Source organism: Balaenoptera acutorostrata, chromosome 9, assembly GCF_949987535.1.
Source record: "Balaenoptera acutorostrata chromosome 9, mBalAcu1.1, whole genome shotgun sequence".
In the NCBI taxonomy this organism is placed as follows: Eukaryota; Metazoa; Chordata; class Mammalia; order Artiodactyla; family Balaenopteridae; genus Balaenoptera; species Balaenoptera acutorostrata.
In genome coordinates, this window is record NC_080072.1 from 6,821,954 (window position 1) to 6,881,666 (window position 59,713).

The 59,713-nt window shown below is 52.5% G+C and overlaps 4 protein-coding genes and 1 non-coding gene across 6 annotated transcripts; 2 read left to right on the forward strand and 3 right to left on the reverse strand.

Moving 5' to 3' along the window:
• Positions 1-8,691: 8,691 nt before the first annotated feature.
• On the reverse strand, positions 8,692-24,965 carry SART1 (spliceosome associated factor 1, recruiter of U4/U6.U5 tri-snRNP). Its single transcript, XM_057553600.1, has 20 exons — positions 24,575-24,965; positions 22,690-22,747; positions 22,258-22,313; positions 21,594-21,720; positions 21,371-21,476; positions 21,041-21,118; positions 20,817-20,916; positions 20,583-20,725; positions 20,283-20,489; positions 19,408-19,532; positions 19,195-19,328; positions 18,928-19,061; positions 12,160-12,333; positions 11,866-11,976; positions 11,453-11,540; positions 10,854-10,944; positions 10,629-10,764; positions 10,049-10,138; positions 9,826-9,947; positions 8,692-9,723 (listed from the first exon to the last, which is right to left on the reverse strand). The coding sequence occupies exons 1-20, from the start codon at positions 24,894-24,896 to the stop codon at positions 9,705-9,707; spliced, it is 2,421 nt and encodes an 806-aa protein (XP_057409583.1). The 5' UTR covers positions 24,897-24,965; the 3' UTR covers positions 8,692-9,704.
• A 1,100-nt stretch (positions 24,966-26,065) lies between these two features.
• TSGA10IP (testis specific 10 interacting protein) lies at positions 26,066-34,658 on the reverse strand. The gene is made up of 8 exons (XM_007170975.2): positions 34,512-34,658; positions 33,499-33,632; positions 32,696-33,393; positions 32,379-32,526; positions 30,082-30,252; positions 27,149-27,248; positions 26,816-26,940; positions 26,066-26,189 (listed from the first exon to the last, which is right to left on the reverse strand). Exons 1-8 carry the CDS (start codon positions 34,656-34,658, stop codon positions 26,066-26,068), a joined length of 1,647 nt encoding a protein of 548 aa, XP_007171037.2.
• A 2,986-nt stretch (positions 34,659-37,644) lies between these two features.
• LOC114236365 (U6 spliceosomal RNA) lies at positions 37,645-37,751 on the forward strand. The gene has a single exon (XR_003622346.1). It is a non-coding gene; the product is annotated as a U6 spliceosomal RNA (small nuclear RNA).
• A 16,895-nt stretch (positions 37,752-54,646) lies between these two features.
• Positions 54,647-56,996, reverse strand: DRAP1 (DR1 associated protein 1). The gene is made up of 7 exons (XM_057552782.1): positions 56,694-56,996; positions 56,378-56,450; positions 56,175-56,268; positions 55,762-55,881; positions 55,548-55,641; positions 55,233-55,321; positions 54,647-54,882 (listed from the first exon to the last, which is right to left on the reverse strand). Exons 1-7 carry the CDS (start codon positions 56,733-56,735, stop codon positions 54,777-54,779), a joined length of 618 nt encoding a protein of 205 aa, XP_057408765.1. The 5' UTR covers positions 56,736-56,996; the 3' UTR covers positions 54,647-54,776.
• Positions 56,997-57,087: 91 nt separating this feature from the next.
• On the forward strand, positions 57,088-59,315 carry C9H11orf68 (chromosome 9 C11orf68 homolog). Of its 2 annotated transcripts, none has more exons than XM_057552779.1 (2): positions 57,088-57,244; positions 57,915-59,315. In XM_057552779.1, the coding sequence occupies exons 1-2, from the start codon at positions 57,126-57,128 to the stop codon at positions 58,669-58,671; spliced, it is 876 nt and encodes a 291-aa protein (XP_057408762.1). In that variant the 5' UTR covers positions 57,088-57,125; the 3' UTR covers positions 58,672-59,315. The 2 variants fall into 2 exon arrangements, with proteins under 2 accessions (XP_057408762.1, XP_007171035.1); XM_007170973.3 differs by lacking the exon at positions 57,088-57,244 and adding an exon at positions 57,291-57,632.
• Positions 59,316-59,713: the final 398 nt, after the last annotated feature.

Sequence of the window (59,713 nt, forward strand, 5' to 3'; positions counted from 1 at the left end):
GTTATATTTTAGGGCTGATTTCTTTCATTTAATATTACATTAGTATGTTTCTCCTTATTGCTAAATAATTCTGTAGTTCATTTGTTTTGACTGTTTATAATATTTCCTGTGGGACTATATCAAGTTTATCCGTTCACTTTTCTGATGGTTTTTGGGTTTTTCCCATATTTTCGCTGTTGTAAACGTTCTTGTGTGTGTGTCTTTGTACGTGTGGGAGGGTTTTTCATGAGACAGTTCCTAAGCGTGGGATTTCTGTGTCACAGCTTTAGGCAGTGCTGCCAAATGCTTCCCAAAGTGGTTGCACTGTTTGACATTCACCAACTGTGGAGCCTTAGAGTGGATTTAGTGACCTCTTCCTATAATCTGTTGATTTTTCCTTAAGCCATTTTGAGTTTGTGTTAAGTGCAACATGTTTAAAACTGCTATATCTCTTTCTGTGAATGGAACCCTTTTTCATGGAGTGACTCTTTCCATCCCTACAGATGCCTCTTATCTTAGTTTATTTCATCTCATGTTAGTGTAGCTACCCCAGGTTTCTTCTGGTTAGTATTTTTGCCTGATATATAGTCTTCCTATTTTTTTTCCAGTTTTATTGAGAAATAATTGACATACATCACTAAGTTTAAGACGTACAGCATGATGGTTTGATTTACATATATTGTGAAATAATTACCGCAATAGGTTCAGCTAATATCCATCTTCTCATATAGAAACTAAAAAGAAAAGAAAGGGAAAATTTTTTTCCTGGTTATGAGAACTCTTAGGATTTCCTCCTTCGACAGCTTTCCCCTGTATCTGTCCTCCAGCAGTTAGCTCTAGTCATCATGTTGTACTTTACATCCCTAGTACTTTTTCTTTTTCAATTAAAAAAAAAATTCTTATTTTTTGGCTGTGTTGGATCTTTCTTGCCGCGCGCGGGCTTTCTCTAGTTGTGGCGTGTGGGCTTCTCATTGCGGTGGCTTCTCTTGTGGCAGAGCACAGGCTCTAGGCGTGCGGGCTTCAGTAGTTGTGGCATGCAGCTCAGTAGTTGTGGCTTGTGGGCTATAGAGCACAGGCTCGGTAGTTGTGGCACACAGGCTTAGTTGCTCTGCGGCATGTGGAATCTTCCCAGACCAGGGATCGAACCCGTGTCTCCTGCATTGCCAGGCGGATTCTTAACCACCTAGTACTTTTATAACTGGAAGTTTGTCCCTTTTGACCACCTTCCTCCAATTTCCCCTCCTCTCACCCCTGTCTTACATTCTTTTACTTTGTATCTTTGCGTGTCTTCATGTCCTAGGTGTATCTGGATTCTTAAAAATAGAATCATGATTTTTCTTTTAACTGATAATGTTTAACTCATTTTAATAATTGGTATATTGGTCATAAAAACAATCCAGTTAAAAAATGGGCGGAAGACCTAAATAGACATTTCACCAAGGAAGACATACGGATGGCCAAGAGGCACATGAAAAGATGCTCAACATCACTAATTATTAGAGAAATGCAAATCAAAACTACAATGAGGTATCATCTCACGCCGGTCAGAATGACCATTATCAAAAAATCTAGAAACAATAAATGCTGGAAAGGGTGTGGTGAAAAGGGAATCCTCCTGCACTGTTGGTGGGAATGTAAATTGATACAGTCACTATGGAGTACAGTATGGAGGTTCCTTAAGAAACTAAAAATAGAATTACCATATGACCCAGCAATCCCAGTACTGGGCATATACCCTGAGAAAACCATAATTCAAAAAGAGACATGTACCACAATGTTCATTGCAGCACTATTTACAATAGCCAGGACACAGAACCAACATAAATGTCCATCGACAGATGAATGGATAAAGAAGATGTGGCACATATATACAATGGAATATTACTCAGCCATAAAAAGAAATGAAATTGAGTTATCTGTAGTGAGGTGGATGGACCTAGAGTCTGTCATACAGAGTGATGTAAGTCAGAAAGAGAAAAACAAATACCGTATGCTAATGCATATATATGGAATCTTAAAAAAGAATGGTACTGAGGAACCTAGTTGCAGGGCAGGAATAAAGAGGTAGACATAGGAAAATGGACTTGAGGACATGGGGTGGGATGGGGAAGCTGGGGCAAAGTGAGAGTAGCATTGATATATATACACTACGGAATGTAAAATAGTTGGCTGGTGGGAAGAAGCAGCACAGCACAGGGAGATCAGCTTGGTGCTTTGCGATGACCTAGAGGGGTGGGATAGGGAGGATGGGAAGGAGGCTCAAGATGGAGGGGATATGGGGACATGTGTATGCATATGGCTGATTCTCTTTGTTGTGCAACAGAAACTAACACAGTATTGTGAAGCAGTTATACTCCAATAAAGATCTATTAAAAAATAATTGGGGGGCTTCCCTGGTGGCGCAGTGGTTGAGAGTCTGCCTGCTAGTGCAGGGGACACGGGTTCGAGCCCTGGTCTGGGAAGATCCCACATGCCACGGAGCAGCTGGGCCCGTGAGCCACAACTGCTGAGCCTGCGCGTCTGGAGCCTGTGCCCCGCAACGGGAGGGGCCGCAATGGTGAGAGGCCCGCGCACCGCGATGAAGAGCGGTCCCCGCACCGCGATGAAGAGTGGCCCCCGCTTGCCGCAACTGGAGAAAGCCCTCGCACGAACCGAAGACCCAACACAGCCAAAAATAAATAAATAAATAAATAAAGTAGTTATAAAATTAAAAAAAATAATAATAATAATAATTGGGGGGCTTCCCTGGTGGCGCAGTGGTTGAGAATCCACCTGCCAATGCAGGGGACATGGGTTCGATCCCTGGTCCGGGAAGATCCCACATGCTGCAGAGCAACTAAGCCCGTGAGCCACAACTACTGAGCCCACGTGCCACAACTACTGAAGCCTGCACGCCTAGAGCCCGTGCTCCGCAATGAGAAGCCCGCGCACTGCAACGAAGAGTAGCCCCCAATCGCTGCAACTAGAGAAAGCCTGTGCGCAGCAGCGAAGACCCAGCACAGACAAAAATAAATAAATAAATAAATTTATTTTAAAAAATAAAATAATTGATATATTGGGACCCATCTGTCTAATTTGAATGACAGTTTGGATGGATATAAAATTCTAGATTCTAAATGCTTTTCCTTATATTTAGAAAACACTACTTCATTGTTTTCTTGCAGCCAGTTTTGCTGTTGAAAAATCTGATGTCAGTCTGATTCTGCTTCCTTTGTATGTGATACACTTTTTCTCTCTATAAGCTTTATCTCTGATATTCTTAAAGTTCTATGTGATATATATATGAGTTATTCCTTTTTTCTCCTTTTGGCACGCTGGGCTTTTTTGGTCCAGTGTGCGTCCATGTTTGTATTATTCCAGGAAATTTGTGTCCATTATTTCTTCAAACATTTTCTCCCTCCATGTTTATATGCCTCTCTAGAATTCCTATATGATTCAGATGTTAGCACCTTTACTTCTTTTTTTAAATTTTATTTATTTATTTTTGGCTGTGTTGGGTCTTCATTGCTGCACGCGGGTTTTCTCTAGTTGAGGCAAGAGGGGGCTGCTCTTCGTTCTGGTGTGCGGTGGCTTCTCTTGTTGCGGAGCATGGGCTCTAGGCCTGCGGGCTTCAGTAGTTGTGGCTCACGGGCTCTAGAGCACAGGCTCAGTAGTTGTGGCACACGGGCTTAGTTGTTCCGTGGCATGTGGGATCTTCCCGGACCAGGGCTTGAACCCGTGTCCCCTGCATTGGCAGGTGGATTCTTAACCACTGCGCCACCAGGGAAGCCCCAGCACCTTTACTTCTGTCTTCCATATCTCTTAGCTTTTCTTTTACATTTTTAAAATTCTTCAGTCCTTCTTTGAAGATTTTCTCAATCTGGTCTCTAATTGACTGATTCCTAAACTGTATCCCTTCTACTGTGTATCCTGTCTATTGTGTTATTTCAGCTCAAGATGAGTTCTCTAGCAGGTTTAAACTACAAGTGACCGTACTGGAACTTTCCTTTATAGAGAACTCTGGGATCCAGTGTCTAATACACTTTAGCAATAGCCCCCTGGGGGAGTGAGTAGACCAGGCTTCAAGGCCACTGAAATTTGCCCAGCATGCATGTGTCTATCACGTGCTGAGAGGATACTCGTGGGATTCTGGAGTGTGCACTGCTCAGCAGCAGGAAGAAGTTCACAAATGCAAAAGCCCTGGGACCAATAAGTACTGGAGGAATATAATTTCCAAAGCTGAGACGAATTCCATGGGGCTGAGTGTCAGGGCCCCTGCACACTGGTCTCGTCTGGTGACCCAGTTTAAAGGCTTTAAATGTGGAATATGCTGCCTTCAATGTACAAGGAAGCCAAATTGGCGTAGGGCCTCTTTGTAGTTTGAGGAAAAGGGCAGCAATTTGTCCTTAGTAGTTGCCCAGATATCCCCTTAGGAAATTCCTTGGGTTGCGGGACCCTGGATTTTGTCGTCATTCAAGGCCCAACCATCTCTGCTTACCTGTGTCTGAGGAGCACGTAAAGCAGTGTGGGCAGTTTCCTCAGTAGGAACCACTCTCGGAATATCATCGATGTGAGGGAAAGTCGGGACGCCAACAGTGGCTCATGTGCTCACATGTGATGCATTGATGACATACTTGGGGAATCCAGAATCCCTATGGAATGTGTCAAGGCACATTGCGCACCTTGCCTGGCGACATAGAGGAATAAACCGCTAGCAATGCCCAAGGCTGTCTCCCAAGTGGCAGCCATTTCTTCAGTTATTGTTACGATAGAATCTGGTGATGCTAAAATAATCCACTTCATTAGGTAACCTTTGCTCGTTCACAGTGAGGTGCCAAGCACCTGAAACCCTTGTTTCTAGCCAGTGCAGCTTGTTAAGCATGGAGACAGCGCTGTGTATCACTCTGTTTTCATGAATTCTTGTATGAGAAGAGTACTCTTTTTCTTCCTGGGGTTCGAACTGCATGACCTTGGCCAAAGTGAGAGGGGTGTAATCAGTTCCTGGCTCTACACTCAGTCAACGTTCATAGAAGCTGCCAGCAGGGTCACAATAAGCATGTCCACCAGTAAGTCAGCGCTTGCCCTGGGTTGCAGCAGCCCAAACGGTCCACTCGGATGATACAATCCAGTAACACAGTAGCAATCTCAGTCCAAGCATAGGGTGCAAGGGCCCCAAGAGCAATTGTGACTGGTTGGCCACTGGTAACAAGTTCCACAACCCGAGGGGAGTTCACTTACCCAGACGTTAGTCTCTCAACCCTCAGCACGCAGACTGGAGTATGTGCTCAAGAGCACTTGGAGAGTGGTGGGGAGCTGCCCTAGTCTTCTTCCAGTTCTAAAGGACCCAAATCAGGGTGCAGAGGAACTCATACAGCAGTATCTGCCCTGACTGATCTGTCTCACACAGAGCTTTGCGGGAGGGGGCCTCTGCGGGGAGGTCCTCCCCTTTTTCGGCTTCCCTTTCTGTCCAAGGCTGACAAATCAGACACATTTTGGGACCCCTCCTGTCTCCCCCCACCCCCGCAGGGGAGCATATATTGACACAGAGGGCAATTTTGCTTTTCTTCATGTCCCCAGAGCAGGTGTACAGAGGAGGGAAAGGGCAGGGGTCTGAGGAAGGGCAGGTAACGTGGTCTCACTGGGCAGGGGCATGTTAAGTCTGGCAGGTATGGGCCTGGAGTGCCAGCCTAGGGGGTTTTGCTGGGAGTCACCTGAGATGGCAGGACCTGGTGCGTCAGGAGTCAGAGAGGGGGAAATGGGTGTCGCAGGAAGGGCTGGGACCCACCGCAGTGAAGACCCCGAGTGAGGCTGACTCCCGACTACCCAGGGCGTTAGGGCCTCGGAGAAATGGCCCTGGGGGAGTGACTTTGGCTCTCACCTCGGCCCTGTGAGCGAGGACAGCCATCTCCATCCTATACCAAGATGAAGACATTCAGAGCAGCAGAATATGGGAGTTTATCACCAACAGACAGAACTGCTAGAAGACAAACTTCAGAAAAAAATGAAAATGACTCCAGAGGAGAGATCTGAGAGGCAAGAAGGAACGAGGAACAAGTTCATTAATGATGATGTCTGACTAGGGGGTGGTTCTTAGAAAGTCAAGATAAGGTCCTGGAGAATAAAAACACCTAAGAATAGGGACTTCCTTGGTGGCCCAGTGGTTAGGACTCTGCGCTTGCACTGCAGGTGGCACCAGTTCCATCCCTGGTTGGGGACTAAGATCCCGAAAGCCATGCGGCCAAAAATAAAACCAAAAAAAACCAAAAAACTAACGCATGTAAGAATAAAGAGGGAGCAATCATAATTAAAGGGTTCTAAAGGCCTTGTATAGTTTGAAGGGAGATAGATCTATTGACCAAGTTTAGACTTTAATACACACGTTGAAATGTTAAGGGTAATCTCCGAAAGAATAGGAAGAGTGGATAACTTCCAAGCCAGTAAGAAGAAAAGGTGTTCAAAACTCAATCACTCAAAAAGAAAGCAAAGGAGAAAAACCAGAGAAACAGGACAAACAGAAAGTATTACTTGTATAGAACAGAAACTACTCTGTTTAAGCAGACAAGGAATTTTCTAGACCATTTTAGGTGACTCACTGTGATGGTTAATTTTGTGTGCCAACTTAACTGGGCTCAGGGATTCCCAGATGGCTGGTAAAACGTTACTTCTGGTGTGTCTGTGAGTGTGTTTCTGGAAATTAGCATTTGGAGCAGTAGACTGAGTACGGAAGGGCCCCCTCACCAATGCAGGTGGGCCTCACCCATTGCGCCCTGAGAGCCTGAGGAGGACGGGGGGGGGGGGGGCGCGAGTTTGCTCTGTTTGAGCTGGGACACCCATTTCCTCCTCACTCCTCAGGCCTTCAGACTCAGACTGAGACTCACACCACTGGCTTTCCTGGGTCTCTAGCTCGCAGATGGCGTATCTGGGGCTTCTCATAATCACATGAGCCAATTCCTATAATAAACCTCCTCATGTATGTGTGCATATCCTAACGGTTGTTTCTCTGGAGAACTTTGACTGATACACTCACAGAATCCCAGGGGGTCAGAGAACAAATCTCAGAAGGGTGCCTGAACTGGCAGGGCTTGCCTGGGCCTCCAGGATAAGAACTGGGGAGGCTTCTGAATCAGGCCTGGCGAGGGGGAGGGGAGAAGGCAGGGAGCCTGCTGGGACTGGGAGGGCCAGCTTCCCGGTCCTGCGGGGAAACACAGAACTGGACCACGAGCTGACAGGAGCCACAGCCTGGGTATGGCTGCTGGGGCTTGAAGGGGTTCGGTGGACCTGGGCAGGGTGTGGGCACAGCTCAGAGGGAGAAGGACCACCTGAGTGAGGAGGGGACCCATCCTGCCCGTTTCACTTGCAGGCCACACCCACTTCGGATAATCGGCTTTGGGGCCGAGGTTCCCATCACCAGGCCCAGAAGAAAGGGCCTTCTTGGGGGCTGGCCAGGGAATGAAGCGGCACAGAGTGGCGAAGGGGTCCTGGGCAGGCCTTTGTGCCTTGGTGAGGGTGCCACGTGGGCTGGTGGCAGAGAGGCAGATGTATGGGCTTCTGTAAATTAAAGCTGGGCTCTCTGAGCCCCTTTGAAGGCCTTGTGTCACGTGGAAGGGCACGGACTCCCTCCCATCCCCTTCACATCAGGTGGTGTCCTTGCTCGACGGCTGCTCACCCATCAGACCCTCACGGGCCCAGGCAGCCAGTCTGGCCCTGCTCCTTATCCTCAGGCCCAGCAGCCCTGATGCTCAGTAAACATTTGCTGAAGTAAATGAAAGGATGAACGCTCTTAACTCTGCTTTACACCAGCCCTGGAAGTCTGAGATGAAACACAGACTCAGTGGTAATTCGCCCGAGGTCAGACAGCTTGTAAATGGAAAAGCAGTCCAGATGAGTTAGTGCCCCAGCCGGCTCGCCCCCAGGCCCTGGCTAAGACCTCAGTGACCCTCACACCAGCCTGTGCGGAGGCATCACTGCCTGCAGTTCCTGAAGGGGCAAGTGATGCTGGCAGGGCCCCACCTTCTCCCTGGGTTCTGCCTGCGCTGGGGGCTCAGGCCTCAAAAGATTTGGTGGCCCCCAGCCCCTCCCACCTCCAGGGAGCTGAACTGATGCCTTGCTGCTACCAAGCCCCCGGCAGGGGCAAGCACAGCTTGGGGAGGGGACTGGCATGCATTAGGGCAGGGAAGGGCAAGCACGGGGCCTGGGGACCAGAGGCGACAGGATGTCTCAGAGAGGAAGCGGACGGCCAACCAGGGAGGCTTCCTGGAGAGGCCCCTGAGAGTCCCTGGAAGCCCCTCCTAGTCCCTGGTTCACTATTTACTGTCTCCTCAGTCACAGGGTCAGTGTTGGGAGGCATCCTGGGCCAAACCTGGTCAATTTGACCCTGGTCCACTGTTGCTTTAGGCCTTGGTCGTTTCTGGCTCTGATGACAGTGACAGCCTCCTAACAGGCTGCAGAGCGTACGGTGTGAGCTTCGACAAGAGTTCGGCCAGAGCTGGTGCTATGCCACCAGGGACACTGCCCGTCTGTAACACCGGACGTGCCTCAGAGGCTTCCGGGAGAAATGGACCGAGACTCCCCAAATCCCGGATCTGGGCTAGACATCCTACGGGGACCCTCCGTGAGGAAGCAGCCCAGATGAAAATTAAATCAGAATCAGACCTCAAAACGAGGAGATGAGCGCAAGAAAGCACGAGGGGCTGGTGCTTGGTGGGTCTGGCACGCAAGAACTGTCATCAAAGGCAACGTGTTAAGCAACTGTATTTTTGTCCCTTGCTTATATTTCTCTCACCCTAAGGTTATCCACTCTTTTGTTTCATTAAAAAAAAAAAATTCCGTGAAGCGTCTGGGATTCATCCGGGTGTACGTCAGGGTGGGCGCTGGTTTGGTCCGACTCCCATGGGAGCCAGCTGTCACCTTTCCCTTGATTCAGGCTCTTGCTCGTCCCTCACAGAGTTCTTCCCTGCTTCACTGGACACGGCTCCCAGGAGGCTCTCCGAGGAACTCTCGGCCTCTCGCTCCACACACACCAAGGCGGTACAGGATTGCGGAGCAGCCTCGGGTAGCACCTCTGCCCTGCGCTGCCCCCAGTCCCTGCCCCACCCGTCCTGGCCGGAAGGGCAGTGCCACTTGTGGCTCTGGAGACTGGGAGAGACCAGGGTGACTGAGCCTCTAAAACACCTTCCACTTCTTACCCAAAAGCTAGCCTTGCACAAGTTAAGGCACGGCCTTCAACAGACGGCCTGGACCCGTGCAACCACACCAGGCGGCCAGGGGAGGGGGCGAGAAAATGAACCAGCTGGCTTCTCTTTAGCTGGTTGGGGCCCAGGGTGGGCTGGAGAACCGCCTTAGAGGATCCAGGCTAGCTTTCTCCCTGCATCTCCGTTCAGTTATCTGTGTCACCTACGACCAGGTCTCACCTGGCAGAGGCCATCACTCTAAGCCACCTCTGAGGGGTCTCGCTCACCTTCGCATTGCAGGTGAATGAATGAGTTCATTTAATTGTCACAAGACATCCTATGAAGCAGAGGTGTCTTGATGGTACAAATGGCAGAATTAAAGCCCAGAGAGGTTCAGTGACTTGCCTGAGGTCACAAAGGTGGTGACGGAGCCTGAGGGCAGTGTCGCCGATGCTCCTCCACCTGCCCTCCTCCCAGGTCTAACCCTGGAATCTGCACCATGACCAGGGGGGGGAAAATAAGGAGGGAGCTTTATTTAATATTAAAGTCGGGAGGGGATCAGAAGGGAGGTCGGCTTCACTTGGTAATGGTGTTCCTGCGGAGAGAAGAGGGGCGTGAGGCTGCAGAGCGGCTGCGCGCCTCCCCGACCCCACGCGTGCACCGCGAGGCCCTGTGCCCGCCCCGCCTCCCCACTCACGCGTTCATGCTCTTGCCACTGCCGCTGAGCACGATGTACGGTGTCTTCTGGGCCTTCTGCTTCTCCTGGAGCAACGCCACGGTGCCCAGGGGCGTGTCGCTGGAGCTCATCTTCTTCAGGAGCTGCGGGGGCAGGGCTGGTCAACACGGGTGGGAGCGGGCCTCGCACCTCAGCCGCCCGCCACGCGTCCCAAGGCCGCCCCCACGACCCCGCGGGCACCCACCGCCTCCTCGTCCAGCTTCTTCATCCGCCGCTCCGTCTTCATCTTGCCCGAGCCCTTCCCGTGGAAGCGGTGGGACAGCTGCCGGAAAGCCTGCGACGGGGGGCAGCACCGTGTTGGAGCCGCCCAAGCCGCAAGGGGCAGGGGAGGGGCAGCGGCTCACCCAACCCAGCGCTAGGCCCAGGGTGGGGCGGGGTGGCTGGGAGGGGATGGGAGAAGGCCAGCGGCCCCGGCACCCTCTGGGGCCCCCAGCAGAGTGGCAGGGATGGACTTCGTCGGGGCACCGGGGCTGGGGCTGGAGCGAGGGGGCAGCACACCCAGGGAGCGTGTGGGGCAGAGCGCTGGCGGGTGGAAGACAAAGAAAAGGCGGGAGGGTAGGCCGCCCTGCGAGGGCCGCCGACGGTGAGAGTGAGGGGTCAGGCCAGGGCGGGCCTCTGAGGGGGCAGGCGGGCAAAGGCACCCTCCCGCCAGGCCTGCGAGGGGGACCACCGTGCCTGCCAGAGACACAGACAATACCAGCCCCCCGGCCCAGACCCCGGGGCGCGGCTCTGCCTCGCGGCCCCGCCTCAGAGGCCCCACTCACCTCCTTGGGAGTGAGTTTCCGGCCCGTCTCGTCCACGTACTCGATCTTGACGTCAGGCTTGTAGCCGTCCTTCTCCTTGAAGTCCTGGGTGAAGCCTCGGTACTCCTCCCGCCGGCTGTACTTGTCATCGATGGCCCTGCCCAAGACGGACGGGGATTCAGTGTGAGCCGCTGCCCCCCCGGCCCGGGCTCCAGGCAGCGCGGCCCCGGCTGGCGCCCCACTCACATCTTGTCCTCGATGCAGTACACGGCTGACGGCAGGGACTTGTTGGGCGCCTTCACCCGGGCCACCTTCTGCACCGTTGTCTCCAGCAGCCCTGAGGACGGGGGTTATGAGACTCCAGGCTGCCCAGCACCCGCCAACAGCACGGGGCCACTGGGAGACCCTCAGGGCTGTGCTGTGGGAGTGGACGGACATCAGGCCCATTGTGTAGACAGAGGAAACGGAGACAGGAGTCAGGTCCTTGTCAGGGGCCACTGGCCAAGTAAAAGGCAGGACTGGGATCCTAATGCCAAGGCCTCTGTGCCACAGCCTGGACTGCTTCAGCTCCCCACACTCCTCCCCAGAGGAGACACCAAGCCTCAAAGGATGCTTTGCAGGGGAATACGTGAGCACGGGCATTGAAAATGGGGTGATGCAGCACAGAAAGGCCAGCCGCTACTGTGACTGCCCCGGAACCAGGGTGCAGGGGAAGGAGTGGCTCACGGCATCACAACGAGGAAGAGGCAGCAGAGGGGACCAGGGAAGGCCGTGCCAGCACCTGCCTCGCCTGCCCTTCCCGCCACAGCACCCAGGCCCCAGCAAGGCTGCCCCGAGCCCCTCACCTTTGTTCTGACACAGGAGCAGGGCGGCTGCCAGCCCTCTATTCACGATGGGCTCCTCGTCCAGGATGGTGGTGGAGGAGGCGGAGAACTGGGGGTGGCACAGAATGATGGGGGTGGTAAGCGGGCCACACGGGCTCTTCTGACCCTCCAACCCAACAGTCACCCCCCAACTGGACTGTGGACCTTTCTATGCACCGGGCCCTGCACGACAAGACGTCTCATTTAATCCACAATAACCCCGTGAGGTTTATACACTCCATTTATGCGTGAGGAGACCAAGGCTCTGAGACGTGGAGGCCCCACGGCTAGGAAGGCACAGAGCTGGGCCTCCAGCCCAGCTCCTGACCCCAAGGCAGCGGGGTCTCCGCTCTTGTGTCCTCCCGGCCCCCAGCCCCGTTCCTCCCTGTCCTCACATCTTGCTGCTGCTTCTCCTCATCCAGGTTGACTGTGCTCCAGCCAATGTTCTCCTCCCCGTCGGATTCGGAGCCGCCATTGGCCGATCGCTCCTCGTCCCGTTCAAAGTCCTAGAGGACAGATCAGGCTCAGCCCAGGCGGCCCAGCCCTCAGCCGGCCCGTCCCACCTGCGCACCGGGGCTCATCACTGAGAACCGGCAGGGCTGACACCGCTGCCCACGCCGCCCCCCCCCGCCCCCCAAGAGCAGAGCAGGCCAGGGGAGCGCGTGGGCGGTGGGCTGCCGAGGACCCACCATGAGCTCTTCCTGCTCCTCCCGGTTGCCAGCCAGCCCGTAGGTGGGGATCTCCCCCAGAGTGCGGCAGAACTCGGACGTGGCATTGAACACGATGGCCCCCTTGCGCTCCGGATCCTCCTCCTCCTCCCAGCCCCGCTGGCGAGACTCCAGCCTCCTGACGATCTCCACCACCTGAGGGAGGGAGTGGCTGTGGGCAAACCCGGAAGTTTCTGGAGTGGTGCCACAGAGACCCAGGAACCCAAGACCCTCCCTGGTGGCAGTATGACAAGCCATTCCCGCTGCCCATGGCAGACCAGACCGGTCTCTACTCCTCCCTGACCCCCGGTCTGCTCTGCACTCCGCACCGATCTCACTGGCTCGCTTCTCTCCTCCAAAGTCGTCAATGGCTCCCCACTGCCCTTTGAAGTAATATCCAACATCCCACACGGCCCTTCATGACCAGGCCTGTGCCGACCCTTCTCCAGAGCCCCTCAGCTCACTCCTGCAGCCTCACATGCACGCCTTCCTCCAGGGCCTGGAGCACAGCGCCAGGGCCTCTCCCGCCACGCCTCCGCCACCCACTCTTCACCTGAGAAACTCCAGTTTTAAACTGAACTCGGCGTAAACATCCCTCCTCCTGGAACCCCGTCCCTGAGGCTGCAGGCTAGATGCTCTGTGGACCTTCCACCTGCTTCTGGCACAGAATCCACCACCCACCCACCCTGCCTGCCCTCCCATCACAGCAGACGCCGGGCCCTGCTCCCACCTCAGGCCACCCTGCCTGGCACGGCTCCGAGGGCCCTCAGAACTCTGCTCCTGACACCACCCCCCTCTGACTGCACTCACTGTCCCCTCTATCGTGTCATTCCCACAAGCACATAGGGATGACCTAGGATCTCCCCTCTTTTATTTTTGGCTGCGCAGTATGTGGGATCTTAGTTCCCCGACCAGGGATCGAACCCACGCCCCCCGCAGTGGAAGCGCGGAGTCTTAACCACTGGACCGCCAGGGAAGTCCCTCTCCCCTCTTTTAAAAACTCCTCCTTGGACTTCCCTGGTGGCGCAGTGGTTAAGAATCCGCCTGCTAATGGAGGGGACACGGGTTTGAACCCTGGTCTGGGAAGATCCCACATGCCGCGGGGCAACTTAAGGCCGTGTGCCACAACTACTGAGCCTGCGCTCTAGAGCCCACGAGCCACAACTACTGAGCCTGTGAGCCTAGAGCCTGTGCTCCGCAACAAGAGAAGCCCCCGCAACGAGAAGCCCGCGCACCACAACAAACAATAGCCCCCGCTCGCCACAAACAGAGAAAGCCCGCGCGCAGCAACAGAAACCCAACACAGCCAAAAATAAATTAAAAAAAAAAAACTCCTCCTTCAATACCGCAGCCCTCCTGCTCTGCCCCGACAGCAAACTCCTCCAAGAAGTTTCTAGCCTCCATGTCCACTTTTGCAACCCTTTTCCTTCCATTTTATTATGCTACATTTTTAAATGAATGCCATCCTACACATAAAAGGGTTATTTATAACACATGCATATTTTTAAAAATAACCACCACCAAACAAACACCCATGTCCCCATCACCTGGCTGAGAAACATTATTAACCCCAAGTGTCTCTTCCCCACGTATCTGTGGTCATGATTCACTGGCTTTCCTTTATAGTTTTACCACATAAAGACCTATCCACGAACAGTCTGTTATTTTGTTGTGCATTTTTCAAACATTATGTAATCTGAATTGTACTGTATGATTCTACTATGACTTGTTTATATATATATATAAATATAAAAATATGTATATATGTATTTTTTAAGGTTAATCTTGACACGAGCGGCTACAGTTCATTAGCTTTTAACTACAGAATCATATTCCGTGACATGATCATACCTCAATTTAGTTATCTAGTGCACCAAGGATGTTCTTTTTCTGTTACCACGAGTAACGCAGCCGAAGCAATCTGACGCAAGCATTTCTCTGGGGCACACGTGAGAGTGCGGACTGCTGAGCCGCACGGAACACACTCACTTTCATTCTGCAAGGTTCGTCAGTGTCTTCCCACTGATTAGACTCGTTTACACGTCCATGAAAAGTGTGGCTAAGAATTCTGGCTGCTCCACATCCTCACTGACACTTGATGTTGTCAGACTGACATTTTTGCCAAATGATGCGGGTGTGACACAGTCTGTCATTGTTTCAGCTCACCTTTCCTTGATCACTACTGAGGTTGGGCCTCACGGGGCATTTTAGTGGCCATTTATCCTTCTAATTCTCTGAATGCCATTCTGCATATGGACAAATATCTTCTCCTTTTGGCCTGTCTTCTTACATTCTTTATGATGTCGTTTTTCTTCTTTCCTGGCCACGTGTCGAGGCATGCGGGATCTTAGTTCCCCGACCAGGGATGGAACCCATGCCCCTTGCAGTGGAAGCACGGAGTCTTAACCACTGGACGCCAGGGAATTCTCCTTCATAATGTATTTTAAATAAAACTAAGTTTTAAAATTAAGGGGCCTCCTTGGTGGCACAGTGGTTAAGAATCCACCTGCCAATGCAGGGGACATGGGTTCGAGCCCTGATCCGGGAAGATCCCACATGCCACGGAGCAACTAAGCCCGTGCGCCACAACTACTGAGCCTGTGCTCTAGAGCCCACGAGCCACAACTACTGAGCCCGTGTGCCACAACTACTGAAGCCCGCACGCCTAGAGCCCGTGCTCCGCAACAAGAGAAGCCACCGCAATGAGAAGCCCGTGCACCACAACAAAGAGTAGCCACTGCTCACCACAACTAGGAAAAGCCCATGTGCAGCAACAAGGACCCAATGCAGCCAAAAATAAATAAGTAAATTTAAAAAAAAATTTAAAAATTTAATTTCTAAGTAAAATGTTTGTTTTCTTCTTCATGGTTTATGCTTTACATTTATATTGTAAGAAATCTTTCTCTTGAAATAATCCAGTCACATAAAAACAAATACTCTATGATTCTACTTATAGGAGGTCCCTAGAGGAGTCAAGGTCATAGAGACAGACAGTGGAATGGTTGTTGCCAGAAGCTGGGGGGAGGAGAGAATGGGGAGTTAGTGTTTAACGGGGACAGAGTTTCAGTTTTACAAGGTGAAAGGAGTTATGGGGATGGATGGCGGTGATGGCTGCACACAAGGTGAATATACTTAATACCACAGACCATACACCTGAAAATGGGTAAGATGGTAAATCTTATGTGTATTTTAACACAATAAAAAAAAGAAAAAAAAATCTCTACCACGAAGTCATAAATGTAATTTTTTTACTTTGGCCTCAAATATTAAGTTTTTACTTTTTTTTTTTTTTTTAATTTATTTTATTTATTTATGGCTGTATTGGGTCTTCGTTTCTGTGTGAGGGCTTTCTCTAGTTGTGGCAAGCGGGGGCCACTCTTCATCGCGGTGCGCGGGCCTCTCACTATCGCGGCCTCTCTTGTTGCAGAGCACAGGCTCCAGACGCGCAGGCTCAGTAGTTGTGGCTCACGGGCCTAGTTGCTCCGCGGCATGTGGGATCTTCCCAGACCAGGGCTCGAACCCGTGTCCCCTGCACTGGCAGGCAGACTCTCAACCACTGCGCCACCAGGGAAGCCCAAGTTTTTACTTTTAAGTTCTTAATCTAAGTGAATTTGCATAAGGTGTGAAGTACAAACCCAATTTCACATTTTTCCAAATAGGTAACTGATTGTCCCACCACCACTTATTGAGCTGAGCACCTTTCACACTGGGACACCACGTGTCCTAGCTCAGTAATCTGTTTCTGGGTCCCTGTATTCAATCTCAGCCCTATTAGTCCACACTTATGCCAATATCATGCTGCTTCAATTACAACTTTCTAAAAAGACTTAATATCTGTTACAGCAAATCCCACCACGTTATTATTCCAAAGCGTCTTGGCTATTTCGGTCCCTTTGATCTTCTGTGTAAATTTTAGAATCACCTTGCCAGCTTCCACAAAAATCTCTATTGGGATTTCTGTTGGAACAGCATTTAATCTATAAATTAATTCGAGGAGACAGACATCTTTACAATATTAGTGGTATCCATTAACATGGTTGTTATGGACTGAAATGTGTCCCCCCAAAATTTGTATGTTGAAGCCCTCATCTCCAGTGTGGCTGTATTTGGAGACAGGGCCTTTAAGGAGATAATAAAGGTCAAATGAGGTCATAAGGGTAGGCCCTAATCCAATAGGCTAGTGTCCTTATAAGAAGGAAAGATGTCAGGGAGCAACACACAAAGGCCACGTGAGGACACACTGAGAAGATGGCCATCTGCAAGGCAAGGAGAGAGGCCTGAAGAGATAGCAAACCTGCCAACACCTTGATCTTGGACTTCCAGCCTCCAGAAGTGTTAGAATAAATTGCTGTTCTTTAAGCCACCCGGCCTGTAGCGTTCTGTTATGGTAGCCCTCGGTAACTAAAACAACACGTCTTGTTTAATTCTTTTCGAAAATGGACTATAATCTTCCCCATATAGATCTTACTAATCATTCATTCCTTTTTATTTTGTTGCTATGCTGATTACTCCTTTCCCACATTGCCTTCTCTTGCTTATCCACATTACTTCACCACCTATATTGCTTTCATAAATGGTGTCTTTTTTAAAATTACATTTTCTATCTATTGCTGGTGTACAGAAACATAATCAACTTTCATCTATTAATCTTGTGTCCAGCAACCTTGTTAAAGCCTGCATGATCTGGTCCCCATTTCCCACCACCCCACAGAGCTGACCTTAAGACGGGAGCATCAGTGACCTCCGTGCTGCCTGATCCCAAGGTCAGTTCTCGTCCTCCTGATATCCAAACTCTCCGGAGCATGCGCCACAGCTGCTCACACCCTTCCACTCCAGACCTTTCTTCACATGGCTTCCAGGACGGCACCCTCTCCTCTTTACCCTCCTCGCTTGGAGCCCTACGTCTCTTCCTTATCTATACTCACTCTCCTGGTGATTCCATCCAGTCCTCTGGTTTTAAATCCCAGCTACACAGACTTCCATGCTTATATCTCTCATCTCAGCCTCTCCCCTGAAGTTCAAAGTCATATATCCAACTGCCTATTCAATATCAATCACCTCCAATAAGGAGGCACCTCAAAGCTAACTAAACCAAAAGGAAACACTTGCTTTTCTCCCCCACACCTGTCCCTCCCCTAGACTTCCCCATCTCAGTAAGTGGCCCAGCCAGTAGAAAACCCAATCGTGATTAATCCCACTGGGCCACATAACCTTTACAATCCTTTCAGCCGTAGACTCTGGGACACTCGCACATAATTTTTAAATACTAACGCTATTCCGCATTAACTATGAAAGAGAAAAACTTCCCTCAACTCGCGCCCCCTTCAGCTATTGCCCCATTTCCCCGTCCTCTATTAGAGTGGGGTTGGGCAAACTGGGGCCCACCGCCTGTCCTCGTAAAGCAAGCTGTATTGGCGCGCAGCCATGCCCACTGGCTACACTGGCAGAGCAGGCAGAGCACCTGAGCAGCTGCTGCTGAGATCTAAGCCTCAGACGTTTACTTTCTGGCCCTTTAACAAAAAGCGCTCACACTCCTGCGCTGAGGAATCATCCCAAGCTGCTGCCCTCACCTCCTTGAGTCCCATCTCTCCTCAATCTTCTAGAAACTACTGTCTCTGCCAGGGCACTGTCTCCACTGGTGCCAAATCTGACCTGCCCCTCAGCAGTGTTAGATGACGCCGCCCTCCCTCTCCTCGAAACCCCTCCTTGGCTTCAGGGAGGCCTCACTCTTGTGGCTCCCTTCCTACGCTACCCCAACACGGTAGGCACCCCAGGTTCGCTGCTGCAGCCTCTGTCTCCAGCCCCACTTTCTCCCTCGGTGGGAGGTGCAGGGTTACAAGTGTGGGCTCTGGAGTCAAGCTGTGCAAATCCCAGCTCGGCCACTTACCAGTCATGTAACCTTGGGCAACTTGCCTAACGCCTCTGTGCCTCAGTTTCCTCATCTATAAAATGGAGATAACAGAACCTCCCTCATAGGGTGTTGCTGTGAGAATTAAATGAAGTAGCACATAAAGCACTTAAGCAGTGCCCGGCACGTGTCAGTGCCCCATGAGGGTCAGTGATGACCACGGCCTCAAGGCCCCGCTGACCTCTCCGCCTCAGCTCACACCACCAGCCCTTCACTCTGCTCCTGGTCCTGGAGGACCTGGTCCTCCAACATTCTAAGGTCATCTCTCCAAAGGACATCTGCTGTCCCCAAGGCCTGAACGTCTGTCTACGCTACCTCCACACTGAATCTGTGCAAGATCGGCTCTTTTGTGTCATTTCAGTCTCAGCTCAAGTGTCACCCCTTGAAAGGTCTTCCCTGAACACCCGAACCAAGAGACCAACCCTCCGGTGACTCCTGTCTCGTCTGCTCAGCTCTAGTCACTATCAGAAATTACTGTTTGCTCGTGTTCACAAGTTCACCGCCACTTCTGCCTTCGTGAAAGGCATAGGGGCCCTTGGCTGTCCTGTTCTCCAATGACTCCCCAGCCCTGGGACAATGCCTCACGCACGGTAAGGCATGCAATACACACTCCAGAAGGAAAGAAGGGAGGGAAAGATCCAACCACTAAAGCATCCGCTAGTGAAAATGCTGCAGAAACCTAGAAATCTACAAATAACACCATATGAAACAAAAAAGAGGATGCGAATTGAAATGCGGGTGCTGCCTACGATGGCGCGGGAGCACATGCTAAGGACAAGCCACTACAGACACACCTGTCACCGAAGGGCCAGCGCCCACCCACGCCTCAGGAGCCCCCCTACCTTCTCACCGCTGTCCCGCAGCTGCTGTAGCTGCCGCAGGCGGCGCCCCTTCTCCAGCTGCTTCTGCAGCTCCAGCTCCGCCTCATCCTCCTCCAGCACCTCGGGTGACTCAGACCATGGTGCTCTGCCCTCCTCTGGTGGAAACATGGGAGACGCCGGCTCAGATCACTTCCAGGGGCCCTGGGCTCCTGTCCCTGCTTTTCCGCCCCTGCCCCCAACTCCCCCTCTGCCCGCCCACCCCCCGAAACGGTCTGGCTGGGCCCTCACCCTCATCGCTGATGTCCATGTTCTCCACGCGGGTGTCATCTGACTGCAAGGGCTGAGACACAGGCTCCTTCTCCCCCTCCTCCTGGGCCTCCTCGTCTGCCTGGGGCACTCGGCGCCGACCCCGGCCCCGCAGTCTGTGAGGAGAGGCCTCCACATGAGCCCTGGCCCCGGGGCTGGCTCAGCGCCAACACCGACCCCTGTCCCCACGCCCACCTGGAACCGAAGTCCTCATCTTGAGTCTGGTCCCCAAGGGGCAGCAGGTCATCAGCCTGTATTACCACCTCCTTCTCCTTCTTGCGGATCTTCTTCATCCTCCGCTTGGTCTTTTTAAAGGTCACCTGAAAGGGAGAGAGGAAAAGAGAAACGTGAAGGCCGGGGTGGCGGTGGGGGGAAGGCAGGCAGCACAAGCCCACAAGAGCGAACGCTGCCTTAGCGTTACTCTGCGCCGGCTGTGGTCCTACGTAGTTCACGTACGTGGGCAAGGCATGAGGTGTGGGCGATTATCCTCCCGCCTGTGAGATGAGGAAAACCGAAGCTCAGAGAGATGTATCTTGTCCAAAGCCACCTAGCTCCTAAGCAGGAGAGCCGGGATTGCGAATCCCGGGAGTCTGGCTCCAGAGTCTTGCTCATAACCACAGAGCCAAACAACCTACTGAGCCAGTGGTCTACCTGCAAATTCACACAGCCATCCCAAAGGCGACAGCCACACGCAGCTATAAAATGACCACTTACCAGATCACCACCAATCCTTGTATCAGCCCCCAAGAGCTGGCTCCCGCCATCCCCGTTTCAGACGGGGCGCCTGGTACTCACGTCACTCACCCCAGGCACAGGCTGGCTAAGCGGCAGGGTCTGAACACCAACTCAGGGCCGCCTGGCTCACGGTCCTTGTTCTGTCTACACCAACTGCCTGCCCACAGCTCCTCCTCGGGGCTGCCGATTACTGAGCATCCACAGGGACCAAGCACCACGCGATCACCTGATCCCCCTCCTTAGCTCATTCTGGCAGCCTGTGACCTCCGAGGGGAGGGACGGGAGGGAGGGTCACCACCCTAGTCATAAGTGCGGGTGGAGGCCTCGGGGCTCACCATCTCCTCGGGCGTGAGGTACTCGGAGGCGAGTCGGGGCCCGGCTGTGCTCAGGGACTGAGCCTGCAGCCGCAGCTTGGCCCGGATCTCTTCCAGCTCCCGTTCCCGGAGGCCATCGGCCACGCCGCCCTGCTCCAGACGGAAGGACTGCAGCCGCTCGCCCTCGAGCTCCTCATCGTACTTGGACAGGACAGAGCGGGGTTTTTGCTGCAAGACGAGAAGTACAGGTTAGGACCCAACCCGGCTCCTGAAAAGCCACAGAGCCACCGTCTCGGCCCGGAGCCCACGCTGCCGGCCTGCCTGTGCCAAGTCATCCACGCTCTCGTCCTCTGCGTACGGCAGATAGTCAGGCTTCTTCTTGCGCAGCTCCACGTTCTTCTCTGCCCGCTCCTTATCCAGCAGGTTCACGTTCACCAGCACATCCTCCTCCTCCTGCAGCACTCCTGGAGCCGGGGCGGAAGCAGTGGCCGGTCACGCTTGCCCTCAACTCAGCAGTGCCTGTGGCCCCAGCCAGAGCACCCCAGGTCAACCCACCTTTGTCCTTGAGGGTGAGGACGACAGTCTCCCCCTCTTGGAAGGAGTCAATGGCATGCTCCACAGTGAGGCCCTGCAGGTCCCGGGCACTGTACAGGTCCTAGAAGGGAGGCGGAAGGTCCAGCCGGGTCAGGAGCCCGACCCACCAAGCCCTGAGATCCCAGCACCCCACCACCACCCCCGGGCTCAACCCCACCGCCACCCCCCAGCTGCTGCAACTTCACCTGCCGCCTCTGCCCGAACTCCTCCTCCACCAGGGTGCTGACACCAAACTCTTGGTCCATCTCCTCCAGCAGCTTGGCCTATGGGACCAGGGAGGGGGGTGATCTATGACCTCAGGCTGTTCAGGATCAGCAGAAGATACAGGGCCTCACTAAACGTGAGGGCAAAAAGCACAGGACTTGCAGGCAAGCTGCTGAAAATCCAGCACAGGCGCTGCTGACCACTCCTACTGCTCTGAGCCCAGTCTCCCCTCCCCAGGGTCCATGTCCTGCCTCACCAGCCGGTCAGGCCACCAGAGGCACTGAACGACACCCCAGCTCCCAGCACCTCACCCTCCTCTCTGCCAAGTCCTTCTCCTTCTGAAGCTGCCGGGTCCTCTCAATCCAGGCTGCAGTGTCGTCCAGCCAGGGGTCGTCCTCCCCCAGAGCCTTTATCTTCCTGAAGAGAGAAGACAGTGATGCTCTGGGAACCAGCTCCTGCTCCCCCCACCCCGACTCCAGAGCTCCTTGGCGCCTCCTCGGGCCCGCCCCCTGCCTGCCCGGCTGGGACCCTCACCCCAGCTTTTGGTTCAGGAGGCGCTTTTCTTTGGCAGCCGCCAGCTTCTCTCGTAGCTCTTCTCGCTGTCGCAAGGCCATGGGATTGATGACATCGGCGGTCACGGGCTCCTCCTTGGTGCCCGCCTCTGGAAGGGAGGCCCAGGCGTGAGGCTATGCCTGCCCAAGGCTGGTGGGGAGAGGAGGGAGCCACTCATGCTGCCCCCGTCCAGCTCAGGGGGCCAGAGGGGCCAGGGGTGGGGGAAGAATCCGTGCCTCCCTACTCCCACGCGACCCCACCCTCCCGTGTCTCCCCACAGCTAAACGAGACCCTCCATGCCTTCCAGAGCCCCTCTGATCATACTTCAAAAACAAAACAAAATGAAAAAACCAGCACCTGAACAGCCCAGATCCGTTTGCAGGAACTGTGCACACCTCTCGGCCCATCTAATGCTACTTTACAGCCAGACTGAGAATACGACGCCAACTGCTCAAACTACAAGCAGCAGCTGAGTCCCAGATCCGCATCACAACAGCAAGGAGGGCCCCGCGCCCACTGCCAGCACACACACAGGACCGCTGAATGGTGCTGAACCTGTGCCCACTTTCTTCAAAGACCCCTTCAGATGGCCTCTGTCCTTGGCCCCAAATGCCCTCCCTTCCCCCACCCTCAGCCCCCCACTCACCCTTCTTGACGGCATTGACCTCCAAGGGTTTCAGCCCCAACTTTGCCCGGAGTTTACTGAGGGCAAGAGATACAAGTGTTAGGAGCTGTCAAAGAAAGAGCAGCACCGCATGCATTTCTGGACAGACGGGGTGAAAACACGAGGGGACTGAGTGGTCCTAAGGGTCCCAATCTGAGGGCCTGACCCAGCACTGGGAAGAGCACTGGCCTCCCAATCAGGCGGAAGGCCTGGCCTGCCTCTAACCAGTGAAATGCCATCCTTCCTCTTGGGTCTTGAGTGCCCACTTCTGTAACTCAAATGGTTGGCTAAGATGATTTATGTGGCAACTTCCAACTTCAATCAGAACATGTTACTGTGCGAAAGCCACCCGAAACAGCTGCCCCTGAAACTGCTTGTAAGAAAACACGGAAACATAAAGGAGACAGTACTTACTTGGTCTCCTCGATGCTGAGTGACGAGGCATCACCTGAGCTTGCTTTGGAGCTGGCAGCTGGAACAAGAAGCAGCAAGGCTCAGGAGCTGAACACAGGGCCTACAGCCACAGCCTTGGCTCCAGCTGCAGGGCCGAAGATGGGGGGCCCTCACCAGCACCTGGGCCTGCTTCCTCCTCCCCAGAAGCTCCTTCTACTTGAGTCCCAGGCTCTGAGAATGCCACCTCTCCACACGCCTTCCTTTCCTGATCCAAAAGGTTCAGCTTTCTACGTCCTTCACTTTGCCGCCTCTTCACTTTTGTACATTCTGTATTTTCAACCTGTACTGCCCTCTCTGGCCTCACCCTGATTAACAAAATCCTATCCGAATGCAACAATGAAATGCCACTTCCTTCGTGGAGTCCTGTTCAACTATTGATCAGCATGAACTGCTCTCCCCTGCACTGCATAACACGGTCAGTCATTTCTGGGTCTGCTTCTCCTCACAGGGCAGGAACCACCTTGGCAGCATAACTGTGTCCTCTGTGTAATTCGTGCAATCAAGAAACACACTTATTGGTGCCTGTTCTATGATGATATCGGGGTCACAGAGATAAAGGGGCATTTCAGACCTCCTCCACTCACCTCACAAACAGCAAATAACTTCACCAAACACCAGAGACAGCAGCCAGACTCCATCAGGTGGAGCTGCCCCAACCAGCTGCCACCACGTGCTCATCCTTCCGGCAGGCCCACCTCACAACCTACCTCTTTCCCTCTTTCCCTTTTATCCCACCTGGACCCTGAATCCCAACCCTTCCAGGCTCTCTCCAAGGTCACCAGCCTCCTTAATTCGAAATCCCATGGATTCTTTTCAGCTCTGGTTTTCGCCTGATCTCCTGTGGTGTGTGACATTGTTGATCACTCCCACAAATCCCATGACACAAGATGCCACTGTTTTCCTGCTTTGGGGGATAGCCTATCTCCTTTTTCTAGCCTCCTGCTCTGCCTACTACTAAAACATTGGCATTTCTCAGGTTCTACTCCCAACCCTGGCTTCTCACTCCTCAGTCTCTCAGGGGACTTCATTTGCCACCTAAACTCTCATGATTCCCAAATTGCTCTATCTGGCCCAAACGCTGGGTTGCTCTATGCACATCAAATGCAACACTCTCCAAAAGTGAATTCGCTGTCTCCCTCCAAAAATCTGCTTCCCTTCCAAACTCCTCAAGTTCAGTCGACAGCACTCCCACCCACCTAATCGCTCAGGCCACAATTCAAGGAGCACCCTCAATTCCTTCTTCTCCTTCCTGACCTCTTCCAAGTGCTAAGCTCTGCCACATCGTCCTCCGAAACACCTTTCCAATCTCCCCTCCATCCCACTGCTGCTGCCTTGGTGCAGGCCACCATCAGCCTTCACCTCACCTCCAATCTTCACTGCCCTTGACCCAGTTCTCAACACAATGATCTCTGCCAAATATGAATATGATCAACTCACTCCTCAGCTCAAATTCATGACTCCCTACTACTCTCAAGACAAAGTTCAAATTTCTTAACAGGGCCTATCTCACAGCCTCGTGTCTCTGCTGTGAACTCTACACAACTTGCGCAATACCAGGTTTCTTCTTGTCTCTGCACGTGCTGGCAACACTTCATTCACTCATTCAACACACTCAGGGAGGGCCTGAGATATGCCAATTGAGGAAAACAGAAAATTTCTACCCTCACGGAGTTTAGCAGAGAAAGACAACCTTTAATCCCAAATAACCATAGGAAGACCCTTTAAAGTACTGACAAAGAGAGCCTGGCGATGCCTCGGCCTGGTGTGCTCGGCCTCCATACCCAGAGCCCACCCCTCCCCCGACAACCCCCGTCGCCCCGCCCCCTGCACAGGCCCCGCCCCTCACCGGCCTCGTAGCCGTCCTCCCGCTTCTCCCGCTTCACCCGCCGCTCGGAGGGCTCTGTCTGGCTGCGCTCCCGCCCGTGCGCGCCGCTGCGGGCCTCAGCTTCGGCCCCGCGCCGCCCGCTCCCGCGCTCGCTCCCACGCTCTCGGCTTCGCTTCCGTCGTTCGCCGCCGCTGCTGCCGCCGCCGCCGCCGCCGCTGCTCCGGTGCTTGTGTTTTTTGTGCTCCCGGTGCCGAGGCGGCTGCTCGGCGGCGCCCCCGGTGCCGGCCGCTGCCGTGCTCCCGGCCGCCTCCTTCTCCCCACGGTGCTTCTTTGACGACCCCATGGTGGTGTGTCCACCCCAAGCCCGGCTGCCGCCGAGCCCCGACAACGCAAAATGGGAACACTTCCGGGTCGCCCGACAGCCGGTGTCGTATTGCCGGAAACCAAGAGCGGCTACTTCCGTCGCTTGCCTTGGAACCTGCCCCAAAGGCTCATGGGAAAGCCGGGATCGGAGCCCGACTGCGCAGTCGCGGCAGCCTCGGGCCGTGGGGCAGTCTTTGAGCAGGTCGCTCAAATGCGCGTGCGCGCCTCAAGGTGCTGTGCGACCCGTTCTGGGGAAGAGGGCATCACAGAACTTTAATGATCTAGGGGCCGTCTAAGCCAGCATCGGCGACGCAGAAAAGCCCCTCCCCGGCTTCCCTCCGCTTGCACACCCTCAGTCACGGGACAATCACTGCCTCACGGACTTTCCGTCGGCAGCGCCCACCGCTCCAGTAGGCGTCCTCCTAGTGAACTCCCTGGGGTCGTGGCTCCATCAGTTGAACGACGAGCGTGTTCTCCTCCTGAGACCCCCCAGCTCCACAGTCCAGCCTCCTCCCAACCCCTACAACTAGTATTGTCTGCACACTCTGCCTTCCCCCGTTCCTTGGATTGGGTTTTTTAACTTGCGCCCTGTGACTGCTACCGAGGTCGAGATGAGCTTCTGCGTGTCTGAGTCCCCTGAAATTGAATGTAAAATTTGGCACGTCCGTGTGTTTGAGCCTTTTTTCTTTTTCCTCTTGAGGAGAGGGGCTCTAACCTGAAGTTACTTAAGTGTATAAGCTCAGACCACACAATCCCTCCTGACACCTCCGCCTCACAGTTGCCCGTTCTGGCGGCCCGTCTGTTACGGTGTGATCGTGCGCCCCTTTAAAGGTCCGCCCCCTTCCCCCACAGGACTGGGAGTTCCCAAAGGCGGAAGCCATTCTGTCCTATTCACTCTTGAATTCCAGCACCCAGCATTTTTAGGAGTTGCAGCTCTCGCTCTTGGAGATGCCCCACTCAGTCCTCAGGGCAGAGGCAGAGCCGTGTGTGCTGGGAGGGGGCATCCAGAACAGCCAGAGTTCCTTGTCCTGGGGACAAGCCAAGAGCGCTGCATACCCACCTGCCACCACCTACTCCCAACCTGCAGCCTCTTTCCACTACCACCAGAAATTCCACACTGTATTTTCCACAAAGCATTTAATTTTTATCTCAGGGACCGGACTCTCGGTCTGGGCTTGGGGCGGAGTGCTTGTCAGGCTGGCTGCCAGTGGGTTCTGTCTTTGGGGGACTCTGAGAAGAGTGCTCCATTCTCACTCCCACTGACCTGTGGCGCCTTAAAAATGAAGACACAGATAGAGGCCATTGGGCTGTGCAGCTCCCCACCCCCATAACCAAGGAGACCTGGGCTGTAGAAGGGGAAAGGCCATCATCACTGATGTTGTGGATTCAAATCTGACTCCTATGCTGTGTGACCCTGAGCAAGTGACTTCCCCTCCTCAAGCCTCATAACCCCTGCTCTGCACCAAGTTGTTCTAAAGCATAAGGGTACGTGGAGTGACCAGCGTGGCACAAGCCCACAGTGGGGGCTTGATGTGTGGCCGCTCAGGTGGCTGCACGTTCCCAGACAGGCTCTGCTGCTTATTCATTCCTGTGTCCTTGGGCAAGACCCTACCCCTGGGGTCCTTAGTTTCCTCATCGGAAGTGGGGAAAATAACCCTGGCCCTGCCTTCCTTGGGTGACATGGAGGACAGTGCCTGGGGAAGGCCCTGCTGACTGTGAAAGCTAGACAGAGTCCTCCAGGCCAGGGGGTGGACGGGGCAGGACTGAATTCACGGTGGATCCATGTGGCTGCCCAAGGAGTCCCCTCAGCCTTTCCCCAGGGCAGGGTGACAGCTGGATGAGGCCCTGCAGGGCAGAGTGCTGGTGACCATGCCGTTTCTCCCCACAGCTGGGCCTCACCTGGGTTTCCTGGGGGTGCCCTCCGTATCCCCCTTTCCTGCCTCAGCCAGCAGCTGCTCCTCATCCAGTCCCAGTGCCGACAGCACCTGGGAGAAGCGCCGGGTCACAGTGAGCCGGGCATTGGCCTGAGGAGAGAGAAGCGGGGTTCCTCTCTCACCTGGGCTGCTGAGGACACAGGCTCTGCTTACCGAGGGGGTCCCAGGGCTTCCAGATGGGCAGCAGCCCAGGGGTCCCACCTAAGGGGGCCCACTCCCACCTCATCTCCCTACCCACTCGGCTAGTGAGATGCTCTGTTCTCAGGGAGACACATGCTTGCCCAGGTGCTAGCCTCACCTGCATGGCCTGCTGGAACAGGTAGGGCCGGGCCTGCACCCGATGCTGGATACCTTGCAACTCTGCCTGGTACTCAGCAAAGCGCTGTCGCTCCTGGCACCTGCGGGGAGACGGGCCTCCGGGCAGCTAACCGTGGACACGAGCCGTCCCCCACTCCTGAGCCCACTTGTCCTCATTAAGAGCTTTCTGTTTCTGTCCTCCTGCCCTTAGCTTTACAAAACCATTTGATTTCCATCCTTGCCCTGGATTCCTCCTGAGGTCAGTGGGGCGGGAATCATCTGTCCCATTTTACCCATGACACGCCTGAGGCTCAGGAGGGTCAAGGGACTTGTCCAAGGTTGCACAGCTGGGAAGTGAGGGACTGAGCGCTGAACCCAGGTCTGCAGGCGGTGCCAGGCTCGGCCCTCCTCCCAGCCATCCCCAAGGGAGAGGGGCCAGCACTGTCTTCTGAGCAACTGGACATCTGCATGCACAGCCCTCCCCTCTCTACCCACCCCTGCACCCTCTCACACTGTGCCTGTGAGGAGACGCTGTGACTGTTGGCTGTGGCTTTGGGCAAAATCCCAGTCTGGGCTCTGGGTTCAGTTTTCTTCTCTGTGCTATAGGCCGAATGGGACAAGCTTGCCAGCATTCTCTGTGGTTCTTATAAGCCGATAGTTTAGAAAATGGGACAGAGGAACTAAAGAAATGTATTGCAAATGAAAGAACACATCCCAGAAAGATCTAGGTTCCACTGGAGAAGCACAATCCCATTTACAAAAACCCAGTCTGTGCGCTTGGCGGAAATCTGTCTGCTCTGCAAGCCGTGCATCCTGGCAGTGAGGGGGCCTCTGGCTACACCGCACACGGGACCGGGCCTCCTTCTGCGGAGCACACGAGAGAGGCCGAAGGGTGTGGTGGCAGCACCCACAGACAGGACGGGAGGGGAGAGGCACACAAGACTCCAAAACTCATGCTGGGACTTCCGGCAAGTGTTCTGAGCCCTGTGGAAAACACTGGCTTGCTGGGCCAGGCCCCTTGGCTATGCGCCAGGGAGGGAAACTTCCTCCATTCGAGAAAAAGATGGACTTGAAAACCATGGCCAGGAACAGAAGTCACTGCGAAGAGAAGTCTTCACTGTTCAAGAGGGGATTTTACAGCAGTTACAAGGAGTGGGGAGTGGGGGAAGCATGAGCTGCGTTCAGTCTCTGTCTTGCCCGTGAGGTTGTGTACATTTTTCCTGCTTGGTTCTTGATGCTATTTCTGTTGGAATTGAGAGGAAGCCCATGTCTTGGAGCTCCAAGCGAGAAAGGAAGTGATGTCAGTGGATGTCAGCCCTGTCTCAGAATAAAAGTAAGGTACGGAGCTTCCCTACCACAGGGTGATATCTTTTGTGCCCGCCCTCCTGGGAAGGGCAGAGTCTCCCGTAAAGCTCAGAGCAAAGTTCACGGGCTGGAAGGGCTGAGACACCCCGTGGGAAATATCCTCTCCCAAGTCAAAAATGAAAGGAGTGCGTTTGGAACACTCTCTCACTGACATCTGCCACTGGAGTCTGAGCCTTCCACTTCCTGCCTTGTGAAAAAACAATGAACTTGAGGTCCGGCAGGGAGAAGGCATCTCCCCGATCATTGGCCAAGGATTCCTTTAAAATACACGCGACCTCTCGAGTCTTGGTTTCCTCATCTGTAAAGTTGGGGGTGATAAGGCTGAGCCTCAAAGAGTAGGTGATCAGAGGCCCCCTGAGTCCTCAGTGGCCCCATTGCAAGGCAGGAACCCTGTGGTCTCTCAGCAGCACCCAACTCACCTTGACCTAGTGCTTCTCCCTGGATGAGAGGGCTGCCTTGGTGCCAGCTGCACCCCGTAGGTCCTCAGTGTCAATGGCATCGGTGATCACATTTATTTGAGTTATCTGTTTCCCTAGCTTGGGCTTTGGGGGGAAGATCCTGGTGCACTTTATCTGAAGATTGGGCATTTGAGCCCTCCGAGGCAGCATAGCAGGGCAGATGAATGGCTGCCTGGGTTGGAATCCCAGCTTTGACACTCTGTTGTGACCTTTGACAAATTATTTAAGCTCTTGAAGCCTGACTTTCCTCATCTGTAAAATTATGGGAGTGGTGATAATACCTACTTCACTCGCCTCTTATGAGTCTAAAAAAGATTTGCTTTTAAATATGAATTTGCTTTTTTATGATCAAAATATAGGAAGAAAATGAAATAGATGACTCTTCCCCTGACCACGAACAATGGCTGTTTCCAGGAGCCAGATCACAGGCACTGTTCACATTCTCCACGAACCCTTTCTGTAATATTTGAATTTTTATACTAAGCATGCCTGGCATTTGAAATCAGAAAACAAGATTTGAAAGTGTGATAATGCAAGTAGAACATTTTAAACTTCAGCCTTCGACAGCTGCAGGAATTATTATTATTATTATTAATATTATTTAATTTTATTTATTTATGGCTGCGTTGGGTCTTCGTTTCTGTGCGAGGGCTTTCTCTAGTTGCGGCGAGCGGGGGCCACTCTTCATCACAGTGCGCGGGCCTCTCACTATCGCGGCCTCTCTTGTTGTGGAGCACAGGCTCCGGACGTGCAGGCTCAGTAGTTGTGGCTCACGGGCCTAGTTGCTCCGCGGCATGTGGGATCTTCCCAGACCAGGGCTCGAACCCGTGTCCCCTGCATTGGCAGGCAGACTCCCAACCACTGCGCCACCAGGGAAGCCCAGGAATTATTATTATTAACAAGGTGACCTTGGCCCATGCCCTTCTCCTCCCAGGCCTCAGTGTCTTCATCTGTAAAGTGGCCCGACCTGCCCACCTGGAGGGGAGGATGGCCCTGGAAGCTCAGCCCATGGGAAGGTGAGGGCAGGTTCTCCTTGGTCCTTTGGTCTGACACCCAGCACCGCCTCCCTGCGCTCGCGCCTCCAGGCCCCCCGCAGCCCTGGGCTCCCTACCTTAGCTCCTCCAGCTTGCGCTGGGCAGCCCCCGGCCCCCGGCTCCCTCTGGGCACGTAGGCTGCCAGGCAGTGAGCCACCTGCCGCTGTACCCGCTGCTCCCGGGCCCGCCGCAGCTCGGCCTGCTGCCGCCCCTCCTGCTGCAGCCGCTCCCAGGCCTGCAGCCGGTTTCTTGGGCGCGGAGAGGAAAGAAAGAGGGGCGGGAGAAGTCTGCAGGGAACCAGGAGCCTCATGGAGGGCCAGGGGCAGGTAGGGGCTTATGGGGGCCTGGAGGGAGGGACTGCTGCAGCCCAGAGAGCCAGGGGCCTGGGGAATGGGGTTTGTTGTGGAAGTTGGACAGGATGCAGGCTGACTCTGGGGGGCTCAGCCCTCGGGCCTAGCTCAAGGCCTTTCCCTACTCTTCCTGGAAGCCTCCTGCCTACTCCAGCCAGGGGTGTGCCCCAACTCTGACAGTCCTTAGCCTTGTGGAGCTCAGCACACACACCCATGACCTCACCTGTATTGCCAACTTCTGCTTGCAAAGCAGCTCTCCTTGAGGGGAGGGCCCAGATCTTTTTTTCTCTCTGACCCCTATATCTGGTAGGAGCTAGGGTAATGCCTACGGGTTTGAGGGACAGACGGATGAATGGATGGGAAAAAGAAACAAATGGTGATGGGACCAGTGGGTGGATGAAAGGATGGATGGGTGGTGTGGATGGCTGAATAGACAGCACCTAGATCCACCTGGAACGTTCTTCCCCCAGATCTGATGGTCAGTTCCTCTGGTCAATCAGGTCTTTGCTCAAAGGTCAGAGAAAATGAGACCTCAGCACCCCATCTACCTCCCAGGGACTTTCTATCTCTAGCTATACATTTTCTTCATTTCTTTATTAATTATCCTTCTTCCCAAGTAGAATGTAAGCCTCATGAGAGCAGGATTCTTTGTCTGTCCTCTTCACCATCAATGTATCCCCCGCACCTAGCACAGTGCCTAACACAGACAGAAACTCAGTATTGATGAGTTCATGCACAACTGAATCATGGTCAGATAGAAAGATGGACAGATAGACAAACAGAGGGGTAGATGCAGACACACGCTCAGCACATGTTTATTGAGCACCAACTATGTGCCAGGTCCTTTTAGGGTGCCAGACGGGGGCTGTGATCAAAAAGATCTGGCACCAGGACTTCCCTGGTGGTCCAGTGATAAAGAATCTGCCTTCCAATGCAGGGGAAGCGGGTTAGATCCCTGGTTGGGGAACTAAGATCCCACGTGCTGCGGGGCAACTAAGCCCGCGCACCACAACTACTGAGCCCAGGCGCCTCAACTAGAAAGCCTGCGTGCCACAAACTACAGAGCCCACGTGCTCTGGAGCCAGCACACCACAACTAGAGAGAGAAAACCCGCACACCACAACTAGAGAGCAGCCCGCGTGCCACAACAAAAGATCCCGCATGCCGCAACTAAGACCCAGTGCAGCCAAAAAAATAATAAATAAATAAAATAAATATTAAAAACAAAAAGAGCTGGCATCTTCCATGGAGGAGCCCTCAATCTGTACAAAGGGATGGACAGACAGCCCAACACCTTACCAAAGAATCTGGGCTTTGTCCTAAGGGCACTGGGAAGCATGGAAAGATCTCAAGGAAGGATAACAGGATAAGACTTGCAGGTGCTATCGGGATGCTGAATGGATTCTCACCTACCATTTCTAACTTGTCATCGAGGCCCACTGAGCCAGCCTCCAAATATCTTTTAAATAAATCCCCCTCTCTTGACTCACATGGCCATCTGGTCCAAGCCCTCATCAACCCTCACCTAGACACTGTCAACAGCCCCCATCTGTCTTCCCCTCTGCTCCCACTGTCTCTTGTTCAAGCCCTAAGTATAGTAATGATCTAACTCTTCTGCCATTGTCGCTATTTTGCCCATCTGTCTCCTTTTCCAGCCGACCTTGAGCTTCTTAGGGCTGAAACCAAGTCTTTTTACCTTTATATCCTGAGGACCCATGAGCAGATACCTGATATATGTTGCGTTAATCACTTAGCTAATAAATTAATGAATGGATAGAAGATGGGAAGTGAATGAAAACTGGCTTGTGTCAATAAACAGTTGGCCAAGCAGACAGATGTATGCATGGATGGTGGATGGATGGATGATGGATGGTGGATGGATGGACAGATGATTGGATGATCAGAAAGGCTGGTGAATGGATAAATGAAGGAACGAATGAGAGGATGAATGACCGTCTCCTGAAGAACTAGCTCCTTCTCTAGTCCCTGTGCTTCGCTCCCGCCCTCCTTCTTCTCCGCCTCACCTGGTGGCCTCCTGTCGTTTGTGGAAGGTGCGGTTAGGGAAGTTTGCAAACAGGAAAGTCTCATCAGCTCCCAAGGCATGGGCCTTCCTGCTCCAGCGGGAGGCCTGAACAGCAGCCCGCGATGGCTTCCAGGGCAGCTTTTCGGGACCTGTCCACAGAGGGACAAATCAGGCACTGCCGTCTCTCCTGGCCCCTTGGGCAACCCCTCCCCGCACCTGGAGCGCAGCCCAGCCCAGCCCAGCCAGGTCGCCGGCTCCAGCCCCTCTCCGCACTGCGCGGCCTCGTGGGGGAACCCGGGCCTTGAGCCCCACGCTCACCGCAGTCCAACTCCTGCTGCAGCTGCCTCTGCAACTTCTCCAGGTCCCACGGCCCCTCCAGCTCCCTGGCCCTTGGCCTCCTCCTCTGTGGTCCTCGGAGGCTGTTGGAGCTAGAACCGCTCCCCTGGCTCCGCAGTTCACTCTCGTCCCAGGCCTCCTCACCAGAATTCCGCCCCTTTCTTCGAGAACCAGCCCTCCTTCTCTGGGGGACCCTGTGCTCCCCCTCCTCGGCCTCCTCTGTGGCCTCTGCAAATGGCTCCTCCTCCAAGATCGACCCCCTTCTGGGGAGCAGGGGCGGTTCCCCAGGGTTCAGACCCCTCTCGGCCTCCTCAGCACCCAGGCCTTCCGGCTCGGCCTCCTCGGACTCCAACCCCGATTCTGAGCTCTTCCCAGGCAGCTCCGGCTCTTGGCCCCCCGATTTGCCGGGAGGGATGGGGATGCAGCTACAGGCCCTGAGCTGCTGTCTCCTCTCCAGATCTGGAGCCTCTGTCTTCCGGCAGAAGCCATGGGCCTCCGGGATGTTGGCCGTGGACTTGCGCCTGGACTTGTGGCGATGGACCGCCAGGGGCAAGGGCAGGGCTTGGTGGCCAGGGGCCGAGGTGGAGCCGGGCTGAAGCGGAGCCCGGCCATCTGTGGTGAAGCTCTCCCAGGCCCACTGGAAGGGGAAGGAGGGTTTCCGAGGAGGAGAGGGGACCAGACTGAGGAGGGAGAGGGCAGGGGGCAGGGGTCAGGGTCTGTGCGCCGGCCCCCAGTGGGGCCTGGCACCCAGCAACACCCGCCCCGGCCCCTCTGCAGCTGCTTACTCCTCAGCCTCAGCAGAGCCGTGCCCTTTCTTGTTCCGGCCCCTGAGCCTCCGGTCCTTCTTTGCCGTCTGCCCTGCGCTCTGAGACCTCTGCTGCTGGCCCTGAATTACACCATCACTGCTCCCAAGACTCCCCTGGGCAAAGACAGGAGAGGAGGCCCAGCTCTGAGCAGCTCCCCCAGGGGACCCTCCTGTTCTTTTGTTTGTTTGTTTGTTTTATGGCTGTGCCACGCGGCATGTGGGATCTTAGTTCCCTGACCAGGGATCGAACCCACACCCCATGCAGTGGAAGCTCGGAGTCTTAACCACTGGACCGCCAGGGAAGTCCCAGGACCCTCCTTTTCTGTCCAGGCTGGCCCCTCTGGGCCCTTGTTACCACTGAAACTGACTGATCATGACCTGAATTATTAATATTAAAATAGCAACAACTGCTATTTACTGAGCACCTACTGGGTGCTCAGGACTTTCAAGTATTAACTCGTTTAACTTTCCCAAGGTTCCTATGAGGTAGATATTCGCTATCACCCCTGTCATGCAGATGAGAACACTGGGGCTCAGAGAGGTGAAATCACTTGACTAAGGTCACACAGCCGGTAAGTGGAGCCAGGACCTGAATGTGTTGAGTCTGTCCCCAGAGCCCAGATTTGTCACCATTGCACTGTACTGCCTCTGGGCTCTGGATAGCTCTTCTGAATGCCCCATAGGGCCCTGGACTTACTAAGCCAAAGTAGGAAAAACTCATTGTCTTTCCCGAAATCCTGATCCTCCCACAGTGTTGCTGAAATTCCTCCATCAGAAGCCTGGGAGTCATCCCTGGGCATCATCCTTGTCTTCACCCCACATCCTTCAGGCCTCCCTATAGTCCCTGCCCACCTGGGGCCTCCCTGACTCTCACCTGGGCCTCAGCTCCAGTCTCATGGCTTCTCAAGGGCCTCCCTCAGCCCTGGCCTCCCCACCCCAGAGAGCCAACCTGCCTCTGGGCAGTTGGCTATCCCCCCAAGGGGCCCCCCTCACCTGCTCAGCTTGGGGGATGCTTGAGAGAAGCTTGAGCAGATGTGTGGCCGTCCCTGGAGCCTGCTGTGGTATGTCTTGCCCTGGTCTCCCCGATGCGGTCCTGACCAACTGTCGGTGGGCGTTTAGCATATTGGTGTCTTGTCCCATCCCCCTCCCCCGCCCCGCATCTGCCAACCTTGGAACTGCCTGTCTCACCATCTCTATGGCAACCAGTCCTCAGCCAGTCTCAAGGGCTCTGGCAAAAGCAGGCCAGGAAGGGTATATATAAGGCCTACTTCCTTCCGGAGGGGAGAGTTGGGCAGGATGCTGAGAAAGAGTCCAGGCCTGGGAGTCCAGAGATCCAGGGCCAAGGCCTGCCTCTGCTCCTGACTCTGCAGGACTGCCCGTTGACCTAGTACAATTCCCCTGCCCTTGCTCAGCCTGTGTTTCACCATCTATCTATCAAAGGGGTCTCGGGACTCTCCATCTCAAAGGGTCGTCACACCCTATGAAGATGGCAGATGGCGCCTGCCGTGTCCCTCTCCCTCCGCCTGCCTCCTTGCTGCCCCTCAGCCCCTGCTGAGGCCATGTAAGGGGCAAACTGAACCCTCACAACAAGACCTTGTTCAAACCACCTACCCTCCCAGGCCCTGACAGGACAGGAAAGGCCAGGAAGTTGAACACCACGTCCAGGAACAAGGCAGCAGGCAAACCAGAGCACAGAGGAGGCTCTGGAGGGAGAACTTGCAACTCTTATTCCAAACTTCTAAGCTTCGCCAAAAAGCCTTGACATGGTAAATCCCCATGAGATGCCCGGAGCTGACCACTATGACCAGCAGTGTAGGGACATGGTGCCGAGCTGAGGCCCTGGAGATGGAGTAGCATGGCTTAGCCTCTCACCGGCTCTGTGACCTTGGGCAAGTCACTTCTCCCCCTGCCAGACTGGAATCCCATAGGTTTGTTGCAAGGATTCAATGAAATCACAAAGGCAACACACTCAATAAATGTTGGTTAAAACTGCTAAAAATGACTGATGACTATTGGTAGGCAGCGGGGCACAGTGGTCAGGAGTACAGAGGAAAGGGACTTCCCTGCGGTCTAGTGGTTAGGACTCCGCGCTTCCACTGCAGGGGCACGGGTTTGATCCCTGGTGGGGGAACTAAGATCCCGCAAGCCGCAGGGCATGGCCAAAAAAAAAAAAAAAAACGAAACAAACAGAGGAAGCACCGGGGTTGAGATCCCAGCCCCTCCACGTGTCACGTACCTTCTCTGTTTCCTCATGGGCAACATGGGGCTGGTTATAATAGTGTCTACCTTCTAGGGCTGTGGCAAGGATTAAATCAGTTAATATATACACACATGCATCATGGAACATTTCCACAGCTCGTCACAACCGCCAGGTAAGAGTTGTTATTAATCAGCCAACAGTGCGGCCCGGTGAGACTGCTCGTGGAAGTAAATCCCAGCAGATGCCCTACGGGCATGTTTTGCTCAGAGCTTTGTTGCTGTGGACCCCTCCCTGTCTGCTTGCAGACTCCATCCCAGTAGCACCTCTGCAATGAGCACATTTCACTGAACAACCTAAATAATGCTCCAGGTGAAGATCTTTTCCATTCAAAATAGGTCAACTCTGCTCTTCCTGGTGGGCTGTCAGCCCCGCCCATCCACCTCCTCTGCTGAATGTCACCCGTGGGACCCCAGGTGGAGGGCAAGTGTGTGGGCTGCTCTATTTTCAGAGAGCAAGTCCCCTCCAGACCCCACCGAACTGATTTTTTGGACAAACTCTGGGCTACTTCCTTCCTTGGCAGAGGACGGGTCTGGGTTCCTCAGGTCAATATTTTCACGAGGGGTCTACAGACCTTTCCAGCCACACTCACTCAAGTGAGCTCCTCCAGTCTGATAGCCTTAAAAGCCATCTATCACCTTCCAGCTCTGCCCAAGTTTACATATCTCAGCACTGACCTCTCCCGCAAAGTCCAGACTCACATCCAACGGCCCGTTCGACAACTCCACTTGGATGATGAATAAGCATATTAATTAATTTGACATGTTGAAATTCAGGCTTTCCATCTGCCCCATCTCAATCAAGGCCACATCCATCCTTCCTGCTGCTCACGCCAGAATTCTGGCGTCACTGTGGACTCCTCTCTTTCCTTCACACCCCACACCCCAAGCACTAGCAAACTCTGCTGCTGCCGCCTTCAGAATACACGCAGAATCAGCCACTTCTCCCCTCCACCACCATTAGCACGCTCCCCCAAGCCCCCACCCCTTCCCATCCGGATCACTGCAGTAGCCCCTGCGCCCAGCTTCTGCTCTTGCCCCAAGTCTGTTCTCTACTCAGCAGCCAGAGTGATCCTGTTAAGACCGGAGCCTGTCCTGCCTTTGTTTAAAACCCTCCAATGGATTCCTCCCCCCATCTCTTTTTGGCTGCGTCGCACATCTTGTGGGATCTTAGTTCAACCAGGGATGGAACCCAGGCCCCCTGCAGTGGAAACGCCGACTCCCAACCACTGGACTGCCAAGGGATTCCCGGGATCCCATCTCTTGAGGAGTAAAAGCCGAAGTCCTTACCATGGCCTGCTAGGTCCTGTGTGATCCATCTGCCCCATCTACCTGCAGGTCCCACCACAAGCACCTGCTTCTGAACATGGGAGCCCTTGAACTATTGACTTATGCTTGGCCTTCGATGCCAAAACAGACCTGAAACCATGGACCTTTTTAATGTCTTGTGATTTTGCATGTGTGTGTGTGTAATTTCTCAACAAAAGTGACATCATACTTTTTTTGCTTAATAGTATATTATGCTTATCTTTCCATGTCAGTACATGCAGAGCCACCTCAGCCTTCACACTGGTTGTCACCATATGTCTGACATGATGTACTAAACTCATCTCCTCCTGTCAACCACACACACAGCTTCTGCTAGCTTCCCTGGGACAGACATTGCAGCAGTGACATCCCTGGAAATGCGCCTTTGCACATGAGGTATTTCTGCAAGATAAGTTCCTTTAAGCAAACTTGCTGGCTGTCAGCAATTTAATTCTGATAACGCTTAATCACTGTCCCCAAATGCTCAATCAATATAGATTTCAATCCACAGTGTTTACACCCTCACCAGCAAAACATAGTATAATTGAAAGAAATCTTTCTTGTGCTCACGTCAGCAGCACATTTACTAAAATTGGAACGACACAGAGAAGATCAGCATGGACCCTGTACAAGGATGACATGGAAATTTGTGAAGCATTCCATATTAAAAAAAAATCTTTGTTAATCTCATAGATGAAAAAAGACGAACTCGTTGCTATAACTTGCATTCCCTTCATTATTTGTGAGATTCGTATATTTTCCTATCTTTATGGGCCATTTGTGCTTCCTCTGTGAATTCCCTGTTCGCGTCCTTTGCACATTTCTCTTCTGGTCCTCGGGCACAGGGCGCTGAGTTGATTATGTTCCTTATTTCACAGTGTATGCGAATCACCAATGGACACAAGGTCAATCTCTTGTTTTGGTTTAGCATTTTTTCTCCTTTATCTTTGCTCTTCATTCCCATCTCACTTAAGTATGAATGGATCTGTGAAATATCTAATATCATGTTCATGCATTGGTTGTTTTAGTTTATATAAATGTATTATGCTGTTGACCTCATTTTTGTTCCTTACTCGTCTCTCTGAACGCCACGTTTTGAGAAGCTGTCTGACTGTTGTTTCTGACTGTTGCCTAACGTTCTGTAGTTTGCTTCCATTACGCTTTACTATGAATTCCCCTGAGGTTGGATGCCAACGTTGCCCCCAACTCCAGTTTCCACACAGGACACTGCAGTCAACGCCCTTGTATATGCCTCTTTGTACATCTGCGCGAGAATTTCTGGGGCTTATTTACCAAGGATTGAGAGTGTGGGATCTTGAAACAAATGTATATCTCTTTTTAGATTGCTTGAAAAAGAAGCTGTACCAGTTTATATGCCTGCAAAAGTGATAAGGGGTTCTGTCGGCCCACACCCTCACCAAACATCAGTATTCACCTTATGAATTTTTCCTCACCTGATGGTTATAAAACGGTATCTCCCTGGGATAAACCATAATGGAAAAGAATACAAGAAAGAATGTATATATGGGACTTCCCTGGTGGTCTAGTGGTTAAGAATCTGCCTTCCAATGCAGGGGATGCGGGTTCAATCCCTGGTGGGGGAACTAAGATCCCATGTGCCACGGGGCAACTGAGCCCGTGCGCCACAACTAGAGAGAAGCCCACGCGCCCCAACAGAAGATCCTGCATGCTGCAACGAAGATCCTGTGTGCCGCAACCAAGACCGGATGCAGCCAAATAAATAAATAAATAATTTTTAAAAAGTATATATGTGTATAACTGTGTCACTTTGCTGTACAGCAGAAATTAACACAACATTGTAAATCAACTATACTTCAACAAAAAAATAAATTTTAGGGACTTCCCTGGAGGTCCAGTGACTAAGACTCCGTGCTCCCAATGCAGGGGGCACGAGTTCGATCCCTGGTCAGGAAACTAAGATTCCGCATGCCACGCAGCGTGGCCAAAGGAAAAATACATATATGTATATATAAAATGAACAAAAAAATAAATTTAAAAAAATGGTATCTCATTGTAATTTTAACTGAATTGTGCTGATTACTTCTTTGACCCCATCTTCATTAATTTTTTGCCTTTGGGCTGGTTCTGTGAGCTGCTTGTTTCTGTTCATGGCCATTTCTCTATTGTGTTTCTTGGCTTTTCCTTATTAACTTGCAGGAGTCCTTCATTCACTAGATTGCAACCAGCTATCTATCAACTTTATCTCTGATGGCCTTGTGGAACAGAAATCCTTAATTTTGATGTGGTCAGATCCATAAATGTTTTGAATGAGGGTTTGCATTCTGGATGTCTTAAGAAGTCCTTTCCCTACCCCTAGGTGGGGCATTCTTCTATATTTTACACTATTAGATCATAATTTAACATCTGTGTTCAGAGTGAAATGCTCTACACTTTTCCTTTTCTGATACTGTCCTTATCTGGTTTGGGAGTCACCTGAGGAAGTGGGCAGCCTTTTCTCATTCTCTGTTTTCTGGAACAACTGCTATAAGATAAGGACTATCTATCTGTTCCTTGAAAGTCTGGTGGACTCCACTGGGACTCTTTGGCACTGGAGTCTTAGATTATAATTTTCTTTACTGGTTATTGATCTATTGAAGTTTTTGATATTTTTGTACCAATTTTGGCGTTTCACACTTTTCTGAAAAGGCCTTCACTTTGATTAAGTTTTTATTTTTTGTGACATACAATTATTTGTAACATTCTTTTTTTTTAAATTGGAGTATAGTTGCTTTACACTGCTGTGTCAGTTTCTGTAATATTCTTTGTTATTATGGTATTTTAAACTTCTCTGGGGGCTCAGAAGTCAGGTCATGTGGCCCAGTGGCCACGGGCAGGTCTTGGGATTTGTCCTAAACATGATGGAAAGTGTGAGAGGATATTAGAAGACCCATTTTGCCACGCGAAACCCCCGGTCTACTTCAAGATTATAAAGGGTTGGGAGGGTGGATTCTGGAAGGGAAATTTTGTGATGAGATTGATTTAGAAAGCAAGTCCCAACACTCCCCTCAGGGACTAGGGCTGGGGTCTGTCTTCTAATCCCAAATCTGGGGAGAATTGTTTCAAGGAAGCTGCCTGGAGAGCTTGAGATGGGCTCCCTGAAGTTTTGGCAGCCCAGTGGATCAAGGGTACAGGAGACTTCCAGAAAGGCTGCGGAGCCATGGTGGGAACTGGACAGCACTGTGAAGAAACATGGCACAGAAAGTCACGACTTCATCTGAGGGCATAGAGACAAGTTTCCTTTGGAATTTTAGAGGGACATTGGGAGACAAATTATCCTTTATTATATCGCACACATCTTGTATCATCACCGTAGCCATCACAGTAGAAGATTTTGAGGGGAGGAAGTGATGGGAGCTGATTCAGGGCTTTTTTTGGTTTTTTTTTAAGATTTTTTTTTGATGTGGACCATTTTTTTTTAAGTCTTTATTGAATTTGTTACAATATTGCTTCTGTTTTATGGGGGTGGGTTGTTTGTTTGTTTGCTTTTGGCTTCGAGGCATGTGGGATCTTAGCTCCCTGACCAGGGATAGAACCCACACCCCCTCCATTGGAAGGCAAAGTGTTAACCACTGAACCACCAGGGAAGTCCCTGATTTAGGTTGTTGTGTTGTTTTTTTTTTCTTTGAGGCAAGGAGTAGCGACTTTATTCACAAAGCCAGCAGACCGAGAAGATGGCGGACTAGTGTGCCCGAGAAACCATCTTATCGGGGTCTGGATGCCAGTTTCTTTTATAGAACAGAGATGGGGGGCAAGTGAGGGATAAAGTAAATAGGCTATTAGCTTTGCGTGGCTTGGCCAGCATCGGGGAGGGGACGTGTTAATTTCTTCTTTTCTGCAGCCATTCACAGGTGGGCAGGGTTGCTGATTTAGGTTTTTAAAAGCTGTCTCTGGCTGCTGTGTAGAGATTAGACTGGAGGGTCAGGGTGGAAGGAGGGACCGTCCTCCAGAAGAGGGACCGGAGGACTTGGGCCAGGGAGGCAGAGAGAGGAAAGAAGAGAAGAGGTCTGGAGACTGAGCATGGGCCTGCCACCATTTAGAGGTCAGGGGAGGACGGGAGACATGGCCATGGACAACAGACAAGAGAGGCCAGTGGGGAGGAAGTGAGCTCAGAGAGCAAGGGCTCCCAGCCAAGTGAAGACAGTGTTTCAAAAAGGAGGGAGTGACCAACTGTGACAAGAGCCACTGAGAGGTCAAGGCAAGGCTGACCAAGTTGACAACTAAATTTGGTAACCTCACTTGTTCCCTAGGCCCATACTCCAAGGACCAGACATAGAAGGCTCATTACAGATTTTGACTGATGGAATGTGGCTGGCGTTGGCCTCAGTACCTGCTTACAGAGCCCCATCTGAAATTTTTCCTTTGTGGCTAAAGACTAGGAAAATTTTCTTTCCCATGAGGAACTTGTAGGTTCTGTTATCTCCAAGGGGGGAAAAAAAATGTAAGTTACTACATCTCCCTTTTTGCTTTGGCTGCCAGGAAGCTCAGAGCCAAATTTGATGTTCAATTAATAGAGCAATTTATGGGCTTTATTTAATAATAGACCTGCGTATTTATATTTTGATGTTCTTGCTCTCTTGAGTCTCCATTTCTGTTGGTTTTTGTTTGTTTGTTGTTGTTGTTTTAATTTATTTGGTTACGCTGGGTCTTAGTTGCAGCTCACAGGCTCTTGATCTGTGGCATGTGAACTTTTAATTGCAACATGCATGTGGGATCTAGTACCCTGACCAGGAATGGAACCCGGGCCCCCCGCATTGGGAGCGTGGAGTCTTAACCACTGCGCCACCAGGGAATTCCCTCCATTTCTGTTTTAAGATTTTATCTTCCTTGTTCTTGTCAGACGCTACCTCACATACATTGGGAATGAGGCAGGTATGCAAATTAATTCCATCATTCAGCAAATATATGGAGATGCCTTGTACTGGTTAGGTCCCTTTGGTTTGCAATTGACAGAACTAAATTAAGCCAAAAGGATAAAATAAGTAATTGGATTATTTTACTAAATCATAAAAAGGGCCTGACCTCAATTTTGCCTGGATTGAGGATTGAGAGACTTGAGTCCCTTTGTGTGTGTGTGTGTGTGTGTGTGTGTGTGTGTGTCTTACTCTCTTCCTCATTTCATCTTCATTTCTCTCTCTCTGTTGGCTTCATTCACTCTAATGGGGATGTTGGTTGCAGTCAGCACCAGGTATCTGTCCTTGGACTTTTGTCACCAGAGTAGAGAGAGGACTCTTCCCACATATCCAGGTAGCAAAAACCCAGGGAAGGATTCTGACACATCCTGCCTTGAGTTTCATGGCCACCCCGGACCAATCACAGTCCTGGTGGTACCTCCTGGGTGGAGTGGGAGGAGCAATTCTCTAAGGATAGAAAACAGTATGGAGGTTCCTCAAAAAATTAAAAATAGAACTACCACACAATCCAGCAATTCCACTCTTGGGTATTTATCTAAAGAAAACAAAAACACTAATTCTAAAAGATACATGCACCCCAGTGTTCATTACAGCACTATTTATAAGAGCCAAGATATAGAAGCAATCTAGCGCCCTTTGACAGATGAGTGGATAAAGATGTGAGATACATATGTATATATGTGTGTGTGTATATATACATATATATATATACACACACATATATACATATATATGATATATTAGCCATAAAAAGATGAAATCTTGCCATTTGTGACATGGTTGGACCTGGAGAGTATTCTCAGTAAAATAAATCAGACAAAGAAAGACAAATACTGTATGTTTTCACTTATGTGTGAAATTTACAAAACAAACAAACAAATATAACAAAAAGGAAACAGACTCACAGATACAGAGAACAACTTAGTGGTTGCCAGGGGAGGGGGTGGGGTAGGGTATGGGCAAACTAGGTGAAGGGGATTAAGAGGTACAAACTACCAGTTATAAAATAAATAAGACACAGGGATGTAACGTACAGCACAGGGATATAGTCAATAGTATAATTACTTTGGTATGTAATCTATAAAAATATTGAATCACTATATTGTACACCTGAAATGAATGTAATATTGTAAGTCAATTATACTTCAACTTTTTAAAAGGAAAAAATTTTTTAAATAAACTTATTGATTTTATTTATTTCTTTTTGGCTGTGTTGGGTCTTCGCTGCTGCGCGCGGGCTTTCTCTAGTTGTGGTGAGCAGGAGCTACTGTTCGCTGTGGTGCGCGGGCTTCTCATTGTGGTGGCTTCTCTTGTTGCGGAGCATGGGCTCTAGGTGCGTGGGCTTCAGTAGGTGTGACACGTGGGCTCAGTAGTTGTGGCGCACGGGCTTAGTTGCTCCACGGCACGTGGGATCTTCCCAGACCAGGGCTCGAACCCGTGCCCCCTGCTTTGGCAGGTGGGTTCTTAACCCCTGTGCCACCAGAGAAGCCCAAAAGGAAATTTTTTAATTAATTAAATTCATTTTTAAAAAGATGGGGACGTGATTTGAGGTGTCTTGAAGGAAGAGAGGGGCAGGGCAAACCAAAGCACAAAAACATGTCTACCGTGTGACAGACCCTATGAAACAACCTGTAGATGCAGCTATGAATAAGATAAGCCCCCCTGCCCTTGAGATGGTCACAGTGCAATGAGGGAGATAAAACATGCACACACAATTATAATCCAAATCAGAGCATGAGCAGAATTTTGGGAGAGGGAAGGGCAAAGGACTTGGGGAGTTCAGAGGAGACAGGAGGACTTCTGATCCTGGCCGTGAGCAAGTAAAGTGGATCCTTTTGCCACAAGCAACTAAGAAACTGGATAAAGTATATGAAACAACTAATTTCAGATGTTAGAAAACTGGTAGCAAAGGACTGTAATCCCTGAGAAAGGGAAGCAGGAATAATTCCCAGAGCTCACACAGGACTAGAAATCTTTATAGGAAGATTATCTCCAGAGTAAAGAAATCTCACAGAATACACAGAGAATTCAGTAGAGAACCCAGCAGGGCTATGGGTTTAGCCCTTAATGAAGGCTACTCTAGACTCACCATAAAAGAGCTTGTAACAAATCTTGAAATGACCAAACTAACCCACAAGTAACAACCAAATTGCCAGGAAAAGTACAACACTCTTTAAAGGAATTCAATAAATCCAGATCAATAATGTAAAATTCACAATGTTTGGCATCCAATAAAAAATTAATATACATACAAAGAAGGAGGAAAATCTGATTAGTAACAGGAGAAAATATCTGTCAATTAAAAAACCCCAGAAGATGACAATATCTCCAAACTGATTTATCTCAGTCCCTATCAAAATCTCAGCTGCCTTTGACAGGAATTGGCAAGCTGATCCTAAAATTTCCATGCAAAGTCAAGGGACCCACAGTAGCCAAACAATCTTGAAAAAGAACAAAGTTGGAAGACTTACATTTCCTGATTTGAAAACAGTACAAAGCTACTATAACCCAAACAGTGTGGTGCTAGCATTAGGATAGACATATAGATCAATGGAATAGAATTGAGGGTCCAGAAATAGGAACCCTTACATTTATGGTCAATTGATTTTAGAGAAGGGTACCAAGACCATTCAGTGGGAAAAGACCAGTCTTTTCAACAAATGATGCTGGGACAACTGGATTTCCATACTCAAAAGAAAGAAGTTGGGCCCTTACATTATACCATATACAAAAATTAACTCAAAATGAATCATAGATTTAAATGTAAGAACTAAAACTCTTAGGAAAAAAACAGTCATATCTAATAAACCATTGCCATGGATTAGGCAATGGTTTATCAGATACGATACCAAAAGCACAAGTAACAAAAGAAAAAAATAGATAAATTAGATTTCACCTGGGAATTCCCTGGTGTCCAGTGGTTAGGACTCAGCACTTTCACTGCCCGGGGCCTGGGTTCATTCCTGGTCGAGGAACTAAGATCCTGCAAAGAAATAATTAAAAAATTAAAAAATTAAAAATTAAAAAATTTATTTCATCAAAATTTAAAACTGTCATGCTTCATAGGGAACTATATTCAATATCTTGTGATAAAGTATAATGGAAAAGAATATGAAAAAGAATATATAAGTATAATTGAATCACTTTGCTGTACAGCAGGAATTAACACAACATTGTAAATCAACTATATTTCAATAAAATAAATTAAAAAGAAACAAAAACTTTTGTGCTTCAATGAACACCATCAAAAAAGTGAAAAGACAACCCACAAAATGGGAGAAAATATTTGCAAATAATATATCTGATAAAAGACTTGTATCCAAAATACATAAAGAACTCTCACAATTCAACAATAAAAACCCAAATAACCCGATTTAAAATTGAAAAAAAGGGGACTTCCCTGGTGGTGCAGTGGTTAAGACTACATGCTCCCAATGCAGGCGGCCCGGGTTCGATCCCTGGTCCGGGAACTAGATCCCACACGCATGCCGCAACTAAGAGTTCGCATGCCACAACTAAGGATCCCGCCTGCCGCGATTAAGACCCCACGCAAACAAATAAATATTTTTTAAAAAATGGAAAAAGGATTTGAATTGATATTTCTCCAAAGAATATACATATACAAAGAGTCAATAAGCACATGAAAATGTGCTCAGTATCATTAGCAATCAGGGAAATGCAAAAAACAAAAACAAAAGATAACAAGTGTCAGTGAGGATGTGGAGAAATCAGAACCCTTGTGTATCACTTGTGGGAATGTAAAATGATGCAGCTGCTTTGAGAAGACAGTAGAGTGGTTCCTCAAAAAAACAAAATTACTGTATTCAGCAATTCCACTTCTGCATGTATACCCCAAAAAATTAAAAGCAGGGACTGGAATAGATATTTGTACATCCATGTTCATAGCAGCATTATTCACAGCAGTCAAAAGTAGGAAACAACCCAAATGTCCACGGAGGGATGAATGGATAAACAAAATATGGTATATACATTAAAAGACTAGTATTCAACCTTAAAAAGAAATTCTAACACATGCTACAACATGGATGAACCCTGAAGACTTTATGCTAAGTGAAATAAACCAGACACATAAGGATAAATATTGTATGATTCCACTTACATAAGATGCCTAGAATAGTCGATGACATAGAGACAGGAAGTAGCACAGTGGTTACCAGGGGCTGTGGGAAGGGGGGACTGGGGAGTTGGTGTTCAATGAGAATAGAGTTTCAGTCTGGGATGGTGAAAAAAATTCTGGAGATGGAGAATGGTGATGGTTGCACAATGTGACAGTACTTAATGCCACTGAACTGTTCACTTAAAACTGGTTAAAGGGAATTCCCTGGCGGCCCAGTGGTTAGGACTCCGCGCTTTCACTGGGTCAGGTACACGGGGACCAGGAACTGGGTTTGTTCACAGCCTAAGGCCAGCACCTAGCACAGCCTGGCACTAAGCAGGTGGTCAGAAGATCTCTATAAATATCTCTGTTAACAACCCTTTTATGAGGCCCATTTTATAATAAGGAAACTGAGGCACAGAGAGGTCGGGTTATCTGCTCAAAGCCACAAGGCTGGTAAGGGGTGGTGCTAGAACCAAAATACATACAAGGAGTATGAGCCCAGAGCCCAGACTCCTTGGTGGGGGTGAGGGCTCTGCTCCCTGGAGTATGGTAGGGAGGTGGATCCTGAGGGGGAGATGGGACCAGGTAAGTGATGAAGTGGGGCCTTTGGAGGAGCAATGGAGGCCCCGGCCCCTACCTCATCCTCTGTCCCCCGCCCCGAAACTGTTCGGCTTCCCTGCTACTTCAGGTGTAACTTCAGACAAAGGTGGTGCGCGGGCACGGGGAACCCACAGACAGAAACAAAACTCAGAGAATTTAGGGGAAGGGGAAAGTGAAACCAACACCAGGCACAGGGCAGGGGTGGGAGAGAATCAGTGGCTGGAAACAAGGGCAGCACCCCAGCCCCTCACAGGAACAAGGAAGGGTGAGCACTCCAACGGCCAGGGCCCCCGCACACCTGCTGGCTGCTGCTTCCACACACTGGCCTCACCGGCACCCCCTACCCAAACTGGTTGTTTGCGCATTTGTTCATCGGAGCAGGTTGACCTTTTTCTTTTGTGCTCTCCTCCCCAGAGCCCAGAGCAGCGCCTGGCACAGAGTAGGTGCTCAGGAAATATTTGTCGAGTGAGTGAAGGAAGGAAATACCTATGACCCCAAGAACACTGCAGGGCCACTGTTTACTTGTCCTTATAGGACACTGTCTAGGAGGATCAATTCATCTGGCCCATTCTGAAGATGACAATTGACAATATTTTTTGGTTTTGCTTTAAACATGGGGTGCATAGACTTTGCTGTTCATCTCCTTGGTTTGAGCACTTCAGGCATCACCAGGGTCCTGAAAAGCCTTCCTTTAAAATGGACTTTCCTTGGGAATTCCTTGGCGGTCCAGTGGTTAGGACTCCGCACTTCCACTGCATGGGGCACAGGTTCGATCCCTGGTCGAGGAACTAAGATCCTGCGAGCCGCGAGGCGTGGCCAAAATAAATACATTAATTAAATAAAATGGACTTTCCCCTTCAGCCCATCCCCAATCCCATTCCTGCTCCCCACAGCACCCCACTCTTGTGTGTCTAGCACATGTCCTTCCAGCCTGCTTTCCAGGCATTTATTTCCATCTGTGTCAATTACAGGCACCATTTATTGAGAGCTTACCATGTGCTAGGCACTGTGCTAAGCACTTTATATGTCATGTCTCATTTATTCATCATACGTCCCCGAAAGAGGTGCTATTATTTTTTTTTTATATATAAATTTATTTATTTTATTTTTGGCTGAGTTGGGTCTTTGTTGCTGCACACGGGCTTTCTTTAGTTGCAGCGAGTAGGGGCTTCTCTTGTTGCAGAGCACCGGTTCTAGGTGCGTGGGCCTCAGTAGTTGTGGCACACGGGCTCAGTAGTTGTGGCTCACGGGCTCTAGAGAGCAGGCTCAGTAGCTGTGGCCCACGGGCTTAGTTGCTCCGCGGCATGTGGGATCTTCCCAGACCAGGGCTCGAACCCGTGTCCCCTGCCTTGGCAGGCGGATTCTTAACCACTGCACCACCAGGGAAGCCCAAGAGGTGCTATTATTGCCCCCACTTTACAGATGAGGAAACTGAAGCACAGAGAGGTTAAGTCACTGGCCCAAGGTCACAGAATAAATGGCAGAAATATTCGGCATTGCTGTGCTTGTCTGTGTTTTGACTTTCCATAAAAACTGCTGTGCTATAGATCTTGTTCTGCATTTTTCGTTTTTCTGATACGTTGAAGCTTTGTCCACATTGCTACCTGCCATGCAGCACCCCAGTGACAGACAGCTTGGCAGCCTGTAATACTTCACCACCTCTAACCATGCCTAGGACATGTCTTTCTCTTTGTGAGAGGTTTTACCCACGAGTGGAACTGCCGGAAGTCACTTAGCTGTTATACTGACCTTTCAAACATGCCCACTAGTTTACACTCCCACCAGAAGCACCAGACTTCTGTGTACCCACCTCCCCACCAGCCATCAGTTTTATCTGACTTTCTTCCTATTTTAATTTTTTTTTATTTTTTGGCACTAGTGGGATCTTAGTTCACCGACCAGGGATTGGCCCCGGCATTGGAAGCGTGGAGTCCTAACCACTGGACCGCCAGGGAATTCCCTTATCTGACTTTCTGTTCTTGCCAATCTGACGGGTCTCATGTGAGATCTTGTGTTTTCCTTTGTAGCTTTCTGATTACTGGGGTGGGTGCAGAAATCTTAGCCCTTATTCCATTTCTAAAAATAACATTTGAACACACACAAGCACACAAAATAGGAAGGACATGATTTCAGAATAAAGAAAGCTCACTCTGGTGATGGGAGGGGAGTGTCGCCCAGGTCCTGCCTCACTCCCCAGCTACAAGGACCCCCCTGAGAGAGTCCAGAACTACCTGCCACTCTCACCAAACACTCTGCCCAGGGAGAGGAAGGACCAGGCCCCTGGTGGAGCACCTGGATCACAGGTGCCATTCCCCTGCCGCAGTGCCTATAGCCTAGAAGAGTGGGAACTTGGTCCCATCCACGTCCTGGAGACAAGCTTACCACACCCGAGAAGGAATGGGGCGACCTCAGAACTCCACCTCCCCACACTCTGGACCCCTAGGCAGGCCTGTGTACAAGCCCCTGCCTGTCTCTGTGCCAATGAGCAAACTCGGGGCACTCGTCCCACTTCCTGAGCCTCAGTCTCCTCCTCTGTAAAATGGGAGGTGATGAGAACACCTCTCTGAGAGAGTGGACTCAGATACAACAAGCGCAGGGCCCTGCTGCACTCAGATACACAGCGCTGCAGATCAGTCCACCAGGCCAGTGGGTGGTGGGTGAGGTCACTCCCACCCCTTATCTCTCTCTCCTTCCCCCTCACCTCCTCCTCTAGCCCCTGGGGCCTCCAGGTCTGGCAGCCCCAGGGGCAGGTGTGGGGGAGGAGCCCACACCACTACCTCTTCTCCCTCCATGAAGCTTCTGGAACCCTGAGGGGCCGTCAATGCCAGAAGGACACCCCTTAGCCAAGGTGGGCTGAGTACAGGCCTGGTGACTCCTGAATTGGGTCCCGGGTGGTGGATGAGGAAGTGGGAGCTGGGGGAGACCACAGGGAAAGCTGACCGGATCAAATCTCAATCCTGGCCTTTGCTGGCACTGTCCCCTCTGCTCTTTCCCCACACATAGCCTGTGGCCTGCACACTCCTCACTTAATAGGGCTTTCTACTGAAATCTCACCTTATCAGTCTCCCCTGAACGCTGCATAGAATGGCTGGGGCCACCCGTCCTGTCCTGCCTGGGATTCCCCACTCCTTTATTATGCTTTCTTTCCCCCAGTACACGTTATCGCCATCTGATATACTATTTATCTTCTTTATTGTCTGCCTCTCCCCATCAGAAATGAACTCCAAGAAACGCTTCGTGTAATCACCACTACCTAGAATGGTATCTGGTGTGCAGTAGGTTCTCAACGGACATGTAGATAAAACAAAGTTTTTATGTTGTATCATAAAGGTGCGTGTATCATTAAGGGTGCAGCTTAGTATATTTTTATATATAACCACCACCCAGTTCAAACTATGGAACATTTCCAGAAGGCTTCCCAGTGCCCCCCCCCATCAGCCCCCAGCCCAAGGTAATCATTATACTGACTTCCATCACCATCGGTTAGTTTCACCTGTCCCTGAACTTTATTTAAATGAATTATGTCATAGCATGTACTCTTTTGTTAGGTTTCTTTTGCACAACATAATGTCTACAAGATTCGCCCTGATACTGCGTGTCACAGTGGTTTGTTCTTTTGTGTTTCTGTTTTATTATATATTATCCTATCATTTATTTATTCATGCTCTTGTTGATCGGATTTGGATTGTTTCCAATTGGGGGTTAGGAACATTCTTGTACGTGTCTTTTGGTGGCCGTATGCCTAGGAGTGGCATCACCGTGTCACACGGAAGCGTATGTTGATAGACTCGATGAGAATCTGCCAAAGCGTTCTCTTTCTTCTTTTTTTTTTTTTAAATATTTATTTATTTGGTTGTGTGGGGTCTTAGTTAACGGCATGCAAACTCCTAGTTGCGGCATGCATGTGGGATCTAGTTCCCTGACCAGGGATCGAACCCGGGGCCCCCTGCATTGGGAGTGTGAAGTCTTATCCACCACGCCACCAGGGAAGTCTTTTTTTTTTTCCTCCAAACCGTTTTCTAAGGTGGTTGCACCCACTGCCATTCCCCTCAGCAGTGTAATTTCTGGTGTCGCCACTTCTACCCTAGCATAGGTGGTATCAGATTTTATTTATTTAATAAAAGAGCTTTTTGTTTATTTATCTAATTTATTTATTTTTGTTCCCCACCCAGGGATTGAACCCGGGCCCGCAGCAGTGAGAGCGTGGAATCCTAACCACTGGAGCACCAGGGAATTCCCAGACTTCTTAGTTTCTGGCTTCTGGTGGGTGACTGTGGTATCTCATTTCCCTGCTGGGTGATGATGTTGGGTGCTTAATAAACGTCTGCTGAATGGATCCTTAAATGGGCTGTGGAGGGGGGGCTTTCCACTTGGCAGGGAGAGGGGGGTCCATACTCTTCACAGGAGGGTCACAGTCCCTGGCTGCCACGCTGGCCTCAGAAGCTGCTCCCTCTTTCACAAACTGGTCACACTTACACCCTGGGGCACAGTCGATGCCGGGCTGAGGCATTCAGGCTCAAGGCTCCCCAGTGGACAGACAATAAAGAATGACAGGGGCTTCCCTGGTGGCGCAGTGGTTGAGAATCCGCCTGCCAATGCAGGGGACACAGGTTCGAGCCCTGGTCTGGGAAGATCCCACATGCTGCGGAGCAACTAGGCCCGTGAGCCACAACTACTGAGCCTGCGCATCTGGAGCCTGTGCTCTGCAACAAGAGAGGCCGCGATAATGAGAGGCCCGCGCACCGCGATGAAGAGTGGCCCCCACTTGCCGCAACCAGAGAAAGCCCTCACACAGAAACGAAGACCCAACACAGCCATAAATAAATAAATAAATTAATTAATTAATTAATTAATTTTAAAAAAAGAATGACAATCACCTGGTTCCCAGGAAGAGCTCTGCAGATGGGGTACTGACAGGCTGCCCCCTCCCGGTGCCCAGTGGTACCCAGAGGGCAGGGCAGAGCCATCTTTTCCCATTCCCAGAAAGCACCCAGAGGCCAGGCCCAGCCAGAAGCACTGTCTCCCTGGGGCCCCTGCCCTCTGACTCAGCAGGCTGCACTCCTAACACTCGTCAAAGGCTGGGTCAGGGCCTTCCCAATGGCCCATGAGGTCCTGCGGCAGAAGCTGGCTGGTCACCCAGGTTGGCTAGACCACCTTCCCCAGCCTCCCTCGGGTGGGACCCTGTGACAGCTCCAGTGGGAAAGTAAACAGAGGCAATGGGACCACTTCCAGCCCTGGCCCAGGAAAACCTCCACGGGCTGAGACTCCCCCTTCCGCAGTGACTTTGAAAGCCATGAGTTGAGGGTGGTGGGGCCACAAGATGGAAGGAGACTGGGCCCGGAAGTCCCTCTTGGAGAAGCACGGCCCAATGAGCAGAGAAACCCCATTATGAACCTTACGTGGGCAAGAAATAAATTTCTATTGTATTTGAACCTATACGTATTGAGTTTGTTACATTAACCCTTTACCCTAACTAATAGGTATAACTCGTACATAGAGTTTAGTACATATAACTAACACAGGTAATAACTAGGCCCCGTTTTACAAATGAGAGAACTGAGAGAAGCTGAGAACTTGTTCAAGGTTAATAAGTGGAGAAGCCAGGATCTGAATCCGGGACTAACGAGGTTCTACTCATAAGCACTCTGTCAAGGCTGAGCCAACGGGCTGAGAATGCAGAGACCCAGGGCAGCGGCTCCTGGGCACCTCACTCCCACCTGCACCTCCTGGATGAAGGGAGGCTGTTCCCTGCACCCTGGCCTCCTCGCCTTCCCCAGCCATCACCCACCCTCTCCGTGCAAAATCTCACCTTTTGGACAGATCCCAGCAACGGGCTCCCAGGGTCTCTTTGTCTCCCACCCACGTGCCTCGCACGGCTCAGCAGGCCTTCGGCTCTGTGGACCCCCAGGAGCTCACCCTCCCTGGGACTGCGCCCAACTTGCTGCTGGAGAAAACCGCTTGTTCCCTCTCCGGGGCCAACGGGAAGCACCTCCCATTCACAGTCCTTGCCAGCCAGAGCTCTCTTAGTTACAAGTGACAGAAACCCAGCTGGCTTCTAGGGAGAAAAAATATTTTATTGGCTCACGTGACTAGGAAGTCCAAGGTATACAGGCGTCAGGGTCCTGGTGTTCAGATGTTACCAGAAGACGGTGCCTCTGAGCCTCCTGGCACTGCTGTGCTGGCTCCGTGCTCAGTCAAAATCACCCTTTGGGGTGGGAAGCAGCTTTCAGCACCTACCAGCCTCCATTCCGCCAGCCTTGCTACTCCAGTGTGGCCGCCGTCATCCTCACCTGGACTCCTGAGAGGGTTCCCTGCTGCCACCAAAGCCACGGGGAAGCCAGCGATCTTGTCAAAACCCTTTCCCAAGGGTCCCACCTGAAGTCCCAGGGCTCAGGTGTGTTGCCCACTGGGGTCACGACACTGCCTACATACTCACAGTGGCCAGAGCCTGTTTGATTGGCCAGGCTGGCAGTTCCCACGCCTCAACCCCACGGAGTGCAGTCAGCTGCACACACCACAGGCTGAGTAGGGATGTTTCCCCAAAAGGATCCAGGGGCTTTCTTTTCTTACACCTAGAGCAGGAGCAGATAAGAAGCAGACAGGACCCACGTGCCCTCAGGCTCCAGCTGCTCTGGGCCCATCCAGGCCTGCCACAGTGCCTCCTACTTCACAAAGAAATCATACGCCATCAGATAAAAACTGAATACCTCAGTCCCCCACCAAAACCTACTCAACCCCTCTCCCCACTTAGGCTGGGGTTGGCTTCGGGCAACCCCACCTCACTCCATCAGTCGCCCCTCCCATCCCTTCAGCCCCTTCAGTCTGCATTTCTGCCATCTTAAAAAACAAACCCCCAATCCGTTCCTCCGTCCTCACTCTGAGCCACTGCCCTCTCCCACCTCCCCTCCACGGTTCTGAGTGTTGCTTCCACTCACCTCCAAGTTTCTCACCTCACTGTCCCATCCACAACCCCCAAGCCACTGAGGCATTCGACAGCTGAGTTCTCCCTCCTCCCAGATGCCCCTGGGTGGGCACCACAGTGGCTCCTGGGGGGCCCTTGGGCTGGCTGCTCTTCAGTCTCCTTTGGTGGTCTGCCCCAGCCCTCCCCTTTCTCCCTGACTCTCAAGGTTCACACACCTGTCTTTAGCCACCTACGTCCAAGCGCCCACTCCACGCCTCTCCTCAGTGGCCTCACAGGCACCCCAAACCCGTCACAGCCAAACTCGAGATCTTGCTAACCCTCTTCTTCCTATGTTCCCCCAGCCCCACCCAAAGAAACCTGAGAGTCCTTAAGGATACCCTCCCCCTGATGCAGTCAGTCATCAGCGTCCAGGATTCCCGACAGCACGCCACGCCTCCCTCCCGCCTCACCAAGCCACTGCTCCCTGAAGACACACTTCTGCCTCACGCCCCGTAGCTCCAGGGTCTACTCAGGGTCACAGCCTGCTCACTCACAAGCCAGCCTTCAAGGCCGCCACAACCCCACGTACCTCTGCTCCCACTGCCCCTCCCCACACGCCCTGCAAGGCAACTGGCCCAAGCTCTAGTTTTCAAGACTGTTGCCGTTTCCTGTCCTGTCTGTCCCTTTGCAGCAGCCTAAAGTGAGCAGAGCGGTCTCCATTAGACAGACAAAAAGAGGCTACTCACAGAAGGGCAGAAACCTGCCCAGGGTCACACAGCACAACGAGACAGGTTGTCTCCCAGCATGACCAGCACCAGCTAGCTCAGGCCCTCCGCCACTCTGACCCGCCTTCCTTCCATCAGCACCCCGGGTCCTGCCCTGGCAGAGCTGTGGCCTCCGGCCCCTCCCTTCAGTCAGCTGCTGCCCAGCCCACCACGGCTCCTGGCCCCAGCTCAGCATGGGGAACGAGGTGAACGGATGGGAAGGAGGCCACAAAGCCCTGGACACAAGCTGGGACAGACACTGGTGTTCCCTTTTATTATTGTTTTATTAATAAATTTAAGAACAGCTCTAACTTCTCTCTTCTCCCCAGAGCAACTAAAACCAACTAAAAGGGGGTGGGGCCTGGGGGGCAGAGGGCGCTAGGAGTCATAATCCTCTTCATCCTCTGCGTCAGGTGCCGAGGGGCCTGGGGGTGCTGCGGGCAGAGGCAGAGTCGAGGTGAAGGGCATGAAGGGTGTCGGGGGGCTGCAGGGCAGAAAGCAGGAAAGGAAGATCAGGCCACTCTCCGGTGCCCATTCCTGCCCACTCAGCCCCACCCGGTCCTCCACACAGGCAGCCCTGGAGCCCACCACCCTCTGTACCAACAGGGAGCCAAGCCCAGAGAGGGGAAGGATCCAGGGCAGGTCATACAGCCCCACCCAGGGGGAGGAGACCTTCTGAGAGCACAGTATTCAGCCTTTAAGTCCTCCTCAGTTCCTCCCCTCCTATCCCCGAAATCTGCTACAACCAACAGAACCAAGTGGCCAGGGAGGCCAGGAGAGACAAGTCAGCCTTGGGGTCGGCTGGCCCTCTCTTGGTGCCACTGAACTGCTTACCTCTGAAAGTGGACAGGGGGGTGGCTGGCCTGGGGTGGGGCCTGTGGTGTCTCCTCTTCGCCGTCAGTATCTGTATCCTCAGACTCATCCTGGGAACAAGGCAGGAATGAGAGATGACCAGAAAGACATGGGCTCATCACTGAAAAGCAGAAATAGGAGATGGACCTCCGTAGCCCCAATTTACAAGCAAACAAACCAAAACGAAAAGATCACAGGTGAGGATGGGACTAGGCCTCCAGCCAGCTTGGCCTGGCCGGATGCAAGGCTGCCCTGCCTGCCCTGCGGGGCAGCACAGAGGGCTGGGGCCTCACTCACCTCCTGCTCTGAGTCCGTGCCCGACAGCTTCTTGTCCTTGCCCTTGCTTCCCATCCCACCATTCTTCCGGTTGCTGCTGCCTGGCTTCCGGCCCCTTCAGGAAGGTATAGTGCATCTGCCCAGAGGTCTCTCCCCTCCTTTGCCACCCCCCAGCCACCCCCAACCCCAGGGGCCTTGGCCTTCCCCACCTGGACACTGGACCCTGGCTCCCCACCTGCGGGGACCCTTGTCCCCATCCATGTGGTTGTCTTCGCCGTCCCCCTGCATGTCAGGCACAGATGCCACCAGGTCCTTCAAGAAGTCAAACTGCTGCTCCAGCTCAATGCACTGCTTCCTGGAAGAGGTGGGGAGGGGATGGCACTCAGGTGGGGCACAGCCATCTGCGCCCTCAGCAAGGGGCTCTCTGGATGTCAGGGGAATGGAGCCTGGAATATTTCAATCCCAACCATCCCCCCCTTTGCTAGAACACCCAACCTCTCCTCCCAAGTTCAAACCCACTAGTCTTTGAGGCCTTGCTGATCTCCCAGCACCCCCTACCTCCCGCACTATCAGGGCACAGCCTCCCCTAAGCGTGTGAACTCCTGGAAGAGGACCCCAACCGGGCCCTCCCAGATCAGAGCCACTCACAGGTGGGATGTGGTCATGGTCTTGGCGTTTCGGGACTGGGTCACTTGGCAGGCCTTCTTCAACAGTGACTCCAGGAAAAGCTCGAGCGCCCGAGCTCAGGGGGGTCAAGGAGAACGCCGGGTGGTGTCCCAGCCCACACAAAGCGACCCCGGGCTGCCGGCCTCCCCCGCCTCCCTCAACCCGACCAGCCCCCGACAGGATACAGATGATGACAGGCACAGCCGCCGCCACCTTCCCAATCTCTTCATCCGTCTGCATGATCTTCTTGATCCGTGCCTGCGGAGGGGGTAGAGAGCTCGGACCCCGTCGCCTCCGTCCCGGAAAGGGTGCTTAAGTGGGGGGAGAGAAAGGGAGCATCCCAGGAGAAAGGGGGCGGGGGGCACCGACGCTGAGAGGGCACGGAAGGGGGCGGGGCGTCCGGGCCCCCGAACATCGCGATGCGCCCGCCTCCCTAGCCGGGCCTGGGCCGGAGCCTCCTGAGAGCCCGGCCGCTCCTACGGGGCCTGGCCACGTGCTCACCGGCGGGAACCGCGCGTTGTACTTCTTCTTCTTGCTCGGCATCTCGGGGCCTCTCTCGCCGCGCCGGGCCCAGCGCCGCCGCCCGCAGCCTCCCGGCCCCCGGGCCTGCTCGTCGCCCGCCCGCCGCGGTTCCCCCGGGTCCTGGTGCCGCCCGCTCCGCCCCCGCCGCTGCCCACAGGGTCCTAGCGCCGCCGGTCAGGACACCGCCCGCAGGGCCCGAGCGCCCTCGCCTATAGAGCCTCCCAGGCGGTGCGCTTCTGTCCCGGACTCTACCGCCACTCCCGCTCGCCCACAAGGCCAGAAGAACGAACGTTAGCCCCGCCCCCCGCAGGCCCGCCCCTCCTCGCGTTCCCCGACGGCCCCGCCCCTTCCCCGGCCCCCACTGTACTGCGCCTGTCTATAAAGTTGTTGTTGAAGCGGCGGGGCGCTAAGATGGCGGCGGCGGCGGCAGCCGTGGCGGGGGCGGGGCGCGGCGGCGGCGGCGCAGAGCCCCGGCAGGAGCGGAGCCGGGCCCCGGGCTGGGCCGGCGCCGAGCGCAGCGAAGGCCGGAGGTGACCCCGGGGCGGCGGGAGGGGGCAGGGAGGGGCGGGGGTGCAGCTAGGGCCGTGGGCGCTAATGGCGGCGGGCGCGGCGGGGCGGGAGGCTGGCCCTCCTGCAGGCTCTATCGACCGTGGGTTCGAGTCCGGACACCGCCCCGTTGGCCTCGGATCGGTCACTGCTGTCTCTGGCCTCAGTGTCCTCGTCGTTAAATGGGCTGGATAACGCCCGCCCGGAGGCCTGGCGCCATGGGGCCTGCCGCGGTGCTGCGCGAACGTGTGCTTTGCCTCCTTTCATTAACTCCTGGCGCCCGGGAAAGCTGCCATCCTCTGGCAGGGCCGGGAGGTTCCCACGCCTGAATTCACATTTCGGCCCTGTCACTCACTGCAGGTGTGACCTTGGGTGAGTCCCGTCTCTCTGAGTTTCGGATTCCTCATCTGTAGGTTAGGGAGAGTAGTAATAACTTTAACATCTGCACAGCTTTTGTTCCACCTCAGGCATTTAATTCTCTACAGCTGTTTGAGACAGGAACAGTTGTTATCCATTGTAAAGATGAGGCAACTGAGGCACAGCGACCTTAAGTTTTGCCCAAGGCCACACAGTTAATTCAGTGTCTGGCACCCACTAGGGCCCTGCAAGTTGGGTCTGTCCTGGACCTGCCCTAACTCAGTTCCCTTACGGCAGGATGGAACCAGGTGAGGAGCTGGAGGACGAGGACTCTCCAGGTGGTCGTGAAGATGGCTTCACTGCCGAGCACCTGGCTGCAGAGGCCATGGCAGCTGACATGGACCCCTGGCTGGTGTTTGACGCCCGCACCACACCTGCCACAGAGCTGGATGCCTGGTTGGCCAAGTACCCACCATCCCAAGTTACCCGCTACGGGGACCCTGGCTCGCCCAACTCTGAGCCTGTGGGCTGGATTGCAGCATACGGGCAGGGCTACGTCCCCAACTCGGGTGATGTGCAGGGCCTGCAGGCAGCCTGGGAGGCTCTGCAGACCAGCGGGCGGCCCATCACGCCAGGTACCCTGCGCCAGCTGGCCATCACCCACCAGGTGCTCTCTGGCAAATGGCTGATACACCTGGCACCTGGCTTCAAGCTGGACCACGCCTGGGCTGGCATTGCTCGAGCCGTGGTCGAGGGCCGGCTTCAGGTGGCCAAGGTGAGCCCACGGGCCAAGGAGGGTGGGCGGCAGGTCATCTGTGTTTATACAGACGACTTCACGGACCGCTTGGGTGTACTGGAAGCAGATGCAGCCATCCGTGCAGCAGGCATTAAGTGTCTGCTCACCTACAAACCTGACGTCTACACCTACCTGGGCATCTACCGGGCCAACCGCTGGCACCTCTGCCCCACTCTCTATGAGAGCCGTTTCCAGCTGGGGGGCAGTGCCCGTGGTTCCCGTGTGCTGGACCGTGCCAACAATGTGGAACTGACCTAGTGGGGCCAAATGGGGGAGACCACCCTCTGCCGCCCCTGCTAGGGATGGATGCTCCCGTCTGTCTTCCCCCTCCTTGTCCCAAGAAGGCTGAGCGTCCCTAGCTCTGAGGACTGGGTCACTCGGGAACTGCCTGCGTCTACGAACTCTTTGAACTTCTGTCCTGTGTTCAGGGCTGACTCAAGTCCCCACTGGCTGGAGGCTCTGGCTCCCTGAGTGCCAGACCCTCAGCCTCTCTCTTCGCCGCTGCTCCCCTTGGTCATCCAGAACCACAGGCTGGGCGCGGACACCCGCAGGGGAGCCTTCCTTGGCCATACCCTCAGTTCTGGCTGTACCTCCCCCTCCTCCTGCATCCTCCCCTTGTCTTCCTCCCTCACGGGAGAGAAGACCTCGTGCTTCCAGTCCCTCGCCTTGGGGCCTTCACAGTCCAGGGGGCAGAGGCCCTGCAGGCCTGAGCATGCCATTTTGTTGGGGGTGGGTGGGTGATGGTTCCACTCAGCCCCTGGCAGAGACAGGGGCTGCCAGGGCCATGGATACAGGGCCTGCCCCTCCCTGCCATCTCATAGCCCACACCACCTTCCTCCTTTCTTTGGCTATCTTGTCACATGCCTGCTCCTGGCATTTCAATAAAACCCAGCTTGGGTCTGTGTCTTGAGTGTTTTTGAAAACACTGTGTTGGTGGTTACCTGCTTTGGTTGCTGGAGAGAGGCAGGGCTAGGAGAGACTGCCCCTCTTCTCTGATTGGGCCCCCCCAACTGCCTCCAGTAGTAAGATATGCCTCACAGCCAAGGCTGGGAACCTCTCCGAGAGCCTCTGCAAAGCCGGCCCTGTTTCTTCTCCATCCCAAGAATCAGAATCAGTTTCTCAGTGACTTCCCATAAATTCAAAGATTTGGCCCAGCAAAGTCTGAGGGGCTACTGCTAGCTCAGAGGGTATATTTGTGCCCACTAGAGAAAGGTACCTCCTTGGTCCTGGCAGTTCTAGGCCAGGGCACATGGTCTGGTGAGCAGAGGATGGGTTGGGTTTCAACTGCCTAGGCTGGATA

What these genes read in the sequence shown, in the direction of transcription:
- C9H11orf68 (XM_057552779.1), top strand. Translation starts at nt 57,126, where the DNA reads ATGGCGGCGGCGGCGGCAGCCGTGGCGGGGGCGGGGCGCGGCGGCGGC. An exon ending in GAGCGCAGCGAAGGCCGGAG is followed by an intron (nt 57,245 to 57,914) that starts GTGACCCCGGGG and finishes CCCTTACGGCAG; the next exon opens with GATGGAACCAGGTGAGGAGC.
- DRAP1 (XM_057552782.1), bottom strand. Translation starts at nt 56,735, where the DNA reads ATGCCGAGCAAGAAGAAGAAGTACAACGCGCGGTTCCCGCCG. An exon ending in ACCATGACCACATCCCACCT is followed by an intron (nt 55,882 to 56,174) that starts GTGAGTGGCTCT and finishes CACCTCTTCCAG; the next exon opens with GAAGCAGTGCATTGAGCTGG. An exon ending in GCACGGACTCAGAGCAGGAG is followed by an intron (nt 55,322 to 55,547) that starts GTGAGTGAGGCC and finishes CCTTGTTCCCAG; the next exon opens with GATGAGTCTGAGGATACAGA.
- TSGA10IP (XM_007170975.2), bottom strand. Translation starts at nt 34,658, where the DNA reads ATGGGACAAGACACCAATATGCTAAACGCCCACCGACAGTTGGTCAGG. An exon ending in GCATCCCCCAAGCTGAGCAG is followed by an intron (nt 33,633 to 34,511) that starts GTGAGGGGGGCC and finishes GTCTTTGCCCAG; the next exon opens with GGGAGTCTTGGGAGCAGTGA. An exon ending in AAACGACAGGAGGCCACCAG is followed by an intron (nt 30,253 to 32,378) that starts GTGAGGCGGAGA and finishes TCCGCGCCCAAG; the next exon opens with AAACCGGCTGCAGGCCTGGG.
- SART1 (XM_057553600.1), bottom strand. Translation starts at nt 24,896, where the DNA reads ATGGGGTCGTCAAAGAAGCACCGTGGGGAGAAGGAGGCGGCCGGGAGC. An exon ending in AGGAGAAGCAGCAGCAAGAT is followed by an intron (nt 11,541 to 11,865) that starts GTGAGGACAGGG and finishes TGCCACCCCCAG; the next exon opens with TTCTCCGCCTCCTCCACCAC. An exon ending in GCTCCTGTGTCAGAACAAAG is followed by an intron (nt 10,945 to 11,452) that starts GTGAGGGGCTCG and finishes CCCCGTCCTCAG; the next exon opens with GGCTGCTGGAGACAACGGTG.